The sequence below is a fragment of the Carassius auratus genome, chromosome 22, assembly GCF_003368295.1.
Source record: "Carassius auratus strain Wakin chromosome 22, ASM336829v1, whole genome shotgun sequence".
Classification (NCBI taxonomy): domain Eukaryota; kingdom Metazoa; phylum Chordata; class Actinopteri; order Cypriniformes; family Cyprinidae; genus Carassius; species Carassius auratus.
This window is the reverse complement of record NC_039264.1, coordinates 5,542,021-5,614,109: the sequence shown is the minus strand read 5'-3', so window position 1 is coordinate 5,614,109 and position 72,089 is coordinate 5,542,021. Positions and strand designations below refer to the sequence as shown.

Genomic DNA, 72,089 nt, shown 5'->3' with positions numbered 1-72,089 from the left:
AGACAGAACAAATTCTTTGAAATACTGAAAGAAAATCATAATTATGTTATTAGGGTGGGGTGAATATGGATATATTTCTAAGGAGAACTGACTGTCTTCAGAAAACACTTCATGTTGTGAGCACATGGTGTTTTGTTTTGTTCATTCTCATGCACCTATCTGTGGCGTTTCTTCCCTCCCCCTCGTTACTACCTTTTCCGTTCACCTGAATTCAATGTCTGTTCATCTCTCGCTCTATTTATTTCCCTCTTTTGTGTCAAATGGTGCCAGGTCATTGTACGCCAGTAGTCAATGTTTAGCCTCTTTGTTCGGTGCAGTCTGACTCTGTTCAGTCGTGCCATTGTCGGTTCTTGTCAGGTTTTAGTTGCTTCTTCCAGTTGTTGTTGTTTTTTTTCTAATTTTGCTGCTGCTGTTCATCTCATTGTCTTAGGCTACATTTTTACAGAGTGTTTGTACCTTTTTCAGAGTATAAATTTGACCCTGGACCACAAGAACAGTCAAAAGAAGCACAGGTATATTTGTAACAATAGTCACTCAAATTTAAGCGGCCGCGCCATTGGGCGCCCCCTGCCGGGTGTTATTGCAAGGACATTGTATTTTCAATTTCTTTCTGTTTAACTTTTTTTTTTTTTTTTTATTCCACGGCTGGTTTTTGTTCTTTTGATGGAGTTACTTTTTAGCGTACTAAATAAACTCTCCTGTTGAAACTTGTATCTGTGTCCGTGTTGTGTGCCTGACAAGTATCTGTGAATTCAGACCATTTCATGCAGTATTGCATGTTTGTATGACATTATGAGAGGGAATTTATTTATTATTATTATAACAATGAAACTTCAGCGTATATGACAGGAATTGTTATATTGGTGGATAACAAAGAGACAGATGTACAGCAATATTCAGTCATTTTGAACAAATAAACATTGTCATTATTATTTTTCCTTTTGTTCTTGAAATAGCTGTAAATATAGATCTATTAGTTTTATGTTTGTTAGAAATGAACTCTCTGGAAGTGCAGGTACAGTACACCTCAACCTTTAGATTGTAAAGATGTATCATTTTATATGTTTTTGTATGATGTAAGTACACATCAGTTAAATGAATACTCTTGAGACATCTCCATTTTTTAGCATAATGTTAAAAAAATACAGACCTCGTTTGCATTTAGAAGCAAATATCTTACGAATTCTAAATTGACTTACCAAGTTGTAGAAACAAACATGGATTTGTATAACTTGGATTCTGTGAACAGTTTCTGGAGATGACAGGAACAGGCAAAATTAAATAAAAGTGAAAAATAAAGTCAGAAAATTAAGTAAAAAATCTACTTTTTAATTTGCCAGTATTATAATGTTTCAGTTTATAACCCCACAAAGTTACAAAATGCCTATAAAGTTGCAAAATCAGCTTATTTAGAGTGCAACACTGAAAAAACTTTTAACCACTTCCTCATCGTTCGGTCCTCATCAAAAGGATTTGTATTTTTCTCACAATGTGGTTTAATTCTAGCAATTTAAATTGATTTTCAGCAGCTGTATATATATATATATATATATATATATATATATATATATATATATATACAGATATATGATAGGACAATGAAGAGTTGACAGGAAGTGAAAGAGCAGTGAGAGCAGCAGGATCAGGAAAAGTCCTTGAGCCAGGATTAATTTAGGATGTCTGTATTGCAGCGGTTCTGTATGTTGGTATCACTCCTACATTCTGGACTGAGAACTGCATGAAGCCAAGATTGTGTTTATCATCTCACTGCTGATAGGACTGCTTCACAGCTGCCTCCACATCGGTCATGGGACTGTGCCATCAACCTGACACAAACATTTACCCTCTTTCACTTCGTGAGTAGAAAGCCATGGAGGAGTACAATGACGAGGCATTAAAACAAGGCTACATCAGCCCTTCAACTTCCCCTTCTGCTTTGAGCTTCTCCTTCGTGGCAATGAATGATGGAGGCTTGCAGTCTTGTCTCAACTACCTCACCCTCAACAAGATGAACACTGTGAAGTTTCGATACCCACTTCCTCTCATCACAGTAGCTTCAGTACAAGTCTGCAGAGCCACCATTTTTGTCAAATTGGACCTCCCCAGTGCTAATAAACTCATCTGGATATGTGAGGGGGTGACACCTACTGGCCACTGTGAGTTACTGGTCATGCCATCTGGATTGGTCAGTTCCCCCTCCGTATTCCAGGACTTCATCTATATTGATGGCATCCTTGTTTACTTCCTGAGCACGGTCCTGAAATGTCTGAGATATTCCCATCTGTTCCTAAGAGCTGAAAAATGCTTCTTCCATCAGTCCTCAGTGCAGTTCCTTGGTCACAACATCAGTGCCTCATAAAAATACATTTATTTACTGATATATTTATTTATGTATTAGATTTTGTTTGTAAATAAAATAACACACCATATTAAATAAAACCCCATTTTGTAATCAAATATTTTTTATTTTCATTTCATTCATAGCAGAAAATCATGCCTTCATGCGTAATCATTAACAAATCAGCCCTACACAATTCCTCAGGTTTAATGGGTGGCTCAACTTAACCCTTAATACCCCGTATCTAAAAATAATTCTTATAATAATTTTCCAATTATATTTAAAATAAGAATATGAAAAGAGGAAATAAATGTGCATATACTGTGCTCACCATAGACTTGGACACCCTTTATTAAAGCCACCTCATTATAGATTTTTGTAGCTCAACCATCCAGCTACTCTCTCTGCATGTAAATTATTTCATTCTTAAAATGTCTATAGATTTAATTTTTTTTAAAGGACTTTGGCATTCACGAACAAAACAATAATAATAAAATAAAAAAAAAACAATTAAATAACTTTAACAAAATGGAAGAGAAGCACCATAACTCTAAACTCAATTGTGTATTTCCAGAGAGATGCTCAGATCACACCCCACAATTCTGATCATCTGTGGAGAGAAATTACAAATACACACATAATGAAGGACATAAAGGCTTCAAAGAGGATTGAGAAGATATTGCACTGAAACTTGATTGCATCTTGTGTTTCTATTTTGTGTATTTATCAATGTTCAGTTATTATGTATCATTCAGCTATAACTGTTGATACAGCACTGTCATTTTTGCTACAGCTTCCCATGTCAATAAAATAAATAAAAAAAAACTATAATTTACATGGCTTGCCATTTTTAATAATAGAAGCTGCAAGTTATTATAATACCAGGTATTGAGAGTGTTAAAACAATCATAATAAATGATATTAAGAAAGCAATATTAATAAAACTGTTATTAAGAAGGTTTAATCTTGTTCATAACACCATAATGGAACTATATATTTCACTTTCAATTAAAAGCATGTTTTTTACCAAACCTTATAAAATGGGTTCTGCTGTTGTTACAAGAATCCTAATCTGGTATCGTTAAGAGCTATTATTCTTAAGAGTGCGTGTTAAAGTATGGCCTTTAATAAGTAATACCTGTTTATCACTCATTGGCTCTTCAAAGAACCTTATCAACTCATTTCTGCAATATGAGCACAATGACAAAGAGTCAATTGCTAGTTGAAATTAGACTGAAGCCAGATTTGCATAAACCAGCAGATTTAGGACGGCAGGACCACAGTGACTTCTTGCTGTGTATTTTCGATATTTTCTGCAGTGCATTCAGTGGGTGGCACAGTAATGCATTTTGCCAACAGACGTTTCAAAAGTGAAAGTTTTCTGTCAGACTCAAGACTGTTTGGGTGTGTTGGTAAGAAAAGACAAACTGACTGGAACAAGAGTCAAGGTCCTGAGAAATATGAAGAAAGTGTTTTTGTTTTTTTCTTTCATATTTATTTTGGATGGTAAGTTGATTTCAGTTTATTTCTTTTAGTTTGGTTTTCATGTTTTTACTTCTTGTACATGAATGGAAGCAGCAGATGAAGTGAAATACAGCGAGTCTCGATCATTAGTGCAAATCGTGCACTTTTAGGTGCTTTATAAATTAAATTGGCATTGGAATTAAAACATCAAAGAATAATTTATATCTATTTTATTAAATATTCTCTGCTATTTGTTAAAACTCTGTTCTGTGAGCACATCACAATGAAATGAAAATAAAGGCCTACTTGTTTGCTTCTAGAGTTTATATATTCCGTCATATTTATTATTCTGTATTATTTTATTAATCATTTATCCTAAATGATTGAATGCAGTAATAATATGTTTATATAGTTTACTGATATTAAAGGGGTGGTTCACTGTTTTTTTAGGCTTGATTGTGTTTATGGGGTGCAGTCTAGCATGTGTTAATGCTTTGTTTAAAAAATAAATAAATAATTTCTCACATGATTTACCTCACCAGTTAAGTACCACACCGCTCTGTCCCTTCTCTGAGAAACGCGCTGATGATTTCCTGCTTTTATGAAGCTCCTCCCTCAGAAACAGGTGATGGGCTCTGATTGGTTAGCTAGCCCATTGTGTTGTGTTTGGTAGTTTTGGGAAAGTTTGGTTCTTTTCTGTGAGCCGGTTCTTACGGACAGTTCGATTCAATAAACCGGTTATAAAAACTGGTTCACCGGTTCTTTTACGCTCGATGTAATGACGTCATCGGCAATGACGTAATGGTGTCAAGTCTATCAAACATTCAAGTACATAAAGTCACAAATCATTACTTTAGTCAGTTAAAAACCTCATAATCATGAAAAGTTTGCTATAGCTACATAATTCATTGAAATTCATTTGTTATTAAATAAACGAAAGTTTCGTCAGATTTCCCGACATTCAAGCCTTCGGTTTACTCATAAAATTAGCACAAAATCAGTTCATAATCAATCAACAATAGAACAAGTTCGGTTCAGACGCGCTGTGAGTCAGTCGGCTTCATGCTGAATCACACATGCACAGTATCATAAACTGCTCTACTCGTATTCATGTTCTATTTACGACAAACTCAATTTGTGAATGTGTCATCGTTAACTATAAATACAGAACAGGTATTTCATAAATCATCTCTTAAACATCTTTAGAGTCTTAATTATTGTCCAACTTCCCTGAAAACCCCTTTGGCATATAATCTATCATAATCGACAATTTAACAAAATACACAGATTAGATACATTCATCTTCGAAAAAAGCAGTTTTTGAAGGCATTGAACTGACAGAATTTTAAAAGCTGATGTCTCCGTTTGCATTGAACTTTCAGCTTCATAACTTTGCAGATACTGTTTATTGTAAGGTCTGTTATTGGGTTTTGTTTCTTGTTCATTGTTTTCATGTGCTTTATTTTGTAGTTTCTTCTTCTTCTTCTTTTGTTTTTTTATGGCGGTTGGCAAACCAACTTAACGGTGCATTACCGCCACTGACTGGGCTGGAGTGTGAGTCAGGAGATATTGTATCTTAAAAAACAAAAACAAAAAAAACATTAAATCCTACTGGCTAAGTCTGTGTCTCTAAGAAACTTAATAATAGGGGTGCTCCGATCACGATCGGCCGATCGTTATGCGCATCTCGTCAGTAAAGCCGGTTCTCTAATCAGCTGTTAATTCCATCAGGTGCGTGATTTCACTAGGGATGTTCCGGTACTAGTACCGGTACCAAACGGTACCCGGGCTAATTAAATTTGGAAGTGATCATCCTTATCCCCTTGGAGCGGGGACTTTGGAGTGAGTAGTGCATGTGCGTGCCATTAAGTAGTAGTTAGGAATGAACTTTGCAAAAGGAGCGACATAATTTCCTCATTATCTTCAGCTGAGATGTTCCCGTGACAGCAGATTCACTGATGGACATTAGGGCTGGGCGATATATCTAACGATATGATCATGCGCATCTAATCAGTAAAGCTGCTTCCGTGATCACCGCTAAAATCTCCATCACCTGCTTATAATTGGAGTGGCATTTAATAGACAGCAGAGGTGGGACTTTCAAGGCACAAGCAAGTCTTCAAGTCATATCCAAGTCCTCAAAGGGTTAACGTTAATGAGATAATTAAGTGACTAATTAAATGATGATTGTGCATTAATGATGAACTTCTGCTGTTAACAATCAACATCACTGAAGTAAAGAGAAACACAAGAACTACAACTGAATTTAGCCACAGCCTTCAACTGAAAAAAAAAAAAAAAACACTATGTCACCATAATTGTGGTCAGGGTTTGCTTTAGGTAGTCTCTTGACCCTTTTACTAATTCAAAGCAATTTGATTCAAAACAATTGCAATATTGTTTTTGCAACAAACATGTATGCATTGCTGAATCAAACCTTGTAGTGACAGATGATCTTATGCTTTTTCTGTTTATAACTCATGTTGATTTGGACATCATGAGATAGTCTTCTTTGGATTGTTGACTGACATTCAGCTTTTACCAGAGTTGGGACTTTCAATTCACAAGCAAGTCTTCAAGTCATATCCCAAGTCCTCAAAGGGTTAAAGTTAATGACATAATTAAGTGACTAATTAAATGATGATTGTGCATTAATGATGAACACCTGCTGTTCTTGAGAATTACAGAGGATCAGATGTTGATGTTTTATTGGTTAAAGTGATGCAACCATAATGGAGATCAGTGTTTGCTTTAGTGGGGCTCTTGACCCTTGACTGTCACGTTAGATCTCTTTATGTAGCATTGCATGAGGTGCTGTAAAGCAGAGAGAAGAAATTAATCTGTATGTGATAGGTGGTCAGATCACAATCAAATTAACATTAGCTCTATTTAAGTTTAGCATAATCAACCCAGTAAAACTGCACTATGGAAAAAAATTAAAGTAAGTGAATTTTAAATCTACTAAGTGCATACATAAAGCCAGAAGACAAGGGTCAAGAGCCCAACTAAAGCAAACACTGATCTCTAACATGGTTACTTCAAATGAAACAATAAATCAACATCTAAACCTTAGTTCATTCTCAATAAGATCTTCTGTAGACGTCTGACAGAAATAAAGTCAGTCTGGTTATTAATAAGTGGAGCTGGTGATGCTGTTAAGTTTAAGTTTACTGGTCGGGTTTTACAGTGTAGCATATTTTTAAAACGTATTTAAATATTAAATGTATGCTTATTTGCAACGGTTATGCTAACAACAATAAAAAAATAAAAAAAAATAAACATTTATAAAAGTAAAACAGCGACATCTGCTGACGGACACATGCTGCGCTGTCACAGGAACATCCCAGCTGAAGATAATGAGGACATTTTGTCGCTCCCTTAGCAAAGTGCATTCCTAACGACTACTTAATGGCACGCACATGCCCCACTCACTCCAAAGTCCTCACTTCAAGGGGATAGGGATGATCACTTCCATTTGGAATTTGTCCAGACTAGTACCGGAACATCCCTAGATTTCACATAGAGCAGCTGTTACTGCACAGAGCCGTTGTTAATAGAGAAGATGCGCAAATCCACTTCATTTTCAGGGTTTTTTGGCGCATCTTCTCTATTAACAACGGCTCTGTGTAGTAACAGCGGCTCTATGTGAAATCACGCACCTGATGGAATTAACAGCTGATTAGAGAACCGGCTTTACTGACGAGATGCGCATTAACGATCGGCCGATCGTGATCGGAGCACCCCTACTTAATAACAAATATATTTTGTAGTTTGTTTCATGCTGTGAGTGTCATGCTTCCCTTGCCCTCTTGTCTTTATGCTATTGGTTCCTCTTGGTTATTGTGTCATGTTCTGATTGGTTGTTTTAGTCATATGTTTTGTTTCCCATTGGTTTGTTCTTGTCATGTGACCTGTATTGTTTTTCTTTAAAAATAAGTAGTCATGTTTTTGCCATTGTGCCTTGTCGTTTATTAACATATGTTCCTGCTGTTGATGAGTGTAGTCTGCTTTAGTCAAGTCAAATCTTTGTTTATTGTTTGGATTTTGGATTGCACCTTTTAAATAAACTGCACTTGGGTTCATCTATGCTCGCTTTCATTGGACAGATCATTACAGAATACACAACCCTTCAATGAACCGACCAGTTAGCCTCCTCTGCTTTTGTCAAGGCGACAGGGCCATAGAGGACTATGTTGCTGACTTTTGTGGACTGAGCAATTTGGTGGATTTTAATGAGGTGGCTTTAAAGGACATTTTTCAACATTGACTTTATGATTCTCTTTATTATCCACACTCCGTTTGACTGGTTTACCTCTTACTGTGGGAGTTGCGGATGAGGAGCCCAGTAATCCTACAGTTTCCACCAGCCCAGAGCCACTACACAAAATGTCCACCAGCCCAAACCCACTGCACAAAATGGCTGCCTGCCCAGAGCCACTGCACAAAATGGCCGCCAGCCCAGAGCCACTGCACAAAATGGCCACCAGCCCAGAGCCACTGCACAAAATGGCCGCCAATCCAGAGCCCGCTCCTCGCAAGCAAACTCCAGAACATGCTCGCATGCGCCCTCTAGAGGGAGGTTGGGTCATGACACTTCCTCCAGAAATGGCAGCCACAGCTGACCTTCCTGAGTACTGTCAAGTCACAGTCAAGCTTCCTCAAGCAAGTCAAGTCATCGTTGACCTTCCAGTGTCAAGTCAAGTCATCGTTGACCTTCCAGTGTCAAGTCAAGTGACTGTTGACCTTCCAGCGTCAAGTCACTATGGGCCTTCCAGAGACTTGTCACATCTCAGCTGAACTTCCATAGTCTCATCACATCTCAGTTGTACTTCCAGAGTCTCATCACATCTCAGCTGAACTTCCAGAGACTCATCACATCTCAGTTTTACTTCCAGAGTCTTATCACATCTCAGTTGTACTTCCAGAGTCTCATTACATCTCAGTTGAACTTCCAGAGTCTCATCACATCTCAGCTGAACTTCCAGAGTCTCGTAACGTCTCAGCTGAACTTTTAGAGTCTTGCCATGTCACAGCTGATCTTCCAGGCTCTAGTCACGACATGGCCGCCATTCCAGCGTCTCATCACGACATGGCCGCCATTCCAGGGTCTCGTCACGACATGGCCGCCATTCCAGCGTCTCATCACGACATGGCCGCCATTCCAGGGTCTCGTCACGACATGGCGGCCATTTCTGAGTCTGATTAAGTCATGCCTGCCATGCCTGAGTCCCCGGCTAAGATGGCCGCCACACCTGAGTCACCTGTCCTTTCACAGCCAAGGAGGCCATCCATGAACCCACAGTCTGTCCTGTCATGGCCACGGAGGCCATATTTACCTGTTCTGCCACAGACAAGTGGTCTGTCCATGTCTCTGCTCCACCTTGGTTTCCTGCTCTCCCTGTGCCTCTCTACCATCCCGCTAGGCATGCTCCGCCATGGCTCCCCGCTAGGCCTGCTCCACCATGGCTCCATTCTGCTTTTGATCCGGATCCACCACTGGTCCTAGTTCCAGGCCCGCCATTGCACAATGCTCCAGGTCCTGTTCCTTTTCACGGGCCTGTTCCTCCATCCCTCGCCCTGTTCTGCCTCCGCCCCACCACTCACCTGAATTTCTTGGGTTTTATTTGTTTGGTCGTCAGGAGCCGCCCTGAGAGGGGGGGATATGCAAAGTCTGTTTTGGGATTTGTTTCTTGTTCATTGTCCTTTATTGTGTAGTGTGTTTAATGCTGTGAGTGCCATGCTTCCCTTGCCCTCTTGTCTTTATGCTATTGGTTCCTCTTGGTTATTGTTCATGTTCTGATTGGTTGTCTTAGTCATGTGTCTTGTTTCCCATTGGTTTGTTCTTGTCATGTGACCCGTATTGTTTGTAATAAGCAGTCATGTTTTTGCCATTGTGCCTTGTTGTGTATTAACGTATGTTCCTGCTGTTGGTGAGTCTAGTCTGCTTCAGTCAAATCTGTTTTAGTCAAGTCTGTTCATACCTCATCAAGCCTTTGTTTATTGTTTGGATTATGTTTGGAATTTAGATTGCACCTTGTAAATAAATTGCACTTTTGTTCATCTATGCTTGCCTTCAGTGGACTGATCAGTACATTTATGTTCAAATAGCAACATTACATACTAACTAACGTTTAAAAAGTACATTTGCAATCAACCACCTCTTCAAAAAATAAATTAGCTGTTTCGGTTTGTTCTGCAGGTGTGTTTGGGGACATGGAAAAAGTGTCAGTGAAGGAGGGAGATTCTCTCACTCTACACACTGATATCACTGAAATACAGAGGATCTTTTTATTGATGTGGATGTACAGATCTCAAAACACTATCATTGCTAAAATCGATGGTAAAACGCAGACAGTCTCATTATACAATGTTGATGATGGGAGGTTTGAAGACAGACTGGAGCTGAACAATAAGACTGGATCTCTGAGCATCAGTGACATCAGAACCAAACACTCTGGAGATTATCATCTAAAGATCATCAGCAACGAGACTTTCCTCAAGACATTCAGTGTTACTGTCCATGGTGAGAAGCTCAGATATTTGAACACTATTTTTTATGTTTCTTTTCATTACTCCTCTCTCCCGTTTGTTTTCCAGATGTGATTTTTGCCGGGTTAGAAAACAAGAAAGAAGGAGATTCTGTTACTCTACACACTGGTGTTACTGATTCACAGAAACATGATCTAATACAATGGACATTTGGACCTACAAATCCAGACAGTCTTATAGCTGAAATGAATATTAAGATTCATGAGATCACACTGAATTCAGATGATATATTCAGAGGGAGACTACATCTGGAAAATCAGACGGGATCTCTCACCATCAGAGACATCAGAACCTCAGACGCTGGAGTTTATCAACTACAGATCTCCAACAGTAAAGAAACACTATACAAGAGATTCAGTGTTTTTGTTGGTACGTAGTTCATGCCAAATCAGATTAAAAGAGTGTACTTTAGATGTTCCCTCATAATGAAATTGTTTGTGTGTTTGACTCTGTCTCTTCAGCTGTTCCAGATCCGGGTCTGTCCACTGGTGATATTGTGCTGATTTGTTTTTGTGTCCTTCTGTTAGTGGCTGCAGCTTTGGGTGTGATGTGCTACAAGTTAAAATACTCTAAAAAACAGAAAGGTGAGCGTTATCTACAGTAAATATAGGAGTAGAATTTTTTATAAGAGTAATTAGTTTTTACATAACCAATTTTCCACAAAAAAAAATTGACTTGCTGAACAATAAAACATCTTTAGAAATATTTTATATCTTCTCCATTTGCTTGATGTTTTCTGTGATGACAGAAAAGGAGACTGTGTCCGTTAAGGAGGGAAATCCTGTCACGCTAGAAACTGGGGCAGTCGAGATCCAGAGAGACAAAGTGCTCTGGATGTTTGGACCTCAAGAAATAGTCATCGCTCAAGTCGACAAAAATGGCAGTAACATCTCATACACCGATGATGAGGAATTCAGAGACAAGCTACAGCTGGACCATCAGACTGGAGATCTGACCATCAGCGACATCAGGATCCCAATCTCTGGAGATTATCAGATGAAGATCACCAGCAGTAAAGCGACAAAAACAAAGACATTCAAAGTTATTGTAAGAGGTACACAACTGAAATACTTCAAATGTCCTACTGTATTGTCTGTCAATATGTTACTTTATTTGTTTTTGACCTTCGTTGGGCTCTTTAGTGGGTTTTGAGTTGTTGACCTCCACATTCACATGAACTAGTTTTTTGTATTTCTGTTTCTTTATGAAATGAAGAGGACACATGGAAATTCACAGAAGGAGAATCTGTCCATCTGCAGACCGGTGTTACTGAAATACAGAAAGATGATTTGATACTGTGGAGGTTTGAACCTAAAAATGCCCTTATCGCCAAAATCGATGGACTGACCAATGAGAGCAGTGTCTACGATGATGATGACGGATTCAGAGACAGATTGGGGCTGGACAATCGAACTGGAGATCTCACCATCATGAACACTAAAAGCACTGACTCTGGAGTTTATGAACTGCAGATCAAGAGCAAAAATAAAATCTCCTACAAGAAATTCAACGTTCTTGTTTTGCGTGAGTAACTCAAAAATAATATCGATAACCATGTTCATGTTCACAGTCACATGTTTCTTCTACATGTTTCTTGCTTTGGCAGTGAACACACTGAAATATACAGTAGGAGATTCTGCCACTCTACAAACTGGTGTTACTGCACTGAACAAAGATGACCGGATATTGTGGAAGTTTAGTGATGAAGACATTTTCATAGCTGAAATTAACCGAGCCACCAATCAGACCAAATTATACGAAGGTCCTGATGGTCGATTCAGAGACCGACTGCAGTTAAACCAGAGAACTGGAGATCTGACCATCAGGAACATCAGCAGAGCTCATTCAGACGTTTATACACTTCAAATCACCAGCGGCAAAAAGAGCACATGCAAGAGATTCATGGTTATTGCTCATGGTGAGTAACTCAGTCGGATTTATGACTGTTTTGATGATTTTAATGCTACTATTAATAGTTAAAGATGCAAAAAAAAAAAAAAAAAACTGAAGAAGACTTAAAAATTATGTTCACAAATTGTCATTGGTGCATCAATAATGAAGGAAGAGAAATGCAGTTTTCATAATGGAAGTAAAGGTAAATGTTAGTTTTATTATATTTTGGCAATGAACATGAGAAATTATAAATGAACTAGAATAAGATCAACAGACACACATTTTGCATTGCATATATTTTTTTCTTTTTCTCAAATTTACACCATAAAGTGGATTAACGCAGTTGTCAAAATTTATAATGAGGCAAAGAGGTGATAAGATTATAAACAGCAATCTTTTGAACAGAAAGAGATGCAAGCTGGGTTTTATCATCCAGGCCATGGTTACTTAAAATGTCACGCCAAACCTGTGCGAGTTCTTACCTATGTGTGAAATAAAAATCTATAATATAATAAATATCCATAATATTGAACAAAATTAGAGTTTATCAGATGTCATTTATTTTGACATTACCATAGCAGTCATCATATGTTATAATGTTCATGATTTTCCTCTTTATGTGGTGCTGTGATAAAATTAAAGAGAAGACTGTGTCTGGGATGGAGGGAGATTCAGTCATGCTTGACAACGATATTGAAATACAAAAAGATGATCTGTTGCTGTGGATGTTTGGACCTGAAGACAGTCTCATCGCTAGAGGAGAAAGAAATAAAGCAATTTTCAGTACAAGTTTCAGTACAATTTACTCCACTGAAGGGAAATTCAGAAACCGACTGAACCTGGATCAGTCTGGATCTCTGACCATCACAAACAGCACAACTGAACACACTGGAGTTTATAAACTATTGGTCATCAGCAGCCGAGAGACCAAATACAAGAGATTCAAAGTTACAATCCGTGGTGAGGAACATGGTGATCTTATTTATTTATGCTTCATCTGGAAATCACATACCTCAGCTTTAATTAAAATAATTACATGTCAAAATATTAATTATTTATTTAAATTCCTGAATTGTAATGTCTCCAATTAAAAAAAAAAATCTCAGTAGTAACATATTCCTAATGATGTGTATTCTTCATGGTTTTAAACTCAACAATTCAGATACTTTGAGTGTGATGAATCTGATTTGATTTTTAAACAGTAGTATCTCTGCATAATGCTGTGGTTCTTTGTTTTCTTACAGGGAGTGAAAGAAACCCAGACTTTGGGGCTGAGCAGGAAGGGATCCCCTTAATGCAAATATCAAACTCACAACAGTAATATAGTATTGTATCTGAGAATTCAGACTATTTCAAGAGGTCAAGAGACAAGAGTCAAGAGGCATTTATTGTCATTTGCATAGTTAGCACTGGGGAAAACTGGGCATTGAAATGCTTGTGACGAGGCTCAGACATACAGTGACAATAACAAGACATAAGACATAGACGTACATGGAAACCACTGAGGCTCTTGAGTGACTACAGTTCTCATAGACAGAAAGACATGGACAGAGCATTATATACAAATAAGTGAAAGTAACAGGTACAATAAAGGTAATCAGTGTTTAGAGTTATAGTGTATATAAGAAGTCCTGAGGTAATATTATGATTACTGGGGTAGAACGGTGTCTAAAATGTCTTTGTAGAGTGACGTAGAGCTACATGGAGGAAAATTAAAGTGGCAGTGCAGATGCAATAAATAAACTTAAGAGCAGCTCACATTCAGATGTATTCCTGAGTAGAGCAATGTCCAAAAGTCATTGTGGAGTGTCAAAGAGTAACATGAAGGAATAAAAAAAAATAAAAAAAAACAAAAAGTGGCAGTGCAAGTACAATGAAAGTAAACATAAGAGCAGCATGTATTCCTGTGTTTTTTTTATTTTATTTTTTAGATGGAGGACAGCTGATTGTTAAGTAGTCTTATGGCTTGAAGATAGAAGCTGTTCTTAAGTCTAATTTCAGGCAGTATTGCACGTTTGTATGACATTACATACCCAATGAGAGGGAATTTATTATTAACCATTTGACTTGGTGCTTATAAAATATTAATTTAACAGAACTTGGTCCATTTAGTTGTTATAAATGTAATTACTTTCATTAGTAAATCTATTTGTTAGTATTAACTTTATACCACAGTATTCAGGCTCAGGTACTGTGTTGTTAGTGGGTATTTCTGGATATGCTCTGGATTGGCTTACCTCCTATCTTTCTGAGTTTTTCAGTGTCCTCAGGATCTTTCATGGCAGATTCTGTTCCTTTGTCCTGTGGTGTGCCGCAAGGTTCTGTGCTTGGTCCCCTGCTGTTTAGTCTGTATATGCTTCCCCTTGGAAACAGGGAAGGACTGGGACTAAAAAAAAGCCCTGGACTTTGACTAGGCCTGTCCCAAAGCAATCGGCGCACATAAACTCAACAACAACGGCTGGCATGAGTGTCACAAGACTTTAATTGTGGCTCATGATACTATATCATCCAAATTATTGCAATAGCATTGATGTTGACTAGATGTTGAGCTGGAGTGGGAGTCTTTCTCTGCTCTTGGTCTAAGCTGAACCTGAATAAACAAACAATGGAATGCATTTAAAAAATAAAAAGAAACAGGATTTATTCCATGCTGTCTTAAAATGAATATATACTTAATAATCGTAATGTATGCAGTAATTAATCTTACCGTAGAGATAATACCACATCTAAATGAAAATACACCATTACAAATGTAAATTCTGTATTCAAAATCTTCAAGTTTGTAAGCATTAACTGTAATGTTAACAACATTTTTAAAAGAAAAAGCGCAACATATTTCCTAATATTAGCTACAGCATGTGGCATTTTACAGCTAAAATGTTGAAATTTAGCTGTTTTAACTACTTTAATCATTAAAAATGTAGCGACTTGAATATCACTTCCTAACATCATCCCTAGCAAGTAACTTTCTTTCGCCTCTCATATTCCATACTTGGATCTGGATCTGCCTGTGGAACCAGCTCATCTTTCTGTCCCTCATCATCATCACTGGCGGGATGTTGCTGTATAGCTGTCTGGCTCACTTTACTGCTGCTAATATTTAACTGCGAGGTGCTGCTGCTGGAAAATATTGCTATAGATTTCAGTTAGTTTGGGACATTTAGCGGCTTCATATTGTTATGCATATTGTTTGTTTGTTCGTTTCTATGCTTCTTCTTTCTAACGTTAATGTATTTGCTGTTGGTTTCTTCCTACTCTTCCACTTCTTCTTCTCCTTACTTGGCGGCCACGGCCAGTGCAGCTGGCATCCAACTTAAAGGTGCATTGCTGCCACCTACAGTACTGGAGTGTGAAACAGATTAGTGGGGAAAAAACAGGTGATGAGTGCTTGTGTGGCGGGTGGTGGGCTGGCCCGCCGGCCGTCCTGGAGTACCGGCCATTCTGTGATTCTCCAGATCACACAGATGGCCAGTCCGCCCCTGCTTGGAAAGATTATAAGTAGTTTTAAATCAATATCTTACCATTGTTATGCAGATGACATCCAGTTACTTATTTCCTTTAGCCCAGATAGACTAGACCAACTGTCCCTTTTGCTGAACTTTCTGCAACTTAATACGGATAAAACAGAGGTGATGATCTTTGCCCCAGACAACATTACCCTTAAGATTAAGCAGGCCCTTGGGGGTTTATCATCGTCTGACTGCAGTGACATGAGAAATCAGGGTGTCATTTTTGACGGATCGATGTGTTTTAACAGTCATGTTAAGTCTGTGGTTCGTACCTGTTTTTTCCACCTCAGGAACATTGCTAAGGTTAGATCTATGGTTTCAAAAAAAGAGATGGAGATGCTTGTTCATGCTTTTATTTCTTCACGACTGGACTATTGCAATGTTTTGTACACTTGTTTGAATAAATCATCTATAGATCGACTGCAAGTTGTACAAAATGCAGCTGCTAGGCTTTTGACTAGAACCAGCAGGAGATCACATATTACTCCTGTGCTGAAAGCCCTTCATTGGCTTCCTGTTGGGTATAGAGTGCATTTTAAAATTCTGGTTATTACTTTCAGAGCTTTGGATGGTCAAGCACCCTCATACATCCAGGATCTATTACATATACATACTCCATGTCGGTCTTTGAGGTCTTCAGGCCAAGATCTTTTAATTGTTCCCAGAACAAGTCTTAAGACAAGAGGTGACCGTGCTTTCTGTGTTGTGGCTCCAAGGCTCTGGAACTCGCTCCCTTTAGCTCTGAGAACTATGAGTTCTGTGGAATCTTTTAATAAAACACTTAAAGTAAAAATTTTAATTAACAATATGATTTGTTTGTTATTGAAGTTTTATGGAATTTATAGTTGTAGTGTTTTATTAGGTATGTACTTGTACAGTTGTTATTTTATTTTACTGTCTATTTTTATATTAGTGTGCAGCACTTTGTGACCCTTCCTTGTCTGTGAAAGGTGCTATACAAATAAACTTTACTTACTTACTTTTTATTTGTCAATTAGTTTTTGGTATAGTACTTTTCACAGTACACATTGTTACAGAAAATCATGATATTTATAATGTCTTCATGCCTTATTGTCAGTGAATGCTATCAAAACGTTGGCTAACATTCTGGCAAGGTTTTCTTTAAGTTACGAACAAACTTTCTTCTGATAATAATAGTTTATGGTGTTTAAAAATTGTTGAGTTGAATCTCAGGAATGAGTCCAAGAACTACACTTCCCAGAGTGCACCAGCAGCAGCAATCTGGCTGCTTGTCACCTGTTCTGTCATTTTCACTGATTTGGAGCACCTGTTTAAAAACCTGGAGTTCCTCAGTCATTCAGACAAACAAACTTCACTGAGAAGACACTCCGAGTTCACTTGTAGGTTCAGTCCAAAGACGTCAGTGAAATGTTTTATTTACTTTCATGGTGTTTGGAATGCTGTATAACATGCTGAAGAAATGTTTATTTGGTGTGTAGATTGGTTAAGTAACACATTGCAGCACTGACTTGTTAAATGGGTTCTTTATTCCATGTAAAGGCTTAAATGGGTAATTCATCATAAAATTCATTATAAATGTTTAATTAAAATGTTTAATTGAAATGGTAACATTTGTTCGGTTTTTAAAGGTTTACAACCTAATTTAACAGACAGACCAGTCAACTGGCAAAGCCAAAATAAAAATAAAAAAACTGATTGAGCTGGAAATTTGAGTCATCCACGTGTCGTCCATGTGTCCTTTGGAACCTGAACAAGAGTAGGACTTGACAAATTTTCTTAAAAGATTAGCACAACAGTTCATTACACTTATTTTTTGGAATGGTCAGTAGAATATTCAATCCATCTAACATTTTTTTTTAAAATGTTACTTGTTCATTTAAGAGAATTGAAGAGAACATGAAATCAGGAATAAACAATGACTAAAAGTCAATTTTTTTTATTTTTTTTATTTTATTTTTTTATATAAAGTCTTACCTATTATTTTTGTAATTCAAATATTTCATGCACATTTGTGACCATGGAACACAAAAGCAGTCATAAGGGTCAATTTGGCTTTGCATTGATTTATGGTTTGTTAGGACAAGACGATATTTGGCCAAGATAAAACTATTTGAAAATCTGGAATCTGAGTGTATAAACAAATCTAAATACTGAGAAAATCACCTTTTAAAGTTGTCCAAATGAAGTCCTTAGCAATGCCTATTACTAATCAAATTAAGTTTTGATGTATATTTTTACTGTAGGAAATTTACAAAAAAATCGATAAATTTGACCCATACAATGTATTTTTGGTTGTTGCTACAGATATACCTGTGCTACTTTTGACTGGTCTTGTGGAACAGGGTCACATTTCTACTCTGGAAAAGTGCAAACACTCTGGAAAAATGTAGCGTTAGACAATGAGATGAACACCAGCGTCCCACGCGTCGTGATAAAGAGGACATTTGAAAAATGAATGGTGCTCTGAAGTACATGCTTTTTTCCTTCTATTCTCATTTGAATGTCAAATGAATATGATCTCAATTTTAAAGGGCCTATGGGGCACTTGACTGATAAACTTACCTAATTTGCACTTAAAACAAAAAGGTGCAAATGTTTCTTTTCTTTTTTTCTTATCTCTTCTTCATGGGTCTGAACTGTTATCACAGCATAATCATACTAAAGAATATCTTAAAAATTCTTCATTGTCTTACCAAGTTGTACAAACATGACTAAACGAACTACAAGCAGTGTGGGTCAGATAGTTATAGTAAGCCCCGTGTTCTCAGATAAAGATCAGAGCTGAGAGTCTTTGAGTGTGAGATCCATGACCTGACTGACATGAGACTCTGTGAGGCGCCGTGTAGGATTTAAATCAAACTTCGCTTATGAATGCATACACAAAACATGTGCATATACATCTATAAACTACTCACATATACATACATGCATACTACTGATGTTCAAAAAAAAAAAAGTAAAATACACGTGCACACTAATATGAAATCGATGTTCGCAATGAATGCATCAAGTCGATAATGAATGAATAAAGTTCAATAATTAATAAGTGAATAATAGAAACCAATGAATATCCAAATTAAACCAACTGAACTGATAAATATATCGGTCTACATTTTGTATTTTTAATTGTGGTCCGATTAAGCACAGTGCTAGAATCAAATTGAAACAAAAATTCTAATAAATAAAGTGAACTTAACAGAAGCACAAGTAAAAGCTCTACACAGTGAATCTACACACATCTCAGTTAATTCCTTACTTGGGCCAATGGGTGGTCTTTACACACAACAGCCCCTTATTCATTTTACATATCTGGGTTAGTTTGCTAGCTAGTAATACCTTACAGTCAGATTTCTTTATTAAAATTTTTCACTTTGTGCAGTACAAAAAACAAAACAAAAAAAACATACCCGGACATGTGTGACAGAGTTTGCTGATGTCCAGATGTGTGGTCTGGTTTGTGATGGGATTGTTGATCACACAGCTGTAGCTGTTTTTCTCCTGATATTCCACCTCCAGAGGTAGAGAGAGACTGATGCTGAGATCAGACACACTGATGCTGGACAATAAACTGTTTCCTTTGTACCAGGAGAGAGTCACATCACTCACATTCACCACTGAACACAGCAGCACACATCTGGAGACTGATGATGAAGGATTCTGTGGACAGTTTCTGGAGATGACAGGAACCGGCAGAAGAGCTGAACAACAAAATTAAATTAGAAAAATTAGAAAATTAAGTAAACAAGCTACTTTGTTATAATCTGTCAGTTTATAACCCCACAGATGAAGTCACAATTTTAAAAACTGAAGTCAGAAATAAAGTCGCAGTTTTGCACAAGGCCTATAAAGTTGCAAAATCAGCTTATGTAGAGTGCAACACTGAAAAAAAAATTAACCACTTCCTCATGAAAATGCTTTTTATTTTTCTCACACTGTGGTTTAATTCTAGATATTTGAATGGCTTTCCAGCAGCTGAGGCATTCATCTTGGAATAAGAATTATTTTTCAAGATGTAGTTTTTGCCTTTATTATGATCGGACAATGAAGAGTTGACAGGAAGTGAAGTGGGAGAGTGTGAGAGCAGCAGGATCAGGAAAGGCCCTCGAGCCAGGATTTAAACTCAAGACACCTGTATTGAAACGGTTCTGTACGTTGGCGCTGCCCAAAAAGGCTATCACTGCAACATCAACCTGACACGAAAATTTACCCTCTTTCGCTTCGTGAGTAGAAAGCCATGGAGGAGTACAATGAGGAGGCATTAAAACAAGGCTACATCAGCCATTCAATGTCCCCTTCTGCTTTGAGCTTCTCCTTTGTGGCAAAGAACGATGGATCAACTACTTCACCCTCAACAAGATTGCTGTGAAGTTTCAATACCCACTTCCTCTTATTACAGCTTTAGTACAACTCTGCAGAGCCACCATTTTTACCAAGTTGGACCTCCACAGTGTACATGTGATGGCAATGAAGGGAACTTTAGAGACAGACTGAACCTGGATCATCAGTCTGGATCTCAACTGAACAGCACAACTGAACACTCTGGAGTTTATAAACTATTGATCACCAGCAGCCGAGAGACCAAATACAAGAGATTCAAAGTTACAATCCATGGTGAGTAACATGGTGATCTTATTTAGTGTGCCTTTATTTGGAAATCACATTATTCATCACATATTTCAAAATATTCAATTGGGTTTTATACTTTGATTTTAATTTCCATTTCCAGAATACTTCATTTATTAAATGTGATTTATCTTAGTACATATTAACTTTTTGCATTTTTGCATTCAGGGAGTGAAAGAAGTCCAGATGGGGGGCCTGAGCAAGTGGGGACCCCATTAATGCAAATTACAACACCATAACCATAATAGAAAACATTAATTCAGATAGTATTGCACATTTTAGATGACATTACATACCCAATGAGAGTGATTGTTTTCTTAATTATTTAACTTTGGAGTTTGTGGAAAAGGCGACATATAACAGTATTTGGTTCAACTTGTATATATTTTGTTATACATTAATTTACTTTACTAAATCAGTTTGTGAGTAAATGAACTTTATACAACTGGTATACGGAGGTACTGTGTTATTTGTGACTGCATGTCCTTTAGAAGAGAATGCTATATTTATTATTGACTGTATTAGTCCTGAGTGACTGTTCTCTTTAAATCATCTTGATTTTGGTATTCCACTACTTTTATTGTATTGTGCCTTGGAATGATTGCATTTGATTGTTGTATTCTCATCTATAAGTCATTTAGATAAAACCGTCTGCTCGATAAATAAACGGTCACATACAGATACACTGGTATTAGGGGAGTGTGATTTCACCAAGTACAACATGTTCCTGGATCAACATCCTTGTTGATCCTGGAACAACATTCCAATCAACCAATCAGAACTGAGATATAACTTTTCAGGAAATATGTTTTTGGCTTACAACCAGAGTTAAGTGCTTTTACACCCTTGTTAATCAGCTATCATTTCCCTCTGATTTTAGGAATAAATTATGGGTAATCGTGTTAAGTCTATATTTTTGGACAATAATATCGATCCAGGATCATCAGAAGATGTTGATCCAGGAGCATGTCTTACTTGGCAAAATCATGGCCACTGGTATTTGTATCTGTTCATGTCAGTCCTCTAGTGGACAAACACTGATTTAGCTTAAAAGCTGTTCACAAGTAATGCATAACAGCTTTTAATGTACTATCATGATCACCACTGCACTACATTTCCCACAATCCCTCCTGACTCTTATCCACATGCCCTCCATTATATGTTATAACGATCAAACTAATAGCTATATGGAATATAAACTGAAGAACAGACAATAATGGGGCCAAGCACTCCAGCATCAGACCAAATGCAACAATGAGAAATAAAAGCAAATTTAGAATAATTTTAATTTAAATTGCTGAAAAATCATGAATTCATGAATGATTTATAGACTGACGTTTCATAGACCTTCAGTTGTTATGCATTCAAATTCCATGCCATTTCTAATTTTACAGTATTTTTACCTCCTAAATTAGCTTACTACACTTGTTGTGGAGTAACAATTCTAGTATAAAGTATACAAGTATAAACAATCGTTTTTTTTAATAATCAGAATTTTCACTTATTTCCATTTCTGAAGTTAACTACTGGCAGTAGCTGACATCTTTTGACTCCGGACAGCGGTATCTTGCTAAAAACAACAACAGCCTCAGCTGTTGGAGATATGCGTGCGAATAATAGATAAAAAACAAGGTGGGTCGGTCTAAGGTATGAAATTCCAGGGCTGATTACGAGTTCCTCTCCAGCCCTGCGTCAGTCAGACTTGGGATTGTTGCTAAGAAAAGACAGACTGACAGGACCCGGAACTCGAACTGGAGTCAGAATCCTGATCTTGCAGCAATATGAAGAAAGTGTTTTTATTCGTTTCTTTCGTATTCATTATGGACGGTAAGTTGATTTTGGTTTATTTCTTCAGTACTTTCGGTTTCATGTTTTTATATCTTGTGCATGAATGGAACCAGCAGAAGAAGCGAAATACAACGAGTCTCGAATATTAGTTAAACTCGTGTATTTATAAAGTCAGAAAAAGTTCAACCAAAGATGCGTGAACGCGAAGGAGGACTCCCTCTCTTTTTAATAGGCTATTGATAAAACGGAAATATTCAAATGCGGAAGAAAATCCGCATTTGAATATAACTGCGACAAACAAAGTTTGGGTGGATGGGGAAGCATCATTTTGGTTGATTGGGACAATGCTTCTTTGCGGTCAAAGATTGACGACGGCTACTGTTCCCCTCGGAATATCTGTTTCCCCTCGGGTTGCCAGGTCCGTGTAATAAACCCAACCAAATAGTTAATCAAACATTTTCCCAAAGTAGCCTAAATTCCGCGGATTTGGCAACACTGCCGCATGCAAATACACAAAACACTCCTGGATGTAAGGAAAGCAAAAAGAGACAAACGCTGCAGCATGTAGTAAAATTATTCTCACACCCCCGTTTATAAACCTAGTCTTGATAATAACAAAAAGTCAGTTCTTGTCAAGACACTATACTTAACTGACTTAAAGCAACTAGCACATTGACAATGACCTGTTTTCTAATTTCAGTTTAAATGGGTGTATTCCTTCAATTGGGCCTTTAGAACCTAATTGCAGGTTATTTGTTTAGATTTTAACAATAAAGCTATTTCAATAGATGGCAAACTTGATCACATCTCCTCAAAAAAAAAAAAAAAACAATGTAAAGTTTAGAAGAAAAGTGGTTGCTGGACAAAAAGAGGCCTGACAATTTTTATTTTAGAATTAGAAAAAAGCAAGCTTGCCATTTCAGCTGGATTCTACTGGCCTGGAATGGGGTGGACGTTGATAAATGGTTAAAAAGGCTACTAAAAATTTTCCTTTTCAACATTGCTGTGAGACATAAACTGATTATGTTAACAGCAAGGATGAATTTAGTGGGAAAAGTCACCACCAGGACCAACAATGTAAATGAGTACATTTATTGACCATTACACAAAATACCCTATGCTATTCTGACTAAATATGAAGCAGTTGTGTACTGCATTAATTTATTTCACAGGTTTGGGGCAACAAAAATCATTCTTTCTGACTAAGGCACAGAGTCTGTTAACCAGGTTTATAGTTTATTGAATAAAGGGGAAAAAGATTACTATGAATTCAAATGTTTATGTGTGCATAGGGTTCTGATTTTATACACAACATTTATGGTTCATTGTATACTTATTCTAATGTATGTTTTGCACGCACCATACATAAAGATTTGTTAAGCTTTTGGTGCATACAGCAAGGCATATAATAAAAAAAATTAAACATAAATGAGCATAAATTAATAAGTATACGACTGTATAAAACAGAATATCCAAAGCCTCAAGCATCACATTGAAATCGGTATAAAAAAAAAAAAAGGAAATATATTTCAAGTTGAATAACCTCTCGTCTTAAAACTATTTTCAAGTTTAGGATTTAGGATGGTATTTTGAACTATTTGACTTGCCGTATATCCAGTCGTGCTTCTTGCGCACGCTAGTTCTGATCGTACGTATAGTAACTCGGCAACTACGCAAGAATTGTAGTATGTTTGCGTAAAGGGGAACAGAATCGACTGCTACAACCGCCCCAGATTACTTTGGTTTAATTTTGACAGCACGTTAAACTTTACACTCTGGACAAACTGCAGTCAGTAGAAATATTAAAGACTCTAGCTTCGATATTTGACCACTGTTTTCATAAAACATCGTTGCAGTTACAGTAATTTATGTCAGGAGTGCAAAATAATGATTCTCTATTATGTTTAGTTTAGAATAGAAATTCACCACGTATGTCAGCAGCAGTTTATTTGTGTTCACATTCACTGAACAGCGTCAATAAGGGATTATAGTCCAAAAATGCATACACATGGATAGATTGATACATTTACTCTTGTTTACTTAATATTTCTTCAGATAAAATCAACATTTATATTCATTTTCCACTGATTTACACGATGCAACAGCTCCCTGGGCAAGGCAACCTCCCGCTCTCTCTCTTGAAGCCAACAAGGAAGTGACTAAAACTATAATTCACCGACTGGCCGTTTGAGGCTGGCGGCAAAAGGGACTCAATTCTCCCCATAATAAAATGCATAACTTTACAGCAGGAAAAAAAAGTTTACAGCCTGGTACAAAATATTTTTTGGTCTATATAGCTGATTTGGCCCTTCATGACATTGAGGGGAGCTTATTTATTTTTTACAACTGATCCGTTTACCTTTTTAACTTTAGTTAGTTTGTATAATGTTGCTGTTTGAGCATAAGAAAAAAGATCTGCAAAGTTACAAAGCCAAATTCAAAAGGAGATATTTTATTTAACAGAAATCATTTTTTTAAAATCTACAACAAACAACTTGTTTGGACTACAATGCATATTTTCCAGGATTTGTGATATCACAAATATCAACAAATGGGGTGAGACCTGGTTGAGCTGCACTAGAAAAGGCAGTGAGTGTTATCACCATGTTGGAGGCGCGCTAGCTTTCCCAAGACAGATGAACTTAGAGTGGTTACATTCATCTGGGTTTAAAAAAAAAAAGCAAAAAACACTCAGGTTGATTTGATTTTGACACAATATTTACACTGAAGCTCACAGCAAGCGACTATGGTAAGGGGCATGACATTTCCCGACCAGGTGCAGAGTTCTGTCAATCACAACACAGACTGGCCCAGCTAACCAGTCACAACACATTTTGTATTTCAGAAGGCGGGCTTTCATTTGATACAGGAACTATTCCAGCTACTTTGAGCTTCAAAAACGCTCTTCAGGAACCTATGGGTGACGTCACGGACACTGTATCCATGTTTTTAAGTCTATGGTTCACACTCTTCCATACTCTCACTGTGACTCAGACAAAAGTGACTCAAACAAAAGCATATTTACATTAACATTTAATTTACATTTAATTATTTAGCAGATGGTTTTATCCAAAGCGATTTACAAATGAAAACAATAGAAGCAGTCAGGTCAACAAGAGAACTACAACAGTATACAAGTGCCGTGACAAGTCTCAGTTAGTCTAGTACAGAACCAATTGCCAGGTTATTTATTTATTTATTTAATAAATGAAAAGACAAGAAAAGAAGGAAAAGTGCTAGTATTAGTTGGTTAAGTGCTGGCGAAAAAGATGAGTCTTAGATGTTTCTTGAAAATGAGTAAAGACTCAGCTGTACTAATTGAGATTGGGAGGTCATTCCACCAGCTGGGCACAGTCCAGGAAAAGGTCCGTGAGAGTGATTTTGAACTTCTTTGGGATGGCACCACAAGGCGTTGTTCACTTGCAGAGCGCAAACTTCTGGAGGGCACATTGAGTGAGTTTAGGTATGTTGGTGCCGTGCCAGTGGTCATCTTGTAGGCAAGCATCAGTACCTTGAATTTGATGTGAGCGGCTACTGGTAGCCAGTGTAACCTGATGAGGAGAAGGAGTAACGTGAGCTTTATTTGGCTCATTGAAGACAACCCTCGCTGCTGCATTCTGGATCAATTGCAGAGGCTTGACAGTACATGAAACTGAAATTGACGAAAGTGACGTGACATTCAGCCAAGTATGGTGACCCATACTCAGAATTTGTGCTCTGCATTTAACCCATCCGAAGTGCACACACACAGAGCAGTGAACACACACACACACACACACACACACACTGTGAACACACGCCCGGAGTAGTGGGCAGCCATTTATGCTGCGGCGCCCGGGGAGCAGTTGGGGGTTCGATGCCTTGCTCAAGGGCACCTCAGTCGTGGTATTGAAGGTGGAGAGAGCACTGTACATGCACTCCCCCCACCCACAATTCCTACCGGCCCGGGACTCAAACTCACAACCTTTCGATTGGGAGTCCGACTCTCTAACCATTAGGCCACGACTCCCCAAATGCAGGAAGGCATGCAGGAAGGCATGCAGGAAGGCCCGCCAGGAGAGCATTACAACAGTCCAGTCTGGAGAGAACAAGAGCTTGGACAAGAAGTTGGGTGGCTTGCTCTGACAGGAAGGGTCTAATCTTCCTAATGTTGTATAAGGCAAATCTGCAGGACCGGGTCGTTGTAGCGATGTGGTCTGTGAAGCTCAACTGATGATCCATCACAACTCCTTGGTTTCTGGCTGTCCTCGAAGGAGTAATGGTTGACGAACCCAGCTGTATAGAGAAGTTGTGATGAAGCAATGGGTTAGCTGGAATCAGCAGGAGTTCTGTCTTCGTAAGGTTAAGCTGAAGGTGATGGTCATTCATCCAGCTAGAAATGTCACTCAGATAGGCTGAAATCCGAGCTACCGTCGGTTTATCTGGTTGGAATGAGAAGTAGAGTTGGGTGTCATCAGCGTAGCAGTGATAAGAAAATCTGGCTTCTGAATGACAGATCCTAATGACGTCATGTAGATCAGGGATAGGCAACTCCGGTCCTGGAGGGCCACTGTCCTGCAGACTTTAGTTCCAAGCCTAATTAAACACACCTGAACAAGGCAATCAGTGTTTTGCGGATGTAAGTAGTAGAATGATTGGACAGGAGAAGTTTGGAAACGTCCATCTCTGAGAGTGGGGAGAAAGAGGAGAAAGAGTGTGCGTCGGTCATTGTGAAGTTGTCCTCAGTCTGCGGTGTGGAGAATTGGTCACTGATGGTTCTTCTCTTATTTGTGAAGAAAACTGTAAAGTCGTCTGCTGCAAGAGTCGATGGGGGAGGTGGTGGAGGTGGATTAAAAAGAGAAGAGAAAGTTTTGAAAAGTGTCCAAGTGTCACAACAGCTGTTAATTTTGTTGTGGTAGTAGGATGTTTTAGCCTTGAAGACATTTGCAGAGAAGGAAGAAAGGAGAGACTGATACACACTGAGGTCAGTAGAGTTTCTTGATTTCTGCCATTTCCTATCTGCAGCTGAGTTTAGAGCTATTTAACACTATTTAAACACATGACACAATGAGACATACCTGGGAACAAATGAACTAATTAATGATGCACAGCTGGAACCACATTAATTAAACAAGGAACTAATAGAACTGAAGACAGGAAAAGGAAACATGACCAAATAAGGAAAACCGGAACAAACATGTAAAAATTATTCTGTATTATTTTGTGGGCTGTATTAACATCAGTTGGCATCATCTTAAACTATTTATTGCAGTAATAATGTAGTTTACTTATATATATATATATATATAAAAAACAAAGTAGCTGTTTCGGTTTGTTCTGCAGGTGTGTTTGGGGACATGGAAAAAGTGTCAGTGAAGGAGGGAGATTCTGTCACTCTACACACTGATATCACTGAAATACAGAGGATATTTTTCTTGATGTGGATGTACGGATCTCAAAACAATATTATCGCTAAAATTGATGGTAAAACGCAGGCAGTCTCTACATATGATGTTGATGATGGGAGGTTTGAAGACAGACTGGAGCTGAACAATAAGACTGGATCTCTGCGCATCAGTGACATCAGAACCAAACACTCTGGAGATTATCATCTAAAGATCATCAGCAACGAGACTTTCCTCAAGACTTTCAGTGTTACTGTCCATGGTGAGAAGCTCAGAAATTTGAACACTATTTTTTATGTTTCTTTTTGTTACTTCTCTCTCCCAATTGTTTTCCAGATGTGATTTTTGCCGGGTTAGAAAACAAGAAAGAAGGAGATTCTGTTACTCTACACACTGGTGTTACTGATTCACAGAAACAGGATCTAATACAATGGACATTTGGACCTACAAATCCAGACAGTCTTATAGCTGAAATGAATATTAAGATTCATGAGATCACACTGAATTCAGATGATATATTCAGAGGGAGACTACATCTGGAAAATCAGACGGGATCTCTCACCATCAGAGACATCAGAACCTCAGACGCTGGAGTTTATCAGCTACAGATCTCCAACAGTAAAGAAACACTCTACAAGAGATTCAATGTTTTTGTTGGTACGTAGTTCATGCCAAATCAGATTAAAAGAGTGTACTTTAGATGTTCCTTCATAATGAAATTGTTTGTGTGTTTGACTCTGTCTCTTCAGCTGTTCCAGATCCGGGTCTGTCCAATGGTTATATTGTGCTGATTTGTCTTTGTGTCCTTCTGTTAGTGGCTTCAGCTTTGGGTGTGTTGTGCTTCATAAAATACTCAAAAAAACGAAAAGGTGAGTGTTATATACAGCGAATATCAGGGGTCAAAGCAAAAAATAAAAATAAAAATAATAATATTTAGAAGGATACTATGGCAAACTTATTGCTTTCTTAATTCAAACTGATTTTCTTTTACACGAATACATGGTTGACTTGAAGAATGAGAGCTATACACAATATAATACACTTGAAAATGATGTGCTATATCACTGCTTATCGACACTAGGGGTATGACAATACACTTAGCTGAGATAAGATAAGATACAGATATTTGATTAAATACTATTTTAAAGAAATTTACAGTTGTATTTAGAAATATTTTAACTAATCTAGGGCCTGTAAATAATGATTATTTTGGTAATAAGGTAATCTGATTATTTTGACAACTGAGTAATCTGATATTTTTTAGCAACACAAACAGATCAAAGTGATATCCAGGCTTTGGTATAACTATTTATATATAAACTAATGATGAGGCAATTATAATTGGCTCAAATAAAATATCAAAACCAAGAAATTACATGATTTTATTAGACAACACTGTTACTGTACATAATGTAATATGCCTATACATAATGAACATAACCAACTTAAGTACATTATATGAGGTCGCCAACAGCCCTGGTGACATTTTACTTTACAGTCTGATTAGACAATGTTTAAATCCATTAAAAGTTAATATTTATATAAAGCTTCCAAGACCACTTGCTGAAAGTGACAGGCTGTCTTTGCCAGCCCCTTGGACCATCCCTTGAACTCTGAAGACTGGATTGCTAGAGTGTCTGAGGGGATGCTCAAAGTGGTAGCTTGATCCAATGCTGCTCGAGGCGCCTTTTGCGGCGAGACAGTCAATGTTAGAACGTGGGGACTGCAGAGAGAGGGTTAGATGCGCATTAGCGGTCCAACAATTCAATTCAAGTTTATTTGTATAGCGCTTTTTATGATACAAATCATTGCAAAGAAACTTTACAGAAAATTACGTTTCTACAATATTTAGTAGTAGCTTAAAAGTGGTGACTGTCAGTCTATGTGCATATGGCAAAAAGGGCATGTAAAAAAGACATATAATAAAAATAAAGTTAAATAATGCAGCACAAGGCACATGGCAGATAGAGTGCAAACCAGTGAAGTGAACAAACAGTGGAGATAAAAAGATCTGCCAAGAGCACCAGGAAAACAGTGAGTGTGCATTTTACCATTGGCTAACATAGCATGGACGTGTCTGACAATGGAGTCTCCGACAATCACAGCGTCGTGTTCCGTCTCGCGGAGGAGAGCACAGTGGTTCCCTGTGAAGATCAGAGGGGGAGAAGTCGTCTCCAGGGGCCTGGCTTGCGTCCTCCACTGTGGATGCACCCAGGGTCCGTGGTGTCCTGGCGCCGGAGTGAAGAACATCTGAACATCTATATTAACACGTTATATAAATGAAAATTATGGTGTATAAAAAAGATTTTTAAGATTAAAAAAATAGTCGATAAAAAAATAACTTGACGGAGCTCAAGTGCAATACACATGGCAGCAACAAACAGGAAGTGAAGTAGTGAAGTTTATAGCTGCATACGGGTTTGGTGGTCAACAGTGGTCTCTAGTGGAGGGCACAGTCCCAGACAAACAGCAGAAGTACGAGGAACTGCTGTTAGGGGCCCGAGGACGAGAGACTTTTGCCGTCGAGCTCAGGCTAACCTCTTTCGCTGTCACTAGCGAGCCATTGGGAAAACTCTAGGACCCCAATCCTTACGAGGAGGCACCATAGGTGAAGGCTCTTCTTGTGTGGTGACCAGTTGGTGGTGAGAGGATGTTGAGCGTGATCACGGCGCCGGCGCCTGACGTCGTTCAGTTTCTCTGGGTCTGCGAGGAATCATCTGGCGGAAAGAGTCTGATTGCTGTTTCGCTGCCCTAAACTTATCCACCACCAAGGTGACCGCCTCTCCAAACAGACCATCCTTGGAAATCGGGGCATCCATAAGAAAAGTTTTGTCCTTTTCCTTAATGTCAGTGAGATTAAGCCAAAAGTGGCTCTCGACCGTTAACATCTGTGCCATAAAATGGCCTACTGCTCAAGCAGTAAGTTTTGTAGCACGTAGTGCCAAATCTGTTGCTCGCCGCAGCTCTTTCACAGCCTCCGGTGTGATACCATCTCCCTCGTCAAGTTCTTCTAAGCGATCTGCTTGGTAGGCTTGAAGAACTCCCATCGAGTGGAGAGAGGCAGACATGGTAGGACTTACCGACAAGGTTGGACGTGCATCAACAGGAAGAAGGGGGAGAGATTTCCAAGCCATGGCCGAATTAGGCACGAGAGTCTCTTCCGCTGGCGGAATCACAATTTAGCCACTGTCCAACAGAAATGTTGGTGAAATCTGCAGCCACAGCGTTTGTAATGCACACAGAGTATGGCTGTTTCCAGGACCTCAAAACCTCCTGGTGGAGGTCCGGGAAAAAAGGCAAAGGCCTATGGGGCTTTGCAGGTGTAAGACTAGTTAAAAAATGGTTGTCCAGCATAGATGAAGGTTGGGCTTCGGCAACCACAGAAACAACATGGCGGGGGCAAGAAGAAAGGCCACTAAGCACTGCCAGTGCATGATGCAGGCCAAAACACACTATGCACCTTTCATAGGTATCCCCCTGTGACGAGTGGGGCGGGGCCAAGAGCCATGGGAAGGGGGCGAGGCCGGTGGAGTGATTGAGAAATGAGCGACGCCTGCTTGACCCACCGGTCTCAAGTCCCACGGAGGAGATGGAAGGATATAAAACAGGAGCGACGACAGTGAAGGACGAGAGAGGACCAGGCCCGGAATTTATTTTGTCATTAAAGTTTCATTTTGATTGTCCACCGGTTCCCACCTCCTTCTTCCCGTGATCATGGAGTTTTTATTGTTACGGTGGTGCCGAAAGATCCCTTGCCGCTGTGGTGAATCCTCGGTGCCATCGAGCAGGCGAGGAAGTGTGCCGCCATGGATGCTCGAGGCGGTGGGCTGGAGTGAGTTGCCAGGGACGTGGATGGGTGGGTGCCATCCGTGAGGGCGCGGAGGAGTCGCCGCTGTTTGCCAGAGAGCTGGAGCCTGCTGCCGTCCGCCATGTTGGTGAGGAGCAGGGAACGGGGGACTCCTGCCAGCTGCCCAAAACTGGAGGAGCTGTTGCCGTCCACCGGGCGGCGGTGGAGTGTTGTGCTGTCCGCCGAGGGCCGTCCAGTGCCACAGCCAGGCACCGCGGTGGAGATCACCAAGCTGGTGGAGGGCCAAGTGGCAGTGAGTCTAGGAACTGATTTTTTTTTCTCCTCTCTCCCATCTCTCATCTCTCATCTCTGTCACTCCTCATCCTTCCATCTCCTTTTCTCTCGGCTCATCTGTCCTATCCCCAGGTTCCCACGGTTCACCATGAGCGGTCCCCCCTGGAGGGGGGTGGGGGTGGGGGTAGAGCGCAGTCTCTTGAGCACTCCTTGGCCTGCGAGGGGCGATGGGGGTATGTGATGAGTGGGGCGGGGCAGAGAGCCGGGGGAACGGGGCGAGGCCGGTGGAGTGATTGAGAAATGAGCGACACCTGCTTTACCCATCGGTCTCGAGTCCCATTTAGGAGATGGAAGGATATGAAACAGGAGCGACGACAGTGAAGGACGAGAGAGGACCAGGGCCAGTATTTTATTTGTGTTTATTTTGTCATTAAAGTTTCATTTTGATTGTCCACCGGTTCCCACCTCCTTCTTCCCGTGATCATGGAGTTTTTATTGTAACAGTGGTGCCGAAAGATCCCTCGCCGCTGTGGTAAATCCGTGGTGCCATCGAGCAGGCGAGGAAGTGTGCCGCCATGGACGCTCGAGGCGGTGGGCTGGAGTGAGTTGCCGGGGACGTGGATGGGCGGCTGCCGTCCGTGAGGGAGCGAAGGAGTCGCCGCTGTTCACCAGAGAGCCAGAGCCTGCTGCCGTCCGCCATGTTGGGGAGGAGCAGGGAACGGGGGACTCCTGTCAGCTGCCCAAAACTGGAGGAGCCATTGCTGTCCACCGGGCGGCGGAGGAGTGTCGTGCCGTCCACCGAGGGCCATCCAGTGCCACCGTCAGGCACCGCGGTTGAGATCACCAAGCTGGTTGATGGCCGAGTGGCAGTGCGTCTAGTAACCGAATTTTTTTTTCTCCTCTCTCCCATCTTTCGTTTCTGTCACTCCTCATCCTTCCATCTCCTTTTCTCTTGCCTCATCTGTCTTATCCCCAGGTTCCCGCATGTCACCGTGAGCGGTCCCCCCTTGAGGGAGGGTGGAGGTTTCAGAGCGCAGTCTCGTGAGCACCCCCCGGCCTGCGAGGGGCGATGGGGGTATGTGATGAGTGGGGCGGGGCTGAGAGCCGTGGGAACGGGGCGAGGCCGGTGGAGTGATTGAGAAATGAGCGACACCTGCTTTACCCACCGGTCTCGAGTCCCATTTAGGAGATGCAAAGATATAAAACAGGAGCGACGACAGTGAAGGACGAGAGAGGACCAGGCCTGGGATTTATTTTGTGTTTATTTTGTCATTAAAGTTTAATTTTGATTGTCCGCTGGTTGCCGCCTACTTCTTCCCATGATCATGGAGTTTTTTATTGTTACAGTGGTGCTGAAACCCGGGAGAAGGAGGGACGCGCTGCTGAAGATTTTTTATTGTTACACACCCCCTAGTGTAACACCTGCCACACGGCTCCTTGCATTTCCCGTAAACTCAGCGCGTCCACGAAGAGGAGTTGAACAGTGCTCGATGAAGAAAGTCACTGAGAACGCAAGATGCTTTTCTTAGAACACAGAAAATTTGCCTTCCTGAAGGAAACGAAATCTAAGTGAAATAGCGCGTGGCACGCAGGTATACTATGCGTACGCATGCGTAGGGTGGTGCCAAGCACTATTTGGCCAGTGAAATTGGTGGGATGGTACAGGGCTTCAGACATTCGTCACACCAAGAGGTGTTCCCATGCAGTGACGTCACTCCAGCATTGATGTAACCTATGAAAGAGAAACAAGATTTTTTTTTTTTTTTTATGTAGGATTATGCTTTCTGCAGCCAAACGCTGCTCGCCGAAATCCAGCATGGCGCTGGAGAAATTTAATAATGGAATATACGTGTAGAATTGTTTAAAAGAGTAATTAGTTACCATATTTTCTTCTAGACTGAACCACAGATTGTTTAATTCAAAGCCTAGGATTGTTTAAGGAGCCAACAATTTAGCAGAAGAAAATCTGCTTTTTGTGTGATGAAAATTTCTGAATTTTTCTTGTTCTTACTGAAGAAAGAATAAAGAAAGTTCTAACACCCTAGAAATGCATTTAAAAAGTGACTTAAAAACCAATCAGATCACTGTTCAGTAAATTGAATCAAACTCAACACTAAATCACTTATGAATCAAATTGAAGGTTTTGGAGCAGTTCAACTGTTTCTAATGGGACTCACTTTACATTAGTGTATTAATTCACCCAAATCATATATTTTTGAATAGTTGAACAATGAAACATATTTTGAAATATTTAATATCTTCTCCATTTACTTGATGTTGAGACAGAAAAGAAGACTGTGTCAGTGAAGGAGGGAAATTCTATAACACTAAAAACTGGTGCAGTCGAGGTCCAGAGAGACGATGAAGTGCTCTGGATGTTTGGACCTCAAGAAATGGTTATTGCACAAATCTACAAAAAGGCTGGTAACATCTCATATGCTGACGATGAGCGATTCAGAGACAAGCTACAGCTGGACCATCAGACTGGAGATCTGACCATCAGCGACATCAGGATCCCAATCTCTGGAGATTATCAGATGAAGATCACCGGCAGTAAAGAACCAAAACTGAAGAGATTCAGAGTTATTGTACGAGGTGCACAACTGAAATACTTCAAATATCCTACAGTATTGTCTGTTAATATGTTATTTTACAATATGTATATTATACTTATTTGTTTTTAACCTATATAGGGCTCCTTAGTGGGTTTTGAATTGTTTACATCCACATTCATATCAACATGTTTTATGTATTTCTGTTTCTTTATAAAATGTAGAGGACACACGGAAATTCACAGAAGGAGAATCTGTCCATCTGCAGACCGGTGTTACTGAAATACAGAAAGATGATCTGATACTTTGGAAGTTTGAACCTAAAAATGCCCTTATCGCCAAAATCGATGGACTGACCAATGAGAGCAGTGTCTACGATGATGATGACGGATTCAGAGACAGATTGGAGCTGGACAATCGAACTGGAGATCTCACCATCATGAACACTAAAAGCACTGACTCTGGAGTTTATGAACTGCAGATCAAGAACAGAAATAAAGTCTCCTACAAGAAATTCAACGTTCTTGTTTGGCGTGAGTAACTCAATAACTCAGTAACTCAACTAAATAATATCGATAACCATGTTCATGTTCACAGTCACATGTTTCTTCTACATGTTTCTTGCTTTGGCAGTGAACACACTGAAATATACAGTGGGAGATTCTGCCACTCTACAAACTGGTGTTACTGCACTGAACAAAGATGACCGGATACTGTGGAAGTTTAGTGATAAAGACATTTTCATAGCTGAAATCAACCGAGCCACCAATCAGACCAAATTATACAAAGGCCCTGATGGCAGATTCAGAGACCGACTGCAGTTAAACCAGAGAACTGGAGATCTGACCATCAGGAACATCAGCAGAGCTCATTCAGACGTTTATACACTTCAAATCACCAGCGGCAAAAAGAGCACATGCAAGAGATTCATGGTTATTGCTCATGGTGAGTAACTCAGTCGGATTTATGATTGTCTTTAAAAGATAAAGATGCAAACAACTTGAGAAGACAGAAATGTTAGTCAAATCTTCATTGGTGCCCAGAAATTAGGGACATTTTAAAATCTGTACAGCTCCAACACAGTTTATTCTTATGTGCAAAACAAAAATCCATTATCTTGCCCTCTAATTTATCAGACGGGATTTAATTTTGTTATAACATTCATGTGTTTACTCTTTTATGTGGTGCTGTGATAAAATTAAAGAGAAGACTGTGTCTGGGATGGAGGGAGATTCAGTCATGCTTGACAACGATATTGAAGTACAAAAAGATGATCTGGTGCTGTGGATGTTTGGACCTGAAGACAGTCTCATCGCTAGAGGAGAAAGAAATAAAGCACTTTTCTGTACATATGATGGCACTGAAGGGAAATTCAGAAATAAACTGAACCTGGATCATCAGTCCGGATCTCTGACCATCACAAACAGCACAACTGAAGACTCTGGAGTTTATAAACTATTGATCATCAGCAGCCGAGAGACCAAATACAAGAGATTCAAAGTTACAATCCGTGGTGAGAAACATGGTGATCTTATTTAGTGTGCCTTTATTTGGAAATCACATTATTCAGCTTTAATTAAAATAAATTTAAAATATTCAATTGCGTTTTAATTTTCATTTCCAGAATACTTAGATTTTTTTAAAAATGTGATTATCTTTGCACATAAATATCAACTTTTGAATATTCTTTGTTTTCTTTCAGGGATTGAAAGAAGTCCAGATGAGGGGCCTGTGGAGGAGGGGATCCCCTTAATGCAAATAACAACACCATAACAGTAATAGACACTATGAATTCATACCCAATGAGAGTGATTGTTTTTTAACTATTGGTTTTAGATTTACATTTACACCGTTGTTTACGGAGGTACTGTGTTATTTGTTACTGCATGTCCTTTAGAAGAGAATGCTATATTTATTATTGACTGTATTAGCCCTGAGTGACTGTTCTCTTTAAATCATCTTGATTTTGGTATTCCACTACTTTTATTGTATTGTGCCTTTGAATAATTGTGTTTGATTGTTGTATTTTCATCTGTAAGTCATTTAGATAAAATGATCTGCTCAATAAATAAACGGTCACATACAGATCCACTGCTGCTGGTATTAGTATCTGATAATGTCAGTCCTCTAGTGGACAAACACTGATTTCGCTCAAAAGCAATTCGCAAGTAATGCATAACAGATTTGAATGTACTCCCATGATCACAACAGCACTACATTTCCCACAATCCCTCCTGCCCTCCATTATATGTTATAACGATCAAACGAATAGCCCTATGGAATATAAACTGAAGAACAAACTATTTTGATGAACAAGAGCATGATTGTGGTCAGTGTTGTTGTTTTTCCCCCAAATTATTTCACACTCAGTTTCTTTCTAGAACTGACTGACCGTGTGTTTTAAAGCAGAAAAACCCACAGCCATAATGAGATTGTTTCTAACATTGTAAAATATATTATGTTAAGGCTTGTACTTTCTCTGAACATTTCATTTGCTAATAAAATTCTAAATTTAAATTAATTTAAATTAATTTTAAGATTATTTTACTCTAAAGTAGCCTATCTCTAAGAGATCCTGATGCATTGCAATAGTTTTTTTCCTTTAGTATTTGTTTTTTTTTTTTTTTTTAGAATCATACAGGCATCATAAAACATTGTGAACATAGTATTTCACTGAAGCTTGATTGCATCATCTTCATTTTGTGTTTCTATTTTGTGTTTATTCTCGTTCAGTGTCAGTTATCATGTGTTAATGTATTAAGCTACTGTTGTAAGAACACTGTCATTTTTGCTACAGCCATGTTAATGATAATAAAACACGTCTTGCATTTTTAATAATAGAAGCTACAAGTTATTATAATACCAGACAGGGAGAGCAGTAAAACAATAAGAAGTATTCATATTTTTAAAAAGGCTCTGATGTCCAGAATCCTAATCTATATCGTTAAGAGACATTTTTTCTTTATAGTGTGTGATAAGGTTTTGGCCCTTAACAAGTTTTACCTGTTTATCACTCCTTGGCTTGTCAAAGAATGTTATCAACTGATTTCTGCCCCCATGTGCACAGTGACAAAGACTGAAATTAGACTAAAGATTGATTTGCATAAACCAGCGAACTTCTGTATTAGCAGGATAACAGTGACTCCTAGCTGTGTATTTTCGACGGATAGTTTCTGCAGTGCTTACAGTGGGTGGCAGTAATAAGCAAAACAAATGTGATTATTTCAGAGAACTTTTAAATTGCAGGCAGATGTAGGCCAACATTACGGTACATACAAATATTTGGAGCGTCCCTTCTGTCCCATATGAACACTTATTTTCTACACGTAACCTATACAAGAATAAACACTATTTTCTTCAAGGATCAGAATCACAATTGTGCCTTATTTTCCATTTCTGAAGTTAATTGGCAACACTAAAGAAAATCACGTAACGTAATTATCGTTTGACTCCCTTCTTGACACCGGCATCTTGCTAAAAAATATAACTAAAAAGCAAGTAATAGATACTGAAAAACAAAACAATAAATAAAGCTGGGCCGGTCTAAGGCATAAAATCCCAGGGCTGAAAATGAGTCAAAAAATCCCTCTCCGGCCCCACATCAGACTGTTTGGGAGTATTGGTAAGAAAAGACAGACTGACAGGAAGGGAACTCGAGTCAGGATCATTATCTTGAACCCTGCAACAATATGAAGACAGTGTTTTTATTTGTTTCTTTCGTATTCATTTTGGACGGTAAGTTGATTTTGGTTTATTTCTTCAGTAGCCTACTTTCGGTTTCATGTTTTTATATCTTGTGCATGAATGGAACCAGCAGAAGAAGCGAAATACAACGAGTCTCGAATATTAGTTCAAATCGTGTATTTATAAAGTCAGAAAAAGTTCAACCAAAAGCGCAAAGTCTGTGATTCAAAACAGATGCGTGAACGCGAAGGAATGTGTGCTGCCCCTCTTTGTGATAGGCTACTGATCCTGAAATATTCAAATGAGGAAGAAAACTATTTGCTAAGAAACTTAATAACTGCGAAAAACACAGTTTGGGTGGATGGGGCAGTGTTTAAAGGCTTTACTATGAAAATTATATACCTTGTAATAGAGAACTATATGATCCTTATGGCCTAAATGAGTGGTTCAATCTTTTTATTTATGCAAGCCCTAATCAACCACAAAAATATTCATGAACTAGCTAGATATTTGCTAAAATATAAATTCTTTGTGCAGGCTAAATGTGTTTGCCAAACAGTTCATTGGTCGAATTATTTATTTTATTTCATTATTTTTTTTGGACAAAGATTAGAAATTTAATAGTTTTTAATGACTTTTGGACTTAAAACATTCTTTTTCCTCAGGTACATGTGTTGTATTGTGCAAATTTTGGATGGATTTATGAATTAATGAATAAACATGGGCTCTTAATAATGATAAACAGAAAATTATATATTGCATATAAAATTATATTAAAGTACGAACTAACTTGTGCAATACAGTGAATATTCTTACAATACCCTAAAAATGTGCTGTCCCAATTCGCCAAATATTGTATCCCAATAATTATAATTATTTATTTATTTTTGGCCCTGTTTACAGAAAAGATAACATTGTTTGCTCCCAATCACCCTTCATTCACCTATTTAATATCCTACATCCAGGGACAGAAGTTTCACATCACATAATTTGCATAGGTGACAGTGGACAACAGATATCAGTTATGGGCCATTCCACCGAATGGGTGCCATTTGCTTCAAAACTCTTCCAAAAAAAAAGACTGAATCTAGTAATACACACTGTTCAGCTTTTTTGTGGATGTTGTTTTCTTACAGCGCAGTTCATACTCAAGCAACATTCCATGTGTCACGAGTCTAATATAATTTCCACCAGACAGAAATTTCAAGGACAATTTCTGTAATACTTGCAGGAATGTAATATAAAACAGCAATGCAAAAACATTGTCTCTGTGTAGATAGAAGGCCAAAACTTTGAGAAAAAGATGTATTTTCAAATGTATCTAGATTTGGTAGCCTAATATTTACATAAATAAATCAGATGACACTACTCATTCCTGTTACTTTTACTATATATGATTATAGGATACATGAGTAACTGAGTAACAGGACTGAAAGTAACAAGATTTAGATTTTAGGATAAAATTAGCAAATACATATAACCACATGGAGTACAAGCTGATATTATGAGGATACTCAGCAAATTACAGTCATTCACAAAAGATTTCTTTTTTTTTTAAATAAACAAGAAGGCTAAAAGAAACTTCAGAACTTCAAACATCAGAAATATTTCATACTGTAACAGTGTCTGGTCTGTGTTTCCCTGGGTGTCCACTAGAGGTCTCACTTCCCATTATCGTCACCCCACTTCAGTACTGCTTTTCACACAAGCCTTTGTCTGGACTCATCACTGTTAATTGCACTCAGCTGTTCCCACTTTCATTGTTTGCACCTGTCCTTATATACCCGGTTTGTTTCTGTCACTGTGATCAAGTCCTTTGTTTATGTCTCCCGGTTTATGTTTCGGGGTCCTTGGTTTTTTGTTCATGTTTCTTTTTTCGGACTGCTCATCTGGATTTTGACCTTTGCCTTGCTAGTTACGATTCTGGATTACCCAATAAAACACTGCAACTGGATCTCTCTGTTTGTGTGTGCGATTCGTGACATATTCGTTGCATTCTTTGTTCATGAGTCATGTTATCACATCCTCAGAGCTTGTAGATATAAAGGGTGTTCTTTAAATGACTCTCTTCCTGGGTCCCTGCAGCTGGCTGATAGGGACTGGACCCGTTTGAGATAGTTGGGTACTGTGTGATCACTAGTTGATCATTACTCAACGTTAAGACTGCAGATGGGAGAAAGAAGACTCCTTTGATTCCTTTTTGGAAGTAGCTGATTCTGCACATTATTTAAATGGTTGTTCCATGAGATCTTACACATTAAATGATGGCAATAATTCTGGCATATTTCATATTATTCTGTATTATTTTGTGGGTTGTATTAACATCAGTTGGCATCTTCCTAAATGATTGATTACAGTAATAATCTAGATGTTTCTGTTTTTTCAGGTGTGTTTGGGGACATGGAAAAAGTGTCAGTGAAGGAGGGAGATTCTGTCACTCTACACACTGATATCACTGAAATACAGAGGATATTTTTCTTGATGTGGATGTACGGATCTCAAAACAATATTATCGCTAAAATTGATGGTAAAACTCAGGCAGTCTCATTATACGATGTTGATGATGGGAGGTTTGAAGACAGACTGCAGCTGGACAATAAGACTGGATCTCTGCGCATCAGTGACATCAGAACCAAACACTCTGGAGATTATCATCTAAAGATCATCAGCAACGAGACTTTCCTCAAGACTTTCAGTGTTACTGTCCATGGTGAGAAGCTCAGAAATTTGTACACTATTTGCACAATGTTTACATGGGAATATAAGTCACATACCTGTTCCTGTTTGTTTTCCAGATGTGATTTTTGCCGGGTTAGAAAACAAGAAAGAAGGAGATTCTGTTACTCTACACACTGGTGTTACTGATTCACAGAAACAGGATCTAATACAATGGACATTTGGACCTACAAATCCAGACAGTTTTGTAGCTGAAATGAACATTAAGATTCATGAGATCACACTGAATTCAGATGATATATTCAGAGGGAGACTACATCTGGAAAATCAGACGGGATCTCTCACCATCAGAGACATCAGAACCTCAGACGCTGGAGTTTATCAGCTACAGATCTCCAACAGTAAAGAAACTCTATACAAGAGATTCAACGTTTTTGTTGGTATGTAGTTCACATTAAAAGAGTGTTTCCCTCATACTGGAATCCTACATGTTTTTTTTTACTTACTCTAATGATCGTCTCTCTTCAGCCGTTCCAGAAACAGGTCTGTCCACTGGTTCTATCTGGCCCATTTGTGTCCCGCTGTTTGGTGTTGTACCTCTGGTTGTGATTTATCTGTTCAGATGCTGTAAACAGAAAGGTAAGTGTTATCAATAGCTACTATTGCAATAGGGATGGGCATATATATAATGGTCTTAGTGCCATATTTACTAAACAGAGCAAAAAGCACTGATGAGAGTGCAAAGTGCAACAATGTGCACATTAAAAAACAGAGGGGGGCCCAGTCGAAATCCTGCTCCTTCAGGAACGCGATTTCAACTGTGCCCCCTCAGGATTTCAAGCAAAGTGGATTTTGGATGCAGCTTCCAAAAGACCAAAAATGGCTGAATGATATATATTTTTTTGCATATATATTTGATACGATTAGAACATATTGTGTGAAAGTGTTGAAGCTATGATGTAAGATCAGTTATTATTAATGGCTCTAACAATTTAAAGAGATATGAGGCTACAATCTTTTTTTGTCCCATTTTACCTGATGACCCATTTTAGCTGACTTCACCTAAATGACACTAATATTAGGCTACTTTCCCCATAGCCAATTAAAGATAAACTAACATGATCTATAATGGTGCAAAATTTATTTACTTCTATTTAAGAATCATGACATTTTATGATATAGTAAACAAGTTGGGGGAAAATTTCAAATAAAAAAGGAACAATATTTTAACTGAGGGGGGCGTTCAATCGGTCTGTGCCCAGGGCACTGCTGTGTCATCATCCATCCCTGTCCACTGCTATTCCAAATAAATGAACATTACTGCAGTTTTTCCTCCGGCAGCATTACTGCCAAAATAGGTTGTAAATGAACTTGTTAGCTTTGCAGTGTGTTTAGTTAAATTTTACAGGAATGCTAAATGGTTAACACTTTAATCTTTGGTCATTTATGTACAAGCTTTTTAAATTAAATGTATGCATTTAGCAGACACTTTTATCCAAAGCGTCTTACAGTGCATTCAGGCCAACAATTTTTACCTATCATGTGTTCCCGGGAATCGAACCCACAACCTTGCGCTTGATAGCACAATGCTCTACCAATTGAGCTACAGGAACACTTTTTCTAGTTCTTCTATGTTAAAACATTTTACATCTCCATTCACTTGATGTTGAGACAGAAAAGAAGACTGTGTCAGTGTCGAAGGGAAATTCTGTCACGCTAGAAACTGGTGCAGTCGAGACCCAGAGAGACGATGAAGTGCTCTGGATGTTTGGACCTCAAAATACAGTCATCGCTCAAATCTACAGAAAGGCTGGTAACATCTCATACGCTGACGATGAGCGATTCAGAGACAAGCTACAGCTGGACCATCAGACTGGTGATCTGACCATCAGCGACATCAGGATCCCAATCTCTGGAGATTATCAGATGAAAATCACCGGCAGTAAATTTACTAAAATAAAGAGACTGACTAAATTGAAGAGATTGACTAAAATGAAGAGATTCAAAGTTATTGTACGAGGTGACGTTTTTCTAAGTATTTTTTTATTATAATATCCATTATACTACAAATATTACTTTATTCCTTTTAAGCTCTTTAGTAGATGTTAATTTGTTCATCATTTTCATGTTTCTGTTACATGAAGAGGACACACAAAAAATCACGGAGGGGGAACCTGTCCATCTGCAGACCGGTGTCACTGAACTACAGGAAGATGAAGAGATAATGTGGACATTTGAAGATGTCATCATAGCCAAAGTTAATAGAAAGAGCAGTGACAACAACGTCTACATTGTTAACGATGAGAAATTCAAAGGCAGACTGGAGCTGGACGACCGAACTGGAGATCTCACCATCATGAACACTAAAAGCACTGACTCTGGAGTTTATGAACTGCAGATCAAGAGCAGAAATAAAGTCTCCTACAAGAAATTCAACGTTCTGGTTTGCTGTGAGTATCTCCAAATAATATATGTTCAAACAATAACCAATAAGCTTGATTGTACCTGCACAATATAGCAAAAAATGTATATCTTTTAAAGTACAAATTATAATACAGTTATATTACAGTCACTGCTTTTTCAAACTCAATCCTGGTTTACAGTGCGTGTCTAGCAGCATAATGAAACTTCAGTCTGCAAATTATCCAAAGAGCGCTTCTTTTATTATTACTTGAGCTGTCATTCAATCACTTCAGGTTAAGATCACTGTGAATGAGTTCTGCACTCTTGACAAAAACACAAAACAAAAAAACAATTATAATCAGTATTCAATACACTGTATCACTCCGCTGCTCATTAACAGTCCTACATTGCTCTGTGACTTTGTGCAGTGAATATGCTGAAACATTCAGTGGGAGATTCTGTCACTCTACAAACTGATGTTCCTGAGCTGAGGAATGATGACCGGATACTGTGGAAGTTTAGCGATAAAGATATTTTAATCGCCGAACTCAACAGAGCCACCAATCAGACCTTATTCTATGAAGGCCCTGATGGTCGATTCAGAGACCGACTGCAGTTAAACCAGAGAACTGGAGATCTGACCATCAAGAACATCAGCAGAGCTCATTCAGACGTTTATACACTTCAAATCACCAGCGGCAAAAAGAGCACATGCAAGAGATTCATGGTTATTGCTCATGGTGAGTTATGTGATGCCGTAACAATTAAATGTTCAGCTAATATGTTTTGATGAATGCTAACAATCACAATGGTTTTGGGTGAGGAAGAGAATGAATGAAAATGAGCTTTTTAACTGTAGCATTAAGATTCTCTGTTATAATGTCCATGTTTTTCTCTTTTATGTGGTGCTGGGACAAAATAAAGAGAAGACCGTGTCAGGGTTGGAGGGAGATTCAGTCACGCTGAACGCTGATATTGAAATACAAGAAGATGACCTTGTGCTGTGGATGTTTGGACCTGAAGACTGCCCAATTGCTAAAGGGGAAACAAAGGAAAAGATCTCCACATATGATGATGCTGACGGGAGATTCAGAGGCAAACTGAATCTAAATTATGAGTCTGGATCTCTGACCATCACAAACACCAGAACTGAACACACTGGAGTTTATAAACTACAGGTCATCTGCCGCCGAGAGACCAAATACAAGAGATTCAGACTTACAATCCGTGGTGAGTAACATGGTGATCGAAGGAATGTAGCCTCTGTGTACAAGCGATTTGATCTTAAGAGTTTGTAAACTTAATAGTATAAACACTATGAATATAATAGAGACATACATACGCCATATAGTCAATATCTCCAGCTTTGTTTCTGTTGCTTCACTGCCACTCATAACTTCTCTACGGTTTCAAACACTATCATCTGTGTTGCTTATCTGTTCATGCTAGCATTTAATGTAGCTGTAACCTTCTGTGATTCCTTTGTTTTCTTGCAGAGAGTGAAAGAAACCCAGACTTTGGGTCTGAGAAGGAAGGTATCCCCCTGGTACAGAAATGAAACTCAACAGAAATAGTAGCTGAGAATAACTGTGAACGGTTTTAGAGAGTATTGCACATTTTGTATGATGGTACGTACACATAAGTGTTATATACAAGTATATCACACAAATTTACATATGCATGTGTGTGAATGGATGTATTTTTGTACTAAATAACTACAGTCCTCAATTTGTACAAAAAATACTATAGTATATATCTTGAAAACACTATATTTAAGTGGAATTTCCATTCACTATTAGTGATGTGCTAATGAGCCTGCTTCAGGTTTTGTTGTTTCTTTTGTTTTCTTTCAAATATCTTGTTTTGTTTTTTTCTGTCATCCGGCATCATAAGCTTTTTTTTATCCAAAGCGACTTAATCTATCTATCTAAGCTATCAATTTTTTTTATCCATCGTATGTTCCCGGGGAATCAACCCCCCCCAACCTTGCACTTGACAAAGCAATGCTCTACCATTTGAGCTACAGGAACACTTTAATAAAACACTTTTTGTTTAATAGCTATAATAGTGTTTTCTTTTTACCAAAAAGTCAATACCAATACCTCTGCATGAATTCTGAGACTACAGCAAATCTATTAATCATAACTAAACATTTCTCATGTCTTCTTTTGAAAGTGGCTGTACATTGAGGATACAAATGTTTATGCATTGTATGTTTCATGCTGTTGATGCTCCCTTCTGAATGATTCTCTGTTTTCAGTAATAACTTTTTTGAAAGAGATTGTACCTTTATTTTTGTTTTATTTTTCTCTTGCAATATTTGACCAGTTTAAATAAAACAAGTGTTACAGCTTGTTGAATTCATGTTCATGTGAGATAAAGCCATAATAAAACGTTGGATATTTAAGTGCACCACTGAATTTTTGTAAATGTTTTTTGATCAAACTGGATTGAACATGGACACAATCTTGAAAATGATTCCAAAGCAGCTCAATATTAGATGAAACCTTTATTGTACTTTTATCCACTGCAGATGTTTAAACTTGCTAAATGGAGGATGTTTCTCTCTCATCATCTCGGTTTTTCCAGCTTATCCAATGATCTGAAAAAAAAAAAAAAAATGGCAAGGAAACATGATATTTTAATAGTATAATAAGATACAGTTCTTTATTGCTTGTTAATTACATATATAAAGTTTATAATAATAATAATGATGATGAGATCTTATGACTTGCACTTACACCACTGATCCAGCTGGAGTAGGCAGACACACGGGTGAAGACTGTTGGCTTCTTGGTGGTGTTACAACCCAATGAAGACACAAAGCTGGTCACACCGTGGACGACGTACTGACCGCTGACCTGACAGTTCAGAGGGCCGCCAGAGTCACCCTAAAAACAGGCCAAAATAAAGCATTTTACTGCATTGTGATTTCACTGCATACTGATAGTTCATGATCTGTCTGAGAGTCGTTCTTACGTTACATCCAGAGTCAACTCCGCCACCAGCGCAGACCATGGTGTTCTTCACGGTGCTTCCCCACCAGTCGCTACGAGTGCAGGTGCTGTAGTCCACCACGGGCAGATAGGCCTGTTTCAGCTGAGCTGACAGTGACCCACCAGCTGCACAGAGATCAGAGCGAGAGAAACGAGTTATGAATGATTTCAGGCATCATCGTGGCTGATCTGTTGTACTTGAAGCTAGACTGACTGGACGTGCGGCCCCAGCCGGTGATGTAGCAGGGGTTGTTGTGGGGCAGAACCTGTCCAGATGGGGGCAGGGTGGCCAGCTTCACATATGAGTTCAGAGTGGCGCTGGAGGACAGGCGCAGAAGGGCGATGTCATATCTGAAATACACAGAATAGACAGCTGCAAGTTAGATTTCACACAGTTATGATGCTAGGGGGCGCTATAACATTAGAAAACCTTTGATACAATCATGTTTGTTGTGCTGATGTGATAGATATGTTACATTAACGTTAGGTCTAAAAGTTGATACAGTCAATTAAGTGGAAAAATTTAATGCTTGGTCAAAGTTATATTGCATGATTGTTGCATTGATTGATATGTTGAAATTACTGTATTTTATGTGTTAGGAATAATTACTCAGCTGGACATTGTTCCCATAGAGAATTGTTTTAAAATATATTTAAATATTTTTCAAATTATACAAAAATGGCCCATAATATATTTACAAAAAAAGAAAAAGAAAATATATTTACTATCAGTATATTGTTTTTTATATTTTTGAAAATACATTTTATAAATATATATATATATATATAATTTATATACATTTTTAAAGCAAATAAATATAAATAATTACATTTTTAAAGCATTTTTAAATATATTTTGGTCTATGTATTTAAATCCAAGAAAATACATTCACATAGGCCACATATTTACCAAGACTCAAAAAAAGAGAGAAAAAAAAAAAAAAATTCTCTGACAGCTGAATGCCACAGCAGACCAGTCACAGTCAAACATTTCAGAGATCGTTGAATATGTTGTAATTGCTGAAGAAGTGAGATATAATAAGGTTGTAATAACTGTTGATACACTTGTGTGCTGATATGTCAATACAGTAGGCCTACTATTTGTGTTTGTTAAAGTTATGTATAATAGATGATATAGTTGAGGGTGCTGAGTTAAAGTTTTACATGTAATTATATATTGTGTATAATTGTCATGTATGTTGCGCATGTAATGTTTATTCTTTACACACCCAGAAGCCACATTGTTGCTGTTCCAGTTGGGGTGGATGTAGACGTTGCTGACGCTCATGTACTGCTCGCGACCCTCGTTGGTGTTTAAGTTGTGGTCACCCAGGACAACACGCCAAGTTCTCGAGCTGCACAGGAAACATATTCACGTGAACAAAGGTACAGTCAGGAAACACTTCTGGATTTATTACATTTAGTCTGCATCGACGCTTTCCTGAAGGAAAATATTTGTATAGTGCTTTATAAAATAGAGATTGTTTAATTTTGTCTAATTTTGTACATTTCAGTAACTATAGTTATGAAAATATATTTAGTAAAAAAATATATGTAAAGTTCATTCATTATTAAACAATCTAAATTCAGTATGTAAGCTTACTTCCACCACCGTTTTAAAAATTATTTATAAAAATAAATGATATGGGGTAACTTTACACCGTACAATTCTGGCTTTTTTTTCTGTGATTTTGTCTCGCAGTTCTTCTGAGAAAAACTGTCAGCCTTGAAACTTGAAATGGCGAGTTATTGCAAAAATATCAACATCAATTGAATATCAGTTAACTTATAAAATAGCATTTATATCCCGCAATTCTGACTTTATAACTATGAGAAAACAAGTCAAAATTGTGTATCACGATTATCTTTTAAGTGTTTTGCAAACACTGGAAGTGAGTTATAGCTGCCACCAGAGGGCAGACTGCAACATTTATACTGTGTGTGTGTGATCTCTCACAGATTATTCAGATGTGTTTGTTATTTTTTCACCATCTGCTGTAGATACAGAAAGCTTTCATTACGTGTCAACGCAGTGGGCGGCAGTCATCACCCAGTTAGCTCTGATCAGACTCCCACCGCAGGTGTGATAGTAGCTGCCGCCAGACAGGTACTGGAGAGAGATCTGGGAAAGAGAGGCAATGCGTTTGTGAGAATCAGAAGATTTGAGGGGGAAAGCTATAGAAGCACTCTGAATTCAATATGAGTGTTCTTTGAAACTTGATTAACATAACCCAACAAGTATAGACCGGACTTAATTCATGCTGAAAATGCAGCTTGAAGTGGTTTTACTTTGTATCAACCTGGTTTTTAATGAATTATGGTGGAGCTGTTGCCAGCCCGCCTTGTAGACCATCTTTGTCAAGACCTTCAGCCATATGAAGAAAAATATACTGACCACCTTATACCACCATATCCATTAAGAGATGGAAAAAAACACCAAAACAGCATATTTATTGAGTTATTGTTCAGGTGTTTTACCTGCCAGGGCCAAGAGTTGGGTTGTGCCACCTCTCCTCCAACGACCCTCTCCTCGGGGGCCTCCTCCAGATATCTGGGCTCAGCCAGCGCTGGATACAGAACACACACTCAGACATGCTAGCACTACAGTATTATTGTAGTTTATGTTTATATAGACTTCATGAGTATTGCATGCATTTGTTAATTTGGAAAACTCTAAGTTTAATGGTTCTCTCAATAGAAACAGACAGATGTCTTACCCAGGGCGACCAGCACGCTCAACAACAGGATCCTCAGCATGTTTGCAGTCTGTCTGAACTTTCTGCACTCTGAACACTTCTGTCATCCATATTTATGTGGCCGCAGAAGTGGACAGAACAGGTGTTTTCTCAAGGCTGATGCCCACAGGTGTGTGAACCTCACACATTTCACCACTGCCAAGGCCAATGTGCCAGTTGTGTTTGTGGAATAAACTTGTTTATCCAGCTTGACGCAAACACTTAACCTCTATTAACTTTCAGTATTACTCTTTTGCTTCTTATATAAAGCTCCTGTAAAGTATAATATAATTTTTATGAACACGATGACAGTCAGTTTATTAACTCTTAATTATATTATATTGGCATTAATTATTATTATTTTTATATTTAAGTATATTAAAGGTAGGTTTATATATATATATATATATATATATATATATATATATGAAAAAATGACAACAAAATGACAACAAAAATTCAAAAATGCTATACTATTAAATGTCAAAACCGCTATCTCCTAAATAATTATACACCATAATTGTGTAATTTTGTAGCATGGAACAGTTCAAAATATATTCATAATAATATCTGAATCAGGTGCTTAAGTTTTTATTACTTAACTAGTTTCCATTTATGCTGATGGTTTTGTTGTGTGAATTGTAGGGTGTGTTTGCTGGTTCACTGCCAATATTGATAAGGAAACGTTGGCCTCGGCATGATAAGACTTATATGTATAATTTCCAGGAGTCACAAATGTCAACTGTTGAAGAGCAATGGACCATTTAAACAAGCCTAAATTTAATATTTGATGCAGAGCACAGAGATCTTACGACTCAAGTGATTACAGAGAGCTCATACAGTATGTTACAAGACCGCCAGAAATCTGTTTACTATACTGTGACATCACAGATACTGTGAGTAACTCTTACTTTTACTAAACTACTCCTGCTGTCAAAGTAACTTCAACTGCTCGAGTGGGTTTCAATGACAGTTTTTTAGCTGAACACTAGAGGGAGGCAGTGCACAGCATACTGAAACCAGCACACTGATCTTATTCTCTTCTGGAAACTTCCATTGGTGTGGCTCAGAGCCTTCCTTTACCTTCTGTTCTTTTCCACTGTTGACGCGAACATCATACGGTACACGGGTAATTTATTCGCTACACTCTGATAGTGTGTTTTGAGGAGTTGCTGACCACCGCTGACCTCAATGTGATGAAGTGACCTTTCACTCTGACTAAAAATATTTATTCTTCTCACTTCTTTCTAAGGGTCACATGCTGGTCACTGAGGTTCCTTCAAAGAAATCACATCCCATTTAAATCAGGGGGAAATCTGAGCAGGTCTGACTGAATTATTTTTGTTATCTTGAACACATTTTTCTCTTACCGTATTTTTGTAGATTTTGCAAGATGAATGTCAATGGATTTTGTAGCATTTTTTCATATATTATTAATATATTAGTGTTCCTGTAGATCAAGTGGTAGAGCATTGCTTTAACAAGCCCAAGGTTGGGGGTTTGATTCCCCGGGAACACATAATAGGTGAAAATTGATAGCCTCAATGCACTGTAAGTTGCTTTGGATAAAAGTGTCTGCTAAATGTATAAATTTAATTAAATTTTTTAAATGTAATATATTAAAAAAAAAATTATCCTATCCAATTTTAAAAACAAAATTGGCATTTTTTTTTCTGTAGACAAAAACAGATATTCTATATTATGTTATTATAATACTTAAATGTGAATAAATACGACTATTTACATTTTAATTCCACATTTTCCTAAAAAAAATATTACTAAAGGGCAGTAAGTAATAATGAACAGAAGCGGACCCTACACTGAACCTTGAGGAACACCAGAGGTAACTTGAGATTGCTTTGATTGATCTTTGATTTAATTTTATTAGAAAATGCACTCAGATTGAGCCAAAAGACCAGAATCTTCTGCCATCAGCAGGTAATTAGTGATTCTGACAGCAGTAGTACTATGATGTGAAAAAAAATCATGACTAAATAATATTGAGTTATCTTTGATATTGTTTTCCCCCTGCAAAATTTAACTCTTTCTGCATTGCTGCTCAGAAAAGTAAAACAACAACAACAAAAAACAACAACAACAACTTCAGACCATCTATAGCTGTACAGATTATGAGTTTGATTCTCAAAACTCAAAATGCTAGGCAGTGGCACATTTACCAGACTGACTCAACATGTGAGCATCTTTAATCGTATCTTGCACGTCTAACTCTTTGACATTGGCCTTGACTTTGGTTTTAGCTTCATTTGGCTCATTCCCAGCTCAGTCTTCAGTCCTGAGCTCATGAAAACTTCTTTCACACAGCTTCACGATGCAAATAGCGGCCATCCAAAACTCGTGATCGCTCGCACAAAAGATCCGAGCACAATAGGTAGACCAAATCACCTTTAATACCATCACTAATTAAAGCAGAAGTCATTAAAGCGCCTGCGTTTGGATTATTTTCTTATCAGAGTCCATTAGAAAGATAGTATTCCTGACTGGTAATTGAGCCGGCGCTGACGCCAACATCAGGGCCTTTGGGCTGAGAGCAGAAGTGGCCCGTCTGTGGCTCTACCACTTCACACAGGCTTCAGTCGCTTCATCCATAACTATCACGGCACCTCTGAGAATCACGTCTGAATCAAACGTGTGGATCAGACGGGGAGGATGTTTTAATTAAAGATGTTTGTTCACGATAGAATGTCATCACTTAATGAAGGGAGGATTTGAGCTCCCACAAATGAGTATGTGAGGTTTAAAAGTTAATGACTTGTGCTGATGAAATTCATGGGGGGCATTCAGAACATTTCCGAGATTTTTTCTCACGGAACGAGACTGCATTAAGTCAGAACTTTAAAACGGTTAGATAACCCCAAAAAAGTTGGAGTAAATGTTCTTGTCTACAAGAAAACACGCCCTATATAATACTTTCCATGTACACTATGTGAAAATGCATTTTTAGAATCTCTCTGGTTCATCTGCTGATACATTTTTAAAGCTATAGGTCTCTTTTTAGATGACTTTAATTGCAGTAGATGTTTCAGAATTTCAGATGGAGAGAAATAGTAAGTACCACAGCATAAACATAATGAATGCCAATTTTGCAAACAGTCTCAAACCAGCTGTAAAAATGTGGTTTAACATTTGAGTTATAATTCAATTTGAGTTCTTTAAAAACTATATAAAGATTAATACGTTTTATAATATTTCTTTCTTTATGTATTTTACCTCTGATCATTTTTATTTATAAAATAATATGTATATATGAATGCATGGATTATTTGTAAATATTTGTAAATATAATTGATATATTTTACTTACTAAACAGTAATTATATTTGATAACGATATATACACATATGTATAGGCTATACATATAATGCATTTTAATGCATGACCCCATACATTTCAATAATTTTAGCACCTTTTCTCATTGTTCTTTTAATTGAATGCAATCCAGGCCAGAGAATGAAATACATGAGTGACACCCCCCTCCCTCCCTCCCTCTCTCCCCCTCTCTCTCTCTCTCTGCAGGTCTCTCTTCCGCTGTGTCCTGTCGTCATGAGGGTGTCAGCAGAGGCTGCTGTGTCCCAGCTCATCATCCAGCAGCACTCCATCAGATAACGGGAAACTCGACGCCATATCGGGAGATTTTATTCCATTTCTGAGAGCGCCTCGCAGTCTGCAAAGAATGCTGCAGATCCCGTGGGGTTCGAGTATACACGCTCTGAACGCTCCATCTCACACACACTGGCCGTGACCCCCGCGGACATACGTTCCCTGCGCGCGTTGATGCAGGTTCATGACGTCACGGGCAGGTGAAAGCTCTCAGAGCTCGTCATTGTCAACAACCGCGTGTTCCCCAGAGACACGTCACATTCACAGAGGTCAAACACACTTCATGCTGCTTTATTTTATTCATACATACTTGATAGTCCGCCTTAGAATATATGGATTCATATGTTATTAACGCTGTAATAATACTTTTACATTATATTGGGATACAAGAAGTTAAAATTTTGCATCAGGTATAGTAATGCCGTATCAAATATGGTAAGGGCACACATTTGGAATTTAAATATATTATTTAGAAATAGTATAAACTTTTTTTTTTATTTGTAAAACTTTGTAGATCATAATATCATACCACAAGCATATATGTGTCTAACATAATTATTTAATGCCAGATTTTTTGCCAGAATAAGCCATTTTTATTTTCTATTTTAATTTTTAATGCAACACGTCATGTGATCTTAATTATTTATTTAATTTATAATATTTTAGTCATTTTTTATTTTATTTTAATAGTTTTTGTTTATACGTCTATTTAGCTTTTATTCATTACAATTTTGGTTTTGTTATTTCTGTACATCAAAATTAAAATAAGAAATGTTTTTATATTATATTTCAGTTAACATTTATTTAATTTGATTTTTTTTTTTTTTTTTTAATGGTTTTACTTTTAGTTTTGGTTAACTATAATAACCCTGATCTGTTGGTACACTCATGCATGTTATTGATTTAGAAGCATTTATTTTTTTGTTTAGGGTGATTTGAACAGTCCCAAACAAGTATTAAACTTGGGCCAGTATGTGGAACCAATTAGAATTCCCAATCAATCACATAGCAACACACTAAAACAGCTTAGCAACTGCATAGTGATGCTCTAGCAATCACTTACTATCTTAGTAAGAGTTTGTAAACATAAAAACTTAGTTATACATACAGATATTTAAGATTTCAACTCGCATTCAATTCATTTTTCGCACAGAGCCTGAAAATCACACGGATTTGAGGCAGTCCTTCACCAGAAGATTGTGTATCGGCAGTTTGGATTTTAAAATGTGAGCTAGACAGCTCTGCATTTCCATAAATGATCTGAGCGAAGCGCCGGGTGATGTTTTGATTGATTGGCACTGACTGATATTCAGACGCGCAGTGTATTGACTTCATCATTCCTCTTCTATCTGCGGGTGGTCTTGAGTGATGTCACAGGTCAGGGTCACATGACCATGTTGACAGCGGCCAATGCAAGACAGAGAGCAAGGCCGAGCAGCAATCAGTGACCGTGAAACTGATCAGGCTTCAAAACCAAACAGAGCATCAGACCAGAGAACAGAGATAACTATCTATCTATCTATCTATCTATCTATCTGTCTGTCTGTCTGTCTGTCTGTCTATCTATCTGTCTGTCTCTCTCTTTAACTGTATATCAGTTCATCTGTCTGTCTTTTAGTCTTTCTTTGCATCCATCTGTCGGTCGTCTGTATGCCTCTCCCTCTATCTCTTTGTCTGTCTGTCTATACATCTGTCTTACTCTCCTTCAATCTTTCTATTGATGTGTCTGTCTGTTCGGAGTTTGGGTTAATTTGTTGTCTTAGACTTTGCATTGCTTTGTTTGTCCTAATTTAATTAGTTAAGTAAAGTTAAGTGTTTGTGTGTGTGTGTGTGTGTGTGTGTGTGTGTGTGATATCAATGTCTTCATGCATCCTGACGCTGGTGAAAATGATCCTCATGCCGATTTGCAACCTTTAATTGCAAATAAACCACAACAGAAGCAATCGATGAGAGCCGGCTAACTATATCAGATGTGTGTGTTTGCACACCTTGAGCATTTTCATCATCACAGTCTCCTGTTAAACACCTCTAAACTGTCTTTCTCTTTATTATCTCGTCTTTCTCGTTCTGTGACTTTTCTGTTTGAAACGGGTGAGAATGAGAGCTTTCTCTTTCAGGCTTTTCCTCCGGGACGTGACAGATGAGCCAGAGGAGGCTGGAGTGGCTGATTGATCGTGGGAAGTCTTGTGCATTCATCTCTGTCGCTGCCGTTCGGCTGATGGCCGCCTCTAAACCGCACTCTCTCTCTCCAGTGCTGGGCTAAGAGGTAATTAAAAGCGTCCCTCCGTGCGGATCTATCAGTGTCAGAATGTGTCAGCGGCCGTGGAGGACTGCGGCCTGATTTGTTGTCACACCCTCAACAGCACCGGCGATATTTTACATCATCATTTATTCAGGCACTGCTGATGTGAAGACCTGCTTCGTGCTGATGTTTCCTGTGTCAGGACAGTCTTGCTGCTCATATTATAGCTCACTGAAGTTTTCAGTTTTGTTTAATTCAAGTATCAACTTTAAAAAAATAAAATAAGTCAGTTGTTGCCATACAGTAAAAGTATAGAATGATAAAATGAATCCAAAGAGCAACAGAGGTGATTTGATCTTGAATGAGAAATGTGTAAGTTCATATTGAGATATTTGCCTCTTCTTTACAGGTCTTCTGGCAAATCTAAACACTGTTTGAAACATCACTGAGATCTCTTCTGAACCTAGGGTTTTTTCAGCAGAAAAACATCTAAGAAGAAAATTCCCCATTTGCTCTTACTTTTATCTCTTACTTTTATCTCTTGAGATGGCAAAGAGTTTTGTGGCTGTGATTTAACTATATGTTAAATACTAAACTCTAAGAAATGGTGGGTTTTTTTCAACCCATGTCCTGGGTTGAACCTGCTGGGTAAGGACGCTGGGTTGATTTATCCCAATTTGGGTTGAAAATTGGTCTTGATTACACCCCAGCAGTACTGGGTTGGGAACGAGGACGTGAAAGAGAGCACGCATGTCACATTAAAGTGGGGGTGAAATGCTATTTCATGCATACTGAGTTTTTTACACTGTTAAAGAGTTGGATTCCCATGCTAAACATGGACAAAGTTTCAAAAATTAAGTTGTACGTTTGAAGGAGTATTTTTGTTCCAAAAATACCTCTTCCGGTTTGTCACAAGTTTCGAGTATGGCTCTGTGTGACGTTAGATGGAGCGGAATTTCCTTATATGGGTCCTAAGGGCACTTCTGCCGGAAAAGCGCGCTCTCCCGCAGAGCCGAGACATTCACTGATCAGAGCGAGAGACCGAAATGTCACAAAAGAAGTGTGTTTTTGGTTGCCAGGGCAAAACAACCCTGCACAGATTACCAAAAAAAAAAAAAACATTAAGGGAACAGTGGATGGAGTTTATTTTTACAGAGCATCAACGGAGTTGTGCAAGTGTTTTTGTTTGTTCCCTGCATTTCGAAGATGCTTGTTTTACAAACAAGGCCCAGTTTGACGCCGGATTTGCACATCGTTTATTTCTTAAGGATGATGCAGTCCCAACGAAAAAGGGTCACGATCGTGTGTTGGAACTGCATGGGGTGAGTAAAACTGCTTCAAATATCTCTGTGTTGTTAACTTAGCTATCGGCGCGTAAGCACATCAAGTAAACCTTGTACACCTTTAAAGAAAAAAAAAAAAGACGACATAAAGTGGAACTTAGTCATTTTCCAAAACCGCTAAGCAAATATATACAGTTTCAATACATACCACATAGAGACGTCCTGCTGTAGTCGTTGCTGCTGCTGCTCTTGTTCAATTTCAGCCTCGGGATCTGATTCTGGATCATAAATATACGCTGAATCTGACTGTTAGCCATGGTTTGTTTTGGATGATGGTTTTTCCCTCACGGTAATGTCACAGCTTCCACATGCTCTCAACGCAAAAGCTTACGCGCTCAGCTCTCGTGATTCTTTAGCTCCGCCCACACGTCACGCCTCCAGCCGCTCGTGTTTTTCCGAAAAAAATCGGCACAGACTATTTTTCTCTTATAAATATAATAAAACTAAAGACTTTTTGGAGATATGAAGGATGCAGTACTACTCTATAGGTACTCAAGATTAACAGGAGATTGAGTGAAAATGAGCATTTCATCCCCCCCGCCCCAGACCCCCCCTTTAAAATTTGACGAAACCAGTTGATTAAGTCTTAAGTGAATGTAAGCAGTAGGGAGAACTGTATAAGTACATTGCAGCTGAGCATTCGTTGTTAAAGGGACAGCAGTCTGATTTAGTTGCTATTGTCCTAGTCATTGATTTTAACCAAGAAACAAAAGAAAGACAGAAAATCACACTGCTCTTGACAGAAAAACTTGTAGCTCTAAAGATTTATCTAAATTTATTTATAAAAATAAATGTTTGGTTGGAAGAATAAGGAATATGGCAAACAAGTTGATATAAAGAATGTATAATTAGCCTGTATAACCAATGGTGTTTCATTAAAAAGAAGACCATGTTCTTGTTCTTTATGAAAAGTGGTTTTATTTATTTTTAACATTTAACATTTTTATTAATTTATTCATTTTTTTTGTTCAGTATTTGTGAAGAAAGTGGATTTGACTTTTAACAGGCCTATGTCCTGCTCCAACATCCTGTTTCCAGGGGAAGTACTGTATGTCAACACTGAGAAGAAATGCTCTTCATTTGATGTAATAATTTGCATTTTTTTTCTTTCTGACTGGTAGGTCTTATCCTCTTGCTCTTCTTCAGCCCCAAACCTGTCAAACGTAAATTAATGGCATACTGACAATGAGGTAGAAATTAGGTAATTATTCAGTGCTGGTTGACACTCGTGACATGTCAAATTGAATAAGTTGTCAAACTGGCAGATAGGGATAATAAATCATTTTAAACTCGAATTATTTCTCCTTGTTTACAATTTAAACCACACAGAAAGTGTTTGCACATTGAGTTAATCGCTGTTTAGCTATTTGCATATATTCTGTCGTGTTCAGAGATGTTTTTTTTGACATTATTAGCATCCTATTTATTGTCGTTATACATATCATTAAACGAAAGACAGCAGAACAGCAGCATTTTTAATCATTAAAAAACACAAACACATCCCCTAATTGCTGTTTTTATGTCAGCAGATCGTATAAAATGTCCCATTTTCGTTTCTGCTCCGTGTACAGCTAAATAATTTAGCACTGAATGAGGAGCGTCGCTATCTTATGAGGCGTGAATATTAATGCCCACGCATGCTGTGCTAATTAAGAAAACCAATTAATACAGGCAGCTTAAATCCTGTAATAGAGGACGTTTCTCACCCGTCCGGCCCGAGATGAGAAAGGCTTGTGTATTCCTCGCCATAATCTTGACATTTAGGGAACCTTTGTTCTCTGAATCCGCTGTGAATTATGTCAATCAAATTGAAACAGTGGCATTTTGGGCGGGAGCGCCTCGACCGCGTGGTCTCCAGGAATCAACATTCTCCCGCGCATTTGACTGAAGGTGGAGTAAGTTAACCCGGCGCGTTCACGTTCGCGCTCACAGCTGAGGGGACTGGCGCTGAGCTAAACCCGTGGATGAATTTAGAGCTTGTTATTATTTCGAGTATTGAACACTTCTAGTAAAGGTGAACTTGGACTGAATGAGGCCTGTGCCGCATATTGATCCCGTTTGAAGCTTGGATAAGAGAGGTAAAGTAGCTCGAATCAGAGAAGAAAACCCTTCACTGACTGTTGTGTACTATTTCACAGACATTTTAAGAAAGATCACATTGTGAATAAACAGTGGCTATATTTGATAACTCTGAATATTTCATTAACTATTTAATACTTACAAGGCAAAACATGAGTATACATCTTAGGTTGTGAAATTTTCAGATTTTCTTTGACATAAAGTTATAGCCTAAATTGTTTTAAATAAAATGAAGCAACTGTGTTTTGTTTGACCTATTGTACCTTTTAAGTGGTGTCTTTAGTTTCTTCTCATAGTCTACTCCACTTTGCTGAAGTTGCTCATTTTAAACAATGTCACCCTCAATTGGCAAAAAACAAACAAACAAAAAAAAACATTTATGATTCACAGGAGTTACACAACCACCAATCTTTAGAAAATAATGCATTCGGTTAACAAATGAATCCTACCTTTTAAATGTCTTGCACACAAACATCATGCCAAAGTGCTAATTTAGCATCCAGGCATCTTGTTTTATTAGAACATAAAATTATATTTGTTGAATTATATATTTTAGGAATGACTCCCTTGAAGAGCAAATTGAAATGGAGCTGCACCTGAAAGAAAAAGTGATAGCTCAGTTCAAGAGGACAGAACGTGTTGTGCACTGAATTTTATTAAAATACCTTCATAATTAGTCTCTCCACACTTCAAACTCAAGACAAGCATGAAGTAATAATGAAAAAGAAAAGGTGAGTGGACTTCTGACTGTTAGGTTGTGTACAGCTTTAATGAAAAACTAATATGAAGTTTTTTCAAAGTGATGTTGGAAATGGCATAGGGTAAAGCCCTAGATTACTCTGATCAGACTCATGTGGCAGGATGATTTGAATTGCTGCCCAACGAACTTTAATTAAAAACCAGCAATAGTAGAATGATTGGGTATGTTTCAGCATTAAACAAAAAGTGACTTCAGAACAAACCCACAAAGTTCCATGACCTACAGATGAACATTCCTCTGTCATGACTCCCATTTATCTGGCATGAACAGAGCATGCAGTTGTCAAAAAGCTGAACATGGAAAATGTCTTGGCAAATAATTCTGGACATCCGATACATGTTCAACCTCCAAGAGTGGACTGTTCTGCATTAAAATAAAAGTTCAATTCATTGCCAGTAACATTTAAGGTTTGTATTTTTGTTTTTCATTAGATTGTGCATGTTCTGATATATATATATATATAAATTCTTAAAACTACATTTCAAGAATTAATCACAAATGTATATCTATATTTTGACTGAATGCATTTTATTAAGTTTTCAGCCAGTTTTGTTCACTTACCAAGACAAACTAGTTTTAATGTGATTTTTATTTTATTTTTTTTCTGTGAAAGTTTCTTTTTACAAGTATGAAATGTTATATACCTATACAGACACAAAGTTATTTGCTGGAAACATCAGTATTGGGCAGATGTAGTCAGACATCAGGGTAATCTTTGCCAGAGTCTTTAACCCTGCTCCTGGGGACCCACTGACTTGCAGAGTTTATTTTCAACCTGCTTCAGCACATCTGCCTACTTTCAAGCAATCCTGAGGAGCCTGATTAGCTTCGGGTGTGTTTGATTAGAGTTGTAGCTAAACTCAAGGACATTCAGGGTCTCCAGGAACAGGGTTGAAGACCTCGGATCGATGTATACAGAAAACTTTTTCAAATACTGTCAAGTCAAATCACCTTTTATTTGTATAGTGATTTACAGTATTTAGTGGAGATTGTTTCAAAGATTGTTTCCAGTACAGTAATGTTACTAAATCGAACTGATGCAAAATACAGGAGGGAAAACAGGAGGCAAATCCAAAATTCAAGACAATAGTGCCATTATTAATTTCAGTTAAGCAATAAGCAGTTATTCCTTTCGCACAGCTGCCAAGATTGTATGAATAGTATAGTTGTATGCAGAACAAAGCTGTAGCGTTAAACAGGTCATATGATGCGATTTCAAGTTTCCTTTCTTTTTAGAGTGTTACAAGCTATTCCTGAATAGATCTGATCCCTAAAGTTGCAAAGACTAAAGTCTCAAACCCAAAAAGATATTCTTTATAAAAGATAAGACTTGTCCACACCCTCCACACCCTCCAGAAACACCTCGTTTAAACACGCCCCCACATGTCTATGTCATGATGTGGAAAGATTTGATTAACACTGCCCAAATGTTCACTCAAAGAAAGAAAGCGTAACTTTGATGTGAAAAGGACAACTAGAAATCAGTGGTTAAGATGCATTTACAACACTGTTCCAGAACAGTTCAAAACATATATTTAGATGTGTGCAATGCATTTTATGGAGGACTGTTTCCTGATCCTGGGAGAGAAGACTACAGTGCCGGTGCTTCTGATTCACAGTCTGTAAGTACCGAAACACATGTAAAGGGTTTGCCACTGATGATTCAGACGCAAATTTCGAGCAGTGCAGCGGATCTCAATTCCAGTCCTCACGCCCCCTGCTCTGCACATTTTGTATGTTTCTCTTATGGCTTCAGACGTGTGTTCTATTTGAAAAGAAGTACCCTGCGAAGTGGACATCGCAGGATATTCTTCCTTGATTCCAGTTTGAAGCGAACATATATGTCACAAGTGCAGGCATGATTTTATGCTTATGCGGCACAATGCAACACAACGTGTAAAAAAACATTACAAGTCATTATAATCAGTAATTATGTCCCTACTGGATGCAACCAATGGCTCGTTTGTAATGGGATTTATTGTTTTTGTGTTGTCTCACCGGTGTTCTGACAAAACACTTGATAGCTGGCCAATCAGAGCACACCTCACTTTTCAGAACACGTTGTGTTGCATTGTGCTTTGTAAAAAACAATGTGTTTCTGAAAGGCGGGGGCATAGAGGAGCAACAATAATGTACAGAATGTGAAAAATATATATTATTTTTAACATTAAACCACATAAACACATTTCATTACACCAAATAGACAAAATAATGTTCTTTTTAGCAACATCATATGGCCCCTTCAAAGAATTTGATAGCGTTGATCCAGAACATCCCTGGTTTGAACCTTTTCCCCCAAAATAAAAGATATCTAACGACTTCCACTTTCCTGGAGACATGTATGTCCTTGGACGTTCCTGCATGTGCCTCTTGTTTTTGCTCCGTGTCACGCTGAACCCTGCAGGACCTCATTATAGCTAATCGTCCATCTGTCCATCCCTCAAGGGCCGGCCAACATTCCCTCAACTACGGCTGATCGGAATGCCAAGAAGACAGTTTTTTGGACATGCTCGCTGGTTTGTGGTTTGTCAGAGCATGAGGTTACAACACAGCGAGGTCAACAGCCTTTTTGCTTCTTGGACTTCTGAAATCGCCACATGGGGGTCGAGCAGACGCGAGTTTATTCATCTCAGATCCCATTCCCTGAGATTTGGCAAGCTGTGAAAAGGCCACATCTGCTTGAATTCTCAGCATGGTGTGAAGCAATCGTGTATGCTTTTGTTTTTTAGGTCTGGTTCCAATGTAAATAAAATACTCACTAATGGATGAGAAGCTGAGTTACTAGGTCAACATAAAGGAATGGTTACACACAGAAATTTGATGAAATTTGCCAGGTGCCCCTGCAAAACTGTATTAAAAAATGTTTGATTCATAATTGCTTAGCAGATATGGGCTGAATCTCTTGGGGTCCATAATCACTGGTCATTCTGTATCTTGTGAAAGCAATGTTCAGACTTCACAAAAGTTGGTATGCATTGATATAGCACTTTATGAGGAAAAGTGCACAAACTTCCAATGCTTTGGTGGGAAACCATACTTTCTCAGTTATGAACCATTTCAAATGTAAATAATAGACGGATGCTATAATATTAATGTTGTGCATTAGATCAACACCATTAAGTCCAACGTGAATGTGAAGTGTTCTGATTTCCTTTTAAAAGTTACTTTTCTCTTTGGGAACTATAGCTTGCATTCTTATAAGCTGCTTCATTAAACCCTACACTGTAAAAAAAGTAATTCATTAAATAAATAACTGCTAATAAATATTTGATTGATCAATTAACGAATCCTAAGTGCTAGGCCGCTGCTCCAACATCTACTTTACTGGAAGTTCGCTTCAACTTTAATCTGCTCTGCTAGTTTTTCCACTTTAGTTCAAGTGCTTGAGCTTATTTTGCGTACTGACATTTTTTTTCCCTTGAAGATTATGCTCTATAACATCCCTGCGGCAAAAGATCACAATTTCTAAGTAACTATGCTTTTAATAATCCATTTCCTGCCCCCTGATGATTCAGTTGATTTCTGGAGTCTATCTTCCATGGCGCTCTTCTTTACTCATGTCGCTGCCGCTTCATTTCTCGGTGCAGATGTCCTGTAAAATCTCCCAGGACGCTGTTGATAAACTCTTTCCTTTTGCTAGCAGCATTATGTCACCTTCATTACTTGCCTATCTCCACTTTGGTGCACGAATCATTTAATTTGTCATGCGGAGCATCTGTAGACGTGCATTATGAAACAAGCAAAACACGACGGGAGCCGCATCAAATAGATGATTTGACGATTTGAGATGCCGCTTTGCCTCATAAACCAAAACCTGCTCAGAAAGAATGCACTGTTATGATACTGAATCATTTTTAGGCTTTGCTAGCTTTCTGATTTTCCATCACAGACAAGGCTTTGTGGTTAAAACACATGTTCTGCGAATATGGAATGTGCCAGTGACCCGAGATAGAATTGAATGTCATAAAATCGAGGTTAATGCATACTTGCTTAAGTTTCCGGCCTTAGGCGCACATATGATATACAGTCCTATATGCCACAGTATTATTCAGTGACTCATGGGAACAACTCACTTCAGGCGTCTGGTTTCATTTTCCGCATCTTCATAATGGATCAATAAACATCCAGATCATATTCAAACCTCTTTTATAGACTCCAATGCAAAACCTGGACAAACCTGGCCAGAGCGTTAAGCCGCTTCAGTTTGTGGAGTTCGCCCGAGTCCATTAACGGACTGACACTTTAAGCGTGTCCCTGAAAGTTGATAATCAGCTGTGGGCCACATCATCAACGCTATCGATTCAGCCAGTGACAGCGACACCCAGCGTTAGCCAATACTGTCACAAACCTGCTTTAAGATGCACTTGGTGTAATTTCATGGGTGGGTTCCCTTTCACCCCTCGGCTGCGAGTTTCTCAAATAATACTGATCAGTCTTTCTGTACATACTCATTTATCCCGCAAGCATCTTCTGGTCAGCAGAACTGTCCATTCATATTATATATATATATATATATATATATATATATATATATATATATATATATATATATGAATGGAGAATATATAACAAACAACATAATGAATGTGATGGATGCAGTTATTTTATATATAATAACTGTGCATCATATATATATATATATATATATATATATATATGGTCCCTTCAATGAGCATTATTATTTTATTGCATTATCTACCAAAAAGGAAATATATAGAGTAATTTTCAAAGAAATGCTAAAGAATAATATCAAAACAAAATAAAACATAATAAATTACATAAAATATACAAAATCAGGCTAGTTTTAATAAATAACACCAAATAAAAACTTTGTTTTAATGCAAATGATGAAGTGCAGAAATTATATAAAAGAAAAATTAAATGAGTATTTTGACATTAAAGAAAAAAATGTAAAAATGTTTTTTATTAATAAATAAAACTTCTAAAATTCTTAATAAAAGTATGATGCATAACGATAAATGACAGTAAAGTCAACATAAAGATATGCAATATTGTAATAATATCGCTCAGTCTCTCTCTCCCTCTCTTTTAAGAAGTGCTCGGGTCAGTGATGCTTAGACAGACAGTGGAGCACTCGGAGGCTTCGTCGCAGTGTGCAGCGTTCATTCCTGACGCGTCTGTCTACATCTGAACCCACCTCAGGACCGGACAAGCGGGACTATAGAACTTGCGACTTTATCTGAGATGGATGCGCGTGCCGTGCTGCATTAATGAAGAGGGGGACATTTTAGTGATGCCAACATCCAGAGAGCATCCGTGTTGTCGTTACAAGCGCGCGTGGTGAAGTTGGATTGCGGATCGCTTATTGTCTCGAGCTTGAAACAGAATCCGATGTGTTTGGATGTGAAGACATTCTCTTTACATCGAGCGATGCGTTTCTGTTGTCTCTGACACTGTATGGGGATGCGTGTCAATAAATCATCACTGATTGTTTCTATGCATATTTAGCTTATTAGACTGCAGGAGACGGGGATGAATTGATGATACTCGCGTTTGCAACTACGGACTTATTTTACTGAAGATCCTAAGAGGAATAAGAGATCAAATATCGCCAGAAACCATCTCGGTTTTTGGAATAGAGTTCTTCAAATTGTTCTTTTTTTTCGCTAATTTGACTAGCCAAATTTTGCTTCCTGTGGACATGTGTAACTTAACAGGTTTTATTCAAGTCAGTGTTTGGTAAGATTGAATAATTCTGAGTTCTGAATTCTGAATAGGTCATATTAAGGGTTAGAAAAATTCAGAAACTTGCTAAAACGCTGGAAGAGCGTCAAGAAGATGTTGCATGAATTGTTGTAACTGCTTTCTGGTGTCTACATCGTGTCATTAGGTCCATGCACCTCCTCATCAAAATCAGCTGACCATCTAAGGGCGTGAAGTTCTTTCAGTCTTCTAAATATCAGCTTCTACTTAATTCAAAGCGCATTTCAACTTAAAGAAGCATGGATATTAAAACCGAGTCTGAAGATAACCTGGACTGTGATCGGCCCGTGTCCATTGAAGTGTTCGCCAGCAGGTCCACGCTCCATGGCATCTCACACATGTTCAGTTATGAGCGCCAGTGCATCAAGCGATGCCTCTGGATCATGTTTTTCCTGGGCTCGTTCTCGTTCCTGGTGCTCGTTTGCGTGGACCGCATCAAGTTTTACTTTCAGTACCCTCACGTCACCAGCCTGGACGAGGTCACCGCGCCGATGATGGCGTTTCCGGCCATCACCTTCTGCAACCTGAACGCTTTCCGCTTCAGCCGCGTGACGCGCAACGACCTGTACCACGCGGGAGAGCTGCTCGCGCTGTTAAACGGCAGGTGAGTTGTGTGCAAACCTGTAAAAAACACATTTTAAAATGACTAGGACAGTGACAACGTTTTTTTTTTTTAAAGAACAGTACAAACGTGTTACTCGACTGTGTTAATATTTTATGCTCGAACTACATTATTTAGTTAGGATGCTTTACATAATTAGCACGTGAAATAGGCTACACTTGAACACATTAGCTAAACGAACATTATTGTAAAGCGTTACAGTTACTATTTGTTATTAAAGTCTATATATATTTTCACAAAAACAAATATGTTATATATTTATATATAAATATGTTAAATTAAACAGAAAAGCAAGCAAGTGTGCATGATTTGGTGTGCAGCCAATACAAATAATAACGGTTTCCTTACCTAAAATCCTGCTTTTGGAACAGTCTCGGTTGCAGAACCACATATGTGCTTCTGAAATTATCATCTTTTTCTGTTTATTGCAGTAGTTTGTCTCTGTAATATGTGGCCGCTCCCTTTAAATTTATTAAAAACATGTCACTCGTTCATATATAAGGATATTACAAGGTTAGACACAAACACACACACACACAAATCAATTATAAGATTAAAGTTTTTGTTAGAAATAAGTTAAGAACATAGAACTTAGCACTGGACAAAACACGGTGACTGCAGCGGTGAGTGTGTGGACTCCAATTTAAACACCTCTGATTGGCCATTGCGTTTTATAAATCATCAAACATGTCTGTGGTTGGCTACATTACTCACCTCTGCGAAAATGCATTATAAAATCATTTTGTTTTTGTGCTCCTGACGCCAAATTGGATCTGTTGATGGCGGGACAATAGGCTACTTAACGACTAGCTACATTATATTTTTCTTTTTCTAATCATTTTTTTTCTTTTTTTCTGTCTTTGAGGAATTCAAAAAGAGCACCAAGCAACATTAATTGGTTTTAATGAAAGGTGACTTTCAACAGAAATTCACTGTCCACTTTTAATGGTTGACCACCATTGTTTTTTTTTGCCATGCTAAAACTGTGGAGTGCTAGAATGCCTTACTTCAATTACTAAATAACTAAAGTTTGTAAATTAAATTCAAGGAACATGTAAACAATTTTTACTAATCCAAATGTTTTACTTTCGTTAAATTCTGTCCTGCTATTGCACCATCTGTATACATTTTTGTTGACAGCAGTTCCTTTGTTAATTTATTTTTTATTTTATTATTATTATTAATTTATAAAGACCAAGATACAGTATGCTCAAAGTCTGGATTACAATTGTTTGGAGATGTAAAATGTTATAATTTTAATAATATATATTCTAAATTATTATACACACTTTATTATTATATTTTTATATTTGTGAATTAGCTTTGTGGTTCTGTTAAATTTTCACAAAGATTATTTCAAAACCGTCTGAGAAAGACCTTTTATTTACTCTTGTTTACATTTCTTTCGTTCCATATTTTTTCGTTTTTTTATTTTTTTTATTTGAGTTAATTCGTGAGGTTGATGGCATTGTGACAGATTCATTCGATTTAAAGCTTATATTTTGAGTATTACAAAATGTAATATCAGCCTACAAGTATTGTTTTGCAAAGCTGTCTTCTAGTGAACACATGAAACAGAAATGATATTTAGTTGTTGACACAGAGGTAAATTAGATCTGTTTTATCTCAAGGTTTACGTCTGTATGATTCTCGAGCCTGGCTGTTGTTTGTCAGAATTGGGCTGTCATCAGACACTCTTTGTAATTCAATCCGAATCTGTATTTTAGCTTTGATGGGAGTTGAAAACGTGAGCTGTAAACATTCTGCCTCGTTGAAAATAAGAGTAGAGTTAAAGCGTTGACTAGCCTGTCTGTAAATGAAAAATGATTTCATCCCCTCAGGTGTTGAAAGCCCCGGTGAGGGCTGAAGTGAATTATCATTGATTCGATGTAACTGATCACACCATGTGTTGTGCTCGCGGCGAAAGCGCAGCCATTAGAGAAGCAGAAGTTTAGCTCCGAGTTTGGATTCTTCTCTCAGACGTGTGACTGTCACTCCGTGGTCAGAGACGCTCCAGAACTCATCGAACACATCAGTGTCTCTGTTGGCAGTACAATCGGTCTCATCGCTTTTCAATAACAACACATTTGGCAGGAATGAATAATTGATGCTGGGTTTAAACTTTTATTGAGAAGTCACGCTTTGCTGGATTACTTTTTAGACATATATTGCATTCGAAGGCTTTCTGGTGTGCTTTTTATTCTTAACAGCTCATATGTCAGTTCCAGATCGAAGCTACATGCCTGTTCTTTGACATTTTGGTTTGTCATTATAAGTATTAAGGGGTCTGAAATGAAGAGTGTAGATTTGTGGAGAAACATTGAGATCTTTTTCTTAGAAGAAACATCTGAAAGGAAGAGGACAATGTCTCCACTTACTCCCCATTTAGACTAACTGTTGTGTAGGAGAAACATTTTAGATATCTTATTTTTCCATCCTGAAATAACTACAGTGTTCTTTGGGTAACTTATAAAGCATATAACAACTTCTAGTTAGAAGAGCATTAGTCTGTCATTTACATCATTTCCTCTATAAAGGCATCGCTAAGGAAACGTGACTACAGATAGAACATAGCAACCAATTGGAACCCAATCACCATGGGAACTGGAAGAGCATCTAGGCAAAGTTTCCACACTTGCAAACACAGCCAACTATCTTACTTAATGACCAAACGGATAACCAATTTGCATACTATATTTCATGAATAGTATACAAGATTAGGGTTAATGCAATCTAAATGTTAGTAGGTCAAATACAATATTGAATGTACTTTTGCTGGATTTTCAAAATGTAAATTTTTGGGATAATATTACAATCCTATTAAAGAGTTTAGCTCCAAGCGTAATCAAACACACCTAAACGAGCTAATCAATGACTTTAAGATCACTTGAATGCTACAGGGAATTGTGTTTGATTAGGGTTGGAGCTAAACTCTGCATGACAGTGACCCTCGAGTCCGAAGTTGCCAAGCCCTGCCATTTAAGAACCATTTTGGGTTCAAAATGACCTTTTACAGTTCTTTAAAGAACAATTACTTTAAGTGAAGACGATTTAATGGAATGGAAAAATTCCATAGATGTCATATGTTCTTCACAAAACCACTGATGATAGTAAAAAACCATGGTTTTCGAGGTTTACACAGTCACACCTTATTTATAAGTCCAGTTCTAGTTCGCTATTAACAAACCATTAACTATGACTCTTGCCTTAATGAACTCCTAATTTGATGCTTTTCAATAGTTAGGTAAGGTAGTTATTAAGGTTAGGTATTGGGTAGGATAAGGGATGCAGTATATGGTCATGCAAAGATGTCATGTGCTTTATAAGTACTAAGAAACAGCCAGTATGTTAACATGCTAAAAAGCAACTTTAATATTGAGAACGGGTCGCTATACTCAAGTGTTACTCTTTACACGACAACTATGTACTAAATACATAACAATATTGCCAAAATGGTCCAAATGTGAACAAAATATTGTTCATGTGGAACTGCTAAAACAACTAAAAAAACTGTAATATAATAGCAGAACAGTATTTTGCAATGTCATTTTGTAAAGAAACACTATGCCCCTGCGCACATACCTACAGAACGAACACGTAATACGCATCCACGTGATGTCTCAGTTTCCACAAATTAGATTTTTAATCTAAACGCTGTTGTCTTATAAAGACATGGACAAAACCCATTAAAAGCCATTTTTAGCTGTCGCGTAAACTAGTGCAAGCTGCATTTTATTTTTGGCGAGGAATGGGAAGTATATGATTGTAATGATGTAATGTCATTGCAGTGCTTGTGCTTCTCTTGTAAAGCATGCATTTTTGTTCATAGTGAAGTTGAGTGTGCAGTTTGGGATGCAACCAGCTTAGGAATTTGCAGTATTCATGTTACTGTTTGAAGATCATACACTGCCCGTGATATGGCCTTGAGTAAGATGCAGTGACAGCTCAGGCCGATAGTTACTGTGGCGTGACAGGCAGACCTTTCCTGCTTTATTCTCTCTGGGATTCATCAGCAGATGTCATCACGGCTCTGTTGAGTCTATTAAAGAAGCTTCACTGACAATCACATTCACAAGCTAAGCAAAAGTGATGCTCTTAAATTTAATATGCCCTCAGTCCACTGCGCTTTAGTCTGTCACATCAGAGCAGCTTTATATGTTAATGATCCCATATACAGTTTACATAAGAATTGTGTGAATCTGTGCATGGAAAATTAAGTACTTCCTTTAGTTTCAGATCTATTTCTTGACTCATTATTAGACTGACAACACTAAATGTTTTTTGGATGCTTACTGCCCTCAAGATATGGTAGTTTTTACTCCTTGAACTATCTATTTGGTGGAATAATTTTTTAACAACCACAGCAGTTAATGTTAGTACTACTAGTAGTGATGCTGTATTTATTAAGCGGTGTAGTGTGAGGTCATGTGATTACTGTGATTATCTTCTAATTGCAGCAATTCTGAAACACTCGTCATTAAATACTATATACTGCTTTTTTTTTTTTAAATGGGAAGAATTGTACACTTTCTCACAATGACGTGACCTGAAAGAGTCTGGATGTCAGTGAGTGACATTTTAGATCATCTGATTATCATCAGTTCTCTTCTCATCTCACGTTAAGATCTTTTAAAGAGCTTCGCTCTTCTTCTTCAAAGATCGTTGGATCTGTGTGAAATGAGATCAGTTGAGCCGAGTCTCTTTCAGATTTTGTCTCTATTTCAGATTTGTGTTTGTGTTGAGGTTAAACGCCTGGAGCGTTCGGTCTGTTTATTTATTTTGTTTGCTGTCAACTAGCACCTAAGTTAACTTCTGCCTGTTTCATTGCGTAATCAGTTCTGTTCTTTTCCACCGGGCCAATATTTAACAGGTGAACGATTAATGCTGGCAGTCTTGAAGGAGCGGCTCTGAATATTGAAAAGTTCAGAGAATAAAAGGCAAAAAGAAAATATGAAATGACTAGAGCGTGTAGAGGCAGAAATGGGACAGATTGCACGTTCAAGCTTCGGAGACGGTCTGTGGTCTCGAAGACCTCAAACAGTTCCTGTGCGCGAATGCTGTTAGCTACGCTAGCTCAAAATGCGCGTGGTGTTTTGTTTTGAAATGTATTAGAATGCAATTTGTAATTCAACTCAAGTGTGTTGTCATGAGGTACGCAACATTAACATAAACTGTCTTCTTCTACAGTCAGTTTTTCTCTTTCAGCTCAATTATTGTCATGAAAGAGCAACAGTTTCTCCTGCTGAGAATCTCATTGGGAAAGCAATGCTATGAATAATACGTATCGATAATATGTGATGTGACACATCTGTTTTGGCAGCATCTAATGTATTATTTTGTGTGTGTGATTTGGATAAAAAAAAAAAAAAAGTGTTTCATACCATCAACATCTGTTTTTCAGTTGTACTTCGATGCAGGTCTAAAACCTGATGGACAGCAGCAGGACGCATATCGATTCTCTCCAGCAGTCCGAGCTGTTACAGAATGACTTTGCAGTTGTGAATCAGTGTTGCCAAAGATCTGCGTGACGTGAACACATTCACCTGAACACATTCCCACAAACCCATCTATGCACAGAATTCGACTTCACCAGAGAAAAAAAAAAGCAATTCCCCATTCTGCTCCGGCGGGATATTTTTGGCCTATCGATCCAGTGTTCTGTTTTGCCTGAAGCTCAGTAAGAGAGAACCGCTGCACAATATATTAGAATGTCACTAGAACAATCTCAATTTTCCAGCACAAGAGTCGCAAGCGCGACCCGTCAGCATCTTCTCGATTACACACAGCTGGGGGCTTTCAAGAACATGGCCTACTCGTCGACATGTGGCCTCGTTGTTTTTAACATACTACACCATTTTTTTTTCTGGCTCTGTTGATGAATTAATGAATGGATGTTTTAAAGATTCCATTCAAATACAATTGAATCTGTTCAATTCATTCTATAAAGCTTACTGTATTGTATACGATATGCAAATTTCCAAAAGCTCGTTCACACCAAGGATTAAACTATAATGATAAAGAAGTTGTTTTAATAATCGCTCTGAAGAATAGCAGTCACACACAACTATATCAATAACAGGACAGATGAAAGATATCATTAGAATCACGTTCAGAATGATTTTTTTTCCCCAGCTGTTCAATGATGAAAACATTGACAGTCAATCAGAATTTTTCCCGTTTTAAAGAGTTTGAGCATTTAAAGGGGCAGGTGACATAACAGCACTTTTAATAAACAAAATATTATCGATGATATAGACACTAATATAGTTATTATTCTCAGTGATCAAACGTTTGCTGAACAGAAAATTTGCTGTTGTACACTATTTCTTTTCCATCTTCTATATTTAACATGAAATCAAGGCCATGCAGGTAGGACAAATAATATTAACCAATATTAACCAGCCACTTTTCTCGATCCAATCAAATTCCAGAACCAAAATCAAGTCCCGCCCTCCATTATTTCGCATTAAATATTTTACTAACATTAATAACTCAATAGTGCATTGAATTAATAAGTTAAACGTGCTGTGGATGTTGTTATAGTTTCATCAATGTTTATTGTGTCATTTTATTCCAAATTTTAATTGACTTAAAATTGTAAATTAAAAATAATTCACTTTTGGGAAATAAGGCAAGATGATGCAACCTGCTACTTCCAATTAGTTTGTCACACTGTAAATGGAATGCCATGTTTAGGTCATTTCATTTTTTACATTTAAGAAATAGTTTTATTTATTTTTTTTGGCAACATCATTGCGAATATGGATGCTGTGCACTTAATTCATTATGCAGAAATATTTTTTTTTTCTCTTAGAATGCAAATAGTCAGAATTTTCTTTTATATTAATTTTAATTAGCAAATGCCTCTGTTCTGATTGGTTGCAGACTCCTGGCATTTCAGAAGTCCATGCGGTTTGTTTGCAAACATGTGACACAATTCTCCGCAGTGTAACTTCCTGTTGCCATAAGGTGTTGCTGCTGCGGTAAGACACGAGGCATGGCGACCGGGAGCCGAGGGGGCTTCAAAGGGATTGGAGGGCTGACA

The 72,089-nt window shown here is 38.0% G+C and overlaps 4 protein-coding genes and 1 long non-coding RNA gene across 5 annotated transcripts in view; 4 read left to right on the top strand and 1 right to left on the bottom strand.

Moving 5' to 3' along the window:
* The first annotated feature begins 10,006 nt into the window (after window positions 1–10,006).
* On the top strand, window positions 10,007–20,804 carry LOC113040773 (uncharacterized). The gene is made up of 8 exons (XM_026199027.1): window positions 10,007–10,325; window positions 10,400–10,720; window positions 10,813–10,935; window positions 11,100–11,405; window positions 11,567–11,875; window positions 11,958–12,269; window positions 12,887–13,204; window positions 20,527–20,804. The coding sequence occupies exons 1-8, from the start codon at window positions 10,016–10,018 to the stop codon at window positions 20,595–20,597; spliced, it is 2,070 nt and encodes a 689-aa protein (XP_026054812.1). The 5' UTR covers window positions 10,007–10,015; the 3' UTR covers window positions 20,598–20,804.
* Window positions 20,805–21,890: 1,086 nt separating this feature from the next.
* LOC113039477 (uncharacterized) lies at window positions 21,891–44,825 on the top strand. Its single transcript, XM_026197370.1, has 9 exons — window positions 21,891–22,185; window positions 27,469–27,792; window positions 27,867–28,187; window positions 41,052–41,162; window positions 42,199–42,543; window positions 42,668–42,973; window positions 43,355–43,666; window positions 43,851–44,156; window positions 44,423–44,825. Exons 1-9 carry the CDS (start codon window positions 22,140–22,142, stop codon window positions 44,482–44,484), a joined length of 2,133 nt encoding a protein of 710 aa, XP_026053155.1. The 5' UTR covers window positions 21,891–22,139; the 3' UTR covers window positions 44,485–44,825.
* A 591-nt stretch (window positions 44,826–45,416) lies between these two features.
* Window positions 45,417–48,787, bottom strand: LOC113039478 (elastase-1). The gene is made up of 8 exons (XM_026197371.1): window positions 48,640–48,787; window positions 48,401–48,489; window positions 47,944–48,044; window positions 47,152–47,277; window positions 46,137–46,273; window positions 45,906–46,048; window positions 45,668–45,817; window positions 45,417–45,528 (listed from the first exon to the last, which is right to left on the bottom strand). Exons 1-8 carry the CDS (start codon window positions 48,677–48,679, stop codon window positions 45,517–45,519), a joined length of 798 nt encoding a protein of 265 aa, XP_026053156.1. The 5' UTR covers window positions 48,680–48,787; the 3' UTR covers window positions 45,417–45,516.
* An 8,198-nt stretch (window positions 48,788–56,985) lies between these two features.
* On the top strand, window positions 56,986–63,887 carry LOC113039476 (uncharacterized). Its single transcript, XR_003275016.1, has 3 exons — window positions 56,986–57,060; window positions 58,495–58,669; window positions 63,753–63,887. It is a non-coding gene; the product is annotated as an uncharacterized LOC113039476 (long non-coding RNA).
* Window positions 63,888–64,327: 440 nt separating this feature from the next.
* The window catches only part of LOC113039475 (acid-sensing ion channel 1), a 147,083-nt gene continuing 139,321 nt past the window's right edge, over window positions 64,328–72,089 (top strand). Inside the window, exon 1 of the mRNA XM_026197366.1 lies at window positions 64,328–65,026. Within this exon, the coding sequence (XP_026053151.1) occupies window positions 64,662–65,026 (365 nt within the window). The 5' untranslated portion in view covers window positions 64,328–64,661. The remainder of the gene's footprint in view (window positions 65,027–72,089) is intronic.

Coding starts and splice junctions, on each gene's coding strand:
- LOC113040773 (XM_026199027.1), top strand. CDS start 10,016: ATGGAAAAAGTGTCAGTGAAGGAGGGAGATTCTCTCACTCTACACACT. Junction 11,406..11,566: donor ATTCAAAGTTATTGTAAGAG/GTACACAACTGA, acceptor TATGAAATGAAG/AGGACACATGGAAATTCACA. Junction 11,876..11,957: donor ATTCAACGTTCTTGTTTTGC/GTGAGTAACTCA, acceptor TTGCTTTGGCAG/TGAACACACTGAAATATACA.
- LOC113039477 (XM_026197370.1), top strand. CDS start 22,140: ATGAAGAAAGTGTTTTTATTCGTTTCTTTCGTATTCATTATGGACG. Junction 43,667..43,850: donor ATTCATGGTTATTGCTCATG/GTGAGTTATGTG, acceptor GACAAAATAAAG/AGAAGACCGTGTCAGGGTTG. Junction 44,157..44,422: donor ATTCAGACTTACAATCCGTG/GTGAGTAACATG, acceptor GTTTTCTTGCAG/AGAGTGAAAGAAACCCAGAC.
- LOC113039478 (XM_026197371.1), bottom strand. CDS start 48,679: ATGCTGAGGATCCTGTTGTTGAGCGTGCTGGTCGCCCTGG. Junction 48,045..48,400: donor CCAACTCTTGGCCCTGGCAG/GTAAAACACCTG, acceptor TCTCTTTCCCAG/ATCTCTCTCCAGTACCTGTC. Junction 46,274..47,151: donor AGCAACAATGTGGCTTCTGG/GTGTGTAAAGAA, acceptor TGTGTATTTCAG/ATATGACATCGCCCTTCTGC.